The following is a 72,089-nucleotide window of genomic DNA, read 5'->3' on the forward strand; positions in this document are numbered from 1 at the left end:
AGAAGGATATTGGATCTTGTCTGTTCCTGTTCAGATGTATAATGTACATGCGGCTGAATAGGGGCACACAAGCCCATCTGGTTGGGACCATGGCGGAAGGGCATGCAGTCCTGTGCTCACAAGATTATGGAATCAGAAGGGTGAGTACTGCTGAAACTTTCTGCCATAGGTTGGCTGAAGGAGAATTTGGGTAAAGCCCTACTCTGAAACATTTAGAGCAAGAGAACCCATGGCTATGTTCCTGGAATATATATCATTTTATTTTTTGCTGCTTTGTGTGATATTAGAAAATAACCAGAATAAGGCTTATTGCATGAGACAACTTGCAGTAGTTTCACTCCATTTAAAGGGGTTCTCTGCTTTTGCTGAATGGGTCGTCCACATCAGATCGGTGGGAGCTGACCCCCACCGATCAGCTGTTTGAGAACATAGCACATGTGTGAGCTCTGCCTTTTCTCATGTTTACCAGCTCACTTAACATTACAGAGGTGAGCAGTGTAACTACAACTCCACCATCCCTATTCACTTCAATGGAAAAGGCTTTCCTATTCAATTGAATAGGAGGGGCCCATCCCATTGAAGTCAAAGGGACTGCATAGCATTAATTAAACTGCTCGCCTCTGTAATGTTAGTGGTGAGCTGGTAAACAGAAGAGAAGGCACAAGCCACACTGATCTGATTAGCTATGGGATTGGTCATCAATGTAGCAAAAGTGGAGAACCCCTTTAAACTGATCCAGCAGCCTGTTTGGCAGCAGAGTTGGAGAAGATTCACACCTCCTTTTAGCTGTTCTAGTAGAGAACAGCTTACCAGATACTGATATTCAGCACAGGACCCAACAGACTACAATGGGATCCTGTCTTTGTCCTGCATAAGTACTGGGTTTTGGCCAGATCCCATTATAGTCAATAGGGTCCTGTGATGAATCGGTATCTGGCTAGGCCAGATCCTGTGAGCTCTGGCAAGCTTCTCTCTACCAGGACGGCTAAAAGGAGGTGTGAATCTCTAACTCTGCTGCACTTCGTGCTGTGGTGTAACGTTATTGCTGCACAACGTGTTGACTGGTGGAACTTATAGTCTCAAAGGTTTTCCACTCTAGGTATTGATGACATCCTCTGGATAGCAGAAGCCTCTGGACTGTAGCTTTGCCGCTCGAGACAGCTGATGGGTGGGGGTGGTAGACCCCCTCCAATCTGATATGGATGGTCTATCTTCAGGATATGCCATCAATAAGGTTGGAAACCCTTTAGGGCAGGGATCAGCAACCTTCGGCACTCCAGTTGTGGTGAAACTACAACTCCCAGCATGCACGCCTCCTTGGCTGTTCTCAGGACTCCCAGAGAAGTGAATGGAGCATGCTGGGAGTCGTAGTTTGACAACAGCTGGAGTGCCGGAGGTTGCTGATCCCTGCTTTAGGGTATAAACACAGGATGCATATTGTGCAACAATTCTTGTGTAGAAAATACTGATGACTGTTACAGCAAAGTTGAGATTTTCTAAGTCTCATGGATGCAGTATTTTTATTTCAGAAATTCACCTGCAGATTGTGAAACATGCATTATGTTAAAGGGATTCTGTCACCTTGTTTTAGCTTATAGAGATGCGGACATGCACGGCTAGATCGCCACTAGCATGTCCTCAATATACCTGTCCTATAGGGCTGTGTGCTTTTATTGTGTTTAAAAAAAGATTTTAGGCTACTTTCACACTAGCGTTCGGGCGGATCCGTTCTGAACGGATCCGCTCATAATAATGCAGACGGAGGCTCCGTTCAGAACGGATCCGTCTGCATTATTTTTAGCATAGAACAGCTAAGTGTGAAAATAGCCTCGTACGGATCCGTCCAGACTTTCAATGTAAAGTCAATGGGGGACGGATCCGCTTGAAGATTGAGCCACATTGTGGCATCTTCAAACGGATCCGTCCCCATTGACTTACATTGAAAGTCTGGACGGATCCGCACGGCCAGGCGGACACCCGAACGCTGCAAGCAGCGTTCAGCTGTCCGCCTGTCCGTGCGGAGGCTGAACGCCGCCAGACTGATGCAGTCTGAGCGGATCCGCCTCCATTCAGACTGCATCAGGGCTGGACGGAAGCGTTCGGGTCCGCTCATGAGCTCCTTCAAACGGAGCTCACGAGCGGAAACCCGAACGCTAGTGTGAAAGTAGCCTTAAAGATATGTAAATGACCCTGGTAAGGTGCCCAAGGGGCTGTACTAACCTTGGTGCCACGCCCGCCTGTGAAGGAGCCCAGCACCACCTATGTACTCCGAATCTCCTCCTTTCGTCACGGTTAGATTGCCGCAAGCTTGCGCATGGGCACTTTTACAAGGCTCATTTACCTATCTCTAAAATCACAATTTTTTTTATTTATTTTTTAAACAAAAAAAGCACACAGCCCTATAGGACCGGTCTAGCCGTGCATGTCCGCAGCTCTATAACTGAAAACGAGGTGACAGAATCCCTTTAAATTTGCATACACTTTGCTCATTGCAATTCAAAGAGGGTGAGAGATGGGGCAAATCCATGACAATCTACAAGAAGTACATAAGATTTGGCATGGGAAATCCACATAGCCTAAGGCAGGGACCTGCAGCGCTCCAGATGTTGTAAAACTACAACTCCCCCCCATGCACATTTGCTCATCTGGTTACAGAAGTGAATGCGGTTTGCTGGGAGTTACTAAACCCTGCCTTAGGGATGGTCTTTGGAAACCACAGGCGGAGTACCACATCTGTTGCTTCACCATTGCGTGGTCAGAAGGTGAAAATGACAAGCCTAGGTTTTGGGTTTGATGCTTAAAAAAAAAAAAAACAGGCTCACAGTGACATGAAGGTAATCAGTGCTGTGTACACATCTGGTGTGAAACCACTGAAGATAATTAACCTCAGCTTCATTAACACTAGACTCACCTCTTCATGGTGCGGTGCCAAGGACTGCACTGCTTTGTTATGGAACACGATCCACACAGGAACCACAACTGATGCCTCATTTCAGTAACTTGCAGCTCAATTTAAGTTGACTGGATTTTTTTTGGTAAGTTTTATTAGGGAAGTATCAATCTCTGTGGGACCCATTCTGTCCTATAGACTGCATTTAGATGGCTGCCATAGCTCTCCGCTTCTGCTGAAATTTACCGCTAGAAATGTGACTCTTTCCCGAATACAAGTTATAGTTTTATTCCGGCCGCCTCTGAGCATGTTTGCTGTGCAGCGGCCGGACCTTCAGCGGCACTACAGATCAAGCAGGCTGTTCATCTGCCAGAACAGCATGCCGCTAATGTGAAAGTAGCCTTAGCTACAGCAACCAATCAGATTCCACCTTTCATTTTAAAGAGCTTCTTTAGAAAATGCAAGGTCAAGGTCCCTGGCTCTTTTTATCAGTGGTGGTCTCTACTTTAAGCCTCATGCAGACGTCCGTGAGATACCAGACTGGCATTGCAGGAGCGCACGGTGTCATAGCAACCAATGACGCCATGCGCTCCTGCAATACCAGTCCAGTATCTCACGGACCGTGTTCCATGAACGTCTACATGAGGCTTTAGGATACCCACCAATCTAATAGCTATCCCCTATTTTGTGGATAGGAGATAAAACTTCACATAACCGTAATACCCCTGTAGGTGGAAAATCTAAAAATGTGTGAATAATGCTCCCTTAGGGCTGATTCACACAGGCCACATGTCCATGACTGACTGCATCATAGTGATTTCGGATACAGCCAGTTCCTATCTGATCACAGGTCTGTTGTACTGTACTCACAGACAGACATGGCTGAAAGCCAATAAGAACTTATGGACCGCACTACAAACAGCAAATTTGTGAGGGTTTATTTTTCCCAATATGCAGCATGCTCTATGTATAGCCCTTTTGCCATACACTTCTCTAAAAGGAAATGGGGAAAAAAAGAAAAGAAAATAAATGCCACCAAATAAAGCACCATGGGATGTATTTTGCTGCTGAAAATCTGCCTAAGACATTCACAATTTTTAAATTGGTATGCTGCGTACTCATATCCCTCACCACAGGTCATGTGTGGACTCTGCAGCAGAATTTTTTATTTTTTTTAACAGAGCGTGGATGATATTTTTCAAAATCTACCGATGCATATACTGTACATCAAAACATAAGGTGGCTTGAGTTGGTGAATTTTGGCAAGAGACATCTGGAACAGTAACGCCCCTTTCAGACGAGCGAGTGTCACGCTCCGGACTTGCAGCGCAGCACCTGTCCTGAACTTCCAGCACTGGCGGGGTCACAGCATTATATTCATTTATGATGCTCTGTAACCCTTAGAGGTCTGGAATGTGGATAACACTGACAGCATTATAAGGGTTACATAGCATCATAACTCAATATGCTATTTGACCCAGGCAGTGCTGGAAGCTCAGGACAGGAGCTGCACTGAGAGTCTGGAGCGTGACACTCTCTCGTCTGAAATCAACCTAAAGGCTCAAGCACATGATTATTGACATTTTTTTTTTCGGTTCGCTAAAATAAAAAAAAAAACACAGATACCGACCACGTGCATTCCGCATTTTGGAAGGGCCGGCCCCTAATAGAACAGTCCTATCCTTGTCTGTAATGTAGACAATAATAGTACATGTTCTATTTTTTTGCGGAATGGCCATGCGAACACACACAGTCATTTCCGTTTCCACAAATATAATAAAACGGACACAGAGAAAAAAAAAAAGCCCTAAGACTAGTTTCACATTTGGTTTTTAAATCCAGCTGAGGAACAGACTAGCTGGATACTGCTATTCACTGTTGGACCCCATTGACTATAATGGGATCCGTCCACATTTCAGCATGCTGGGTTTTGGCCAGAGAAAAACACCAAAACCTGTCTAAAAAAATTGATTTCAGGCAGACATGACAGAAGAATGGAAAATGAAACTTGGATCTGAACTCTCCCCATCTCTGGTTGCAGGCTGGCATTGTGTTTGTGTGTGCAACATACCTATGGCTCGAAGTATAAACTGTGCTCAAGTACATATGCTTGAAGAAACAGCCCCAGCCGGCAGCACCATTCCAGAGCGCTAACCAAGAAACTAACTTTTAACATGAGCCATTTTACCAACTTTCAGCAGCGCCTTGGAAGGATTTCTGATCTTGACTCCTAGGGAACCACCTCCAAAAAGTGGCGCTGGCAAGATGGTTCTCTTTCTTGGGAGTTACCTCTTTGCATACCAAACTTTCAGAAAATGGAAGAACCCTTTCAAAACAGAACTTAAAAAACATGTAAAGTAGGTTTCCATTTCAACAGATATGTTTTGCTTTCAGCAAAATTTACTCATATGACCATTATTCAGCATACATCCTGTGACTTTCCTGGGTGAATGTCTAATTATCATACCAGCAAGAGGGACCATAGCAAATTGTGAAAAGCATCTCTGTGCAGCCAACCAGAGAAATTACCACTATTGCTACTAAGAGGACAGTTAACGTGTATAGGGCAGACACTCCAAGTCATCAAAAACTCCTTATCAAAATAAGTTAATTACACAGAGTCAGTGGCTGGGGCAGATAGAGCGGAGGCAGGCTGAGAAGCCAGACTCTGCATCTTACAGTACAGCGTTCAATAGAATGCTAAAGATGGATTCTTAATTCTGGCCTTGAAGGGGTGTGAAGTACCTTACCCAACTATACGTGGATGGGGTCTTCTGCTCATTTGAAAGCCTCCGCGGGGAATACAAATTGCCTCAAACATGCTTTTACCGGTACCTCCAGCTGAGGCACGCCTGTGAGACCCAATTTAAATCCTTGTCCTAGTGTTTAAAATGTGGCCCCATGGAATCGGTGGCTCGGATGAAACAACCGTACAAACCTATTTCATAGTTCTATGTTGAAATTATGAAAATGCAGGAGTCACCGCTCAGGCGCTCCTTCGAGCGTTGGAGGGATGACATCCCAGACCTGGAGACATCTCAGCTGTAGGAGCTGAGTTCTGTATGGAAGAACACAGTGATAAGTGCCCATGATCAGCTTTTTTCAACTTACGTGGCTACACAGAGTTTCTCTCACTCCAGTCTGCCTGTATCATATGCGTAGACTCCCAGACCCTTCTTGCACCAGGTGCGGAGAGCCGAGAGGATCCTTATTTCATATGGTATGGTCTTGTCCTGCAATGCAGCAGTACTGGAGTGGGGATCTGTGACTGTCTCTTCAAAGTTGGGGCTCCCGGGGATACTCTCCCCTATAGTCTGCCTGCTAGGATTGGTGTCGGAAATAGTTCCTACCAAATATGGAAGGTAGCTGCTTCGCCTACTCATGTTCTATGGGAGGAAAACAATCCTTTTGAACTGGAAACCACCAAAGATCCCTACCCTGGGTGCGATAAACTCTGACCTGCAGATGTACAAACTCACTTTTGCAGCAAGGGGCACTCCTGATAGATTTGGGGATTGTGGTTGGGTGCACAGGGTACTATCTGACTTTATGTGCGGGAATTCGGAACTCCAGGTTGTATGAAAGTGTGTGGATGGTTGTCTGATCCTGTACTCATCAATATGCTTTTACTGCTGAACGGATTATGGAAACAAAGCCATTGCTCTACACTGCTGTTCTCACGCCCATTGATCATTGTATGGGTACTGGAACTCGGACTCGTTGCTCAATTGTCTTGTTCGTGTCCCCCCTTGGGATTTGTGATGTTCTTTTACATTTGAAATGTTTTCTATAAATAAATACTATTAAAAAAAGAATTGTCAATGCTTAGTTAAGCCGATTGCACACGGCCGTGGTAACCCGGCCTGGATTCCTGCTGAGAGCAGGAGCGCACGGCATCATTGGTTGCTATGACGCCGTGCGCTTCATGCCACCGCTGCACCTCAGTAATACACTGGTATAGATCATTACTTAGCGTGTGGCTCAGGGGACACTTTGGATGCATAAATAAATTACACGCGTTCCCTAATAAAGTAAATTATATAACCTATAAAGTATATAGAATAACCTGCAAAATAGAATATAGTTTTGTTTGAATGCACCATGCATGAGCACACTAGTCTGTGGTATAATGTTTTATTACAAAGTTTCTCCACAATTTAAAAAAGAAAAATAATCATTAAAACAAAACCCAGTCACAAAACATGACATATATAAACCCCCTTAACGCCATCCTTACGTCAATCAATTCCCACAGTAAGATCACATGTAGAAACCCAAATAGCAACCCCTTTGAGGTAACATGTAACTGCTGACCAGGCTCCCCCCATCTTTTCAAAAACATTAAAATGGTATGATGTAGCAGCATTACCCCAACAGGGAATCCCTGAAGAGTGATGGGGAAAGAGACCTGCATGTCCCTTCCCCATAAGGATATTATAAGCCCCTACTGGAAGATGACTAGGTTATCCTCCTCTCTCACCCGATTGATTCCGATCATGATGTGTACATGCTCTACCAATGGATTAGGATAAAAGCATCCTCAACATCAGAGAGCCGACACTATAGTGCAAGCCATTCGGCTGCAGACCTTGAATACAGCACGGGGGTACTAAAAGTAATACTTTAAAACACAAAGGTAAAAACTCTAGGGGTTCATCAGGCTTCTCATATGAAGAGAGCAGAGTTTGGGTAAACAGAGTCACCACCAAAACGAGGAAGGGGCAAAGGTTTTAATGCCTACAAAGACATGAACAATCATTAAGGAAGGCTTTGTCCGGTTTAATTCCCTCCTTTTCCAACCAGAGGGAGAGCAATAATTTAGTCCACGTGGATCTAGTTTGTAAAGAGTCACTGTACAAGGCATATATAAAAGTTACGATCACAAGGATCTCTTGGTCTTCAGATGTTGCTGTTTACTGGTCACGATCAGGCAGTTTTGGTCTCTTCTTTTACCCTGTCGATATATTAACACAGCGAGTGTTTGAGTAGGATGTTATGAAAGCGTTTGAAACTACCAATATTGGATTAACCTGATTCCTACCGTTTAGCATCTGGCTTCTCATCTTTCAGCTTGTCCTCCTCTTTGACATCTGCAAAAATATGAGCTCTGTCATTATGCCAGTAAATAACAAAAATGAACTACCAGACTGAGCTGAATAAACCCAGAAACCTTGTACTTGACTAGTGAATAGAAAATATTGCTGACCTATCCTCAGGATAGGCAATAGATACCTGATAAGTGTTGGTCCCACTCCTGGCACCCCAGAAGATCAGCTGTTTGTAGAGGATGCAGTGCTCTGGTAGGTGCCATGGTCTCTCCCTAGGCCAGTGACATCATGTTCATTGGTCACATGGTCTAGCACAGCTCAGTCCCATTCATTTGAATGGGTCTGGACTGCAATACCAAGCACAGCAATGTATGGATCTATGTTTGGTAAGCTGTGAGGAGGCTGCACCATGCACTGGAGCGCCATAACCTCTTCAAACAGCTAATTGGCAGGGGTGCTGGGTGTCGAATCCCCACCGATCAAACATCAATGACCTGTCCTGAGAATAGGCCATCAATACTAACTCCCTGAAACCCCTTTAAGACCATATAATGACTTGTTTCAACCAAAAAGTCTATATTCAAAAGGAGTGTAAGGAGAAATGAGGACACTGTGGAACTACTCAAACTAATCAGGGAATGGCTATGGAAACCCTTGGGGAGAATAAATATTTTTTTTTGCATTTGCTGTATTAGGGTACTTTCACACTAGCGGCAGGACAGATCCGACAGGCTGTTCACCCTGTCGGATCCATCCTGCCGCTCCGTCCCAGCACGGCAGTGCGCGGGGAGAGGCCGCCGGACTAAAAAGTCGGACACACATGCAGTACTTTTAGTCCAGCGGCCTCATCGTGCTGCGCTGGAGCTCCGCCCCCGCTATAGTCAATGGGGACGGAGCAACGGTATAGCGGCAGGACGGATCCGACAGGGTGAACAGCCTGTCGGATCCGTCCTGCCGCTAGTGTGAAAGTAGCCTTAGGCGTTCACATTTCCCTTTTTGATGTGTGCTCTGCATTTTCCATGCACAGCACATGACCATATGATTTTAATATGTCTGTTCACACGTCAGTGTGGGTTAGTGAAGTGAAAAAAAATTAATAAAAATCAAACCGAGATGCAGACTAAAAACACCCATTATAGTCTATAGGTCTGTAAAAAAAAACAAAAAATAAAAAACAGACAACATGGATGGCACTCGTATTGGGTTCGTTTTTCACTGACCACTAACAGGAGAGAAGCAGTGCCTGGAATACGGATGAGACACATACAGCAAAAAACGGACACAGGCCAAACAGATGTTCCATCCGTGAAGCATGTACAGATTTTTTTTTCACGGACTTCAAACTGACTTGGAAATCTCGGCTCTGTCTGCAGCCCATCTAAGGTGACACCCTTTCAACCAAATAAAATAAATAAACCTAAAATCAAAAAGGGATGTCAGCTCTACGAGCTCGAAGGAAAGCAGAAAGAGGAGTTTCAAAGTAAGAGCTTATTCACACAACCTTCTTTTTCTTCCATGTGCTATTTGTTTAAAAAAAAACACACACACACACACACACACACACACACACACACACACAGACACAGACAGTGTGAATGCCATTGGACATTTTTTTTTTAAAGTGATCCAGATACCAGATCCATGACAGTCACTGAAGATCCTATGCTCGTCCCCTTTTGCAGATCAGAACAGCCTGCATGCCTGGCATTCGTCTGGATATTTCACACTGAATGGGCTGAGCATTCTACTGATTTTGGGCTAAAAATCATTTTCACTTGGTCTTTATCAAACACTTTCAACAGTTTTTTCTCTACAGCTTTCACTCAGGGTACTAGAAGACCATGTCATCCCTCGTTTCAGTGAATCTGTCAGTCAGAGAGTTGTCCTGATGGCTCAATCTCTAGCCTTTATCACAACTCACTTAAGCCAAATAAAAATTCACACTGAATTTTTCTACAATGAGCGTTTATGTGCCGTTAGGTGGTGACAGACAAGGGCTAGAGATCAAGTTGATGAATTAACTGTAAAGCAAAAAAGTAAGGCCCTGTTCACATGTCCGCTTAGGAGATCTGGCACAGAGCAACCTGTGTGATCTTCTACTTCACCACCAGATCCACACTACTGCAGTAAGGTCCGGAGGGGATCCAGCCCGTTTCTGGCATAAATGCATGGTTTCGGCTAGTCAAACAAAATGTTGTATGCAACTTTTTTTTGTCCGGACAACAGCCAGTGTTTAGATCTGGATGCCGAAGCCCGCACAAACTGGGAAAGAATTTACTTGGGCCCCCTGGATCCCGCTTTCCCACACTCTAGCATGCAATCACGCCCTCCACAACAACACACGCAATTTCAGTCAGTTTTGTCTGCGATTGCATTGAGTTGTTCAGATTTTTCCGTGCGAGTGCAAAGTGTTTTGCACGCGTGTGATAAACTGAATGTTGGCACCTGTTTGGTTTCGGTGTTCTGTAGATTTTATTATTTTCCATTATAAACATGGTTATAAGGGAAAATAATAGCATTCTTAAATACAGAATGCTAAGTAAAATGTCCATTGAGGGTAAAAATAAAAATAAAGGATTCACTTCTATTTGATGACTAGATTTGCATTATACAAAATTCTATACCATTGATTAACTGCCTGAATAAATAGAACGCTTAAAATACAATATTTTAAAAACCTGTGGCTCTCCATTAGATTTATAAAAACAGGCTCAATGTGAGAGGGAGGCGTTTGTCCACAAATTATAAGGACACAGCAACCAAATCTGGCCACGAGCCCCATACATCCAGGATGTGACTAGGGAATCTAATAATGCATGTCGCTGGTGGCCAGATTTGGCACATGAAACAATAGCGCTTGCATATAAATGAGTGATCCTGGGACAACATCCAATTGTATCTTATAGACGCCACTTTAAAGGGAAAGTGATACATTGTGTGTTGATATACACAGAGACTGTAAATAAACAATATTGGCAGACAGTGGACAACTATATACTAATGTGTGAGAGATAACAGTGAAATGGTTGCTGTGTCCTTATAATTTGTGGACAAACACCACCCTCTCACATTGAGCCTGTTTTTGTAAATCTAGTGGAGAGTCACAAGTTTTTAAGTAGTATTTAATAAAATGCTATTTTAAGCGTTCTATTTATTCAGGCAATTAATTGTATTTAAAAAAAATTACCTCATCTGCTTGATTGCGCAGCAGTTATAGACTTTTCTTTTTCTTGCAGTACCTGCAAAAGGACCTTCGATGGCATGATCGCGCTCACCACGTGACATCATCGAAGGTCCTTTTGCAGGTCTTGCAAGAAGAAGAAAGAAGACTGCCGATGAGGTGAGTAACTATTTTATTTTTTAACCAATCAACATTTTACTTAGCATTCTGTATTAAAGAATGCTATTAAACTATGTCAATTGAATTTTTGGGCAGTGGCCAGCGGGGCTCAAGAGGCAGCTGCCTTCGGCCCACCACGAGTAACTAGGCTTGGGGCAGCTGCCCCTTTTTGCCCCGTGTTAGAGACGGCCCTGTGTACGAGGGCTTTTTTTTGCAGGACAAATTGTACTTTCTTATGGCACCATTTAACATTACATAAAATGTAGTGGGAAGCAGAAAAAATAAAAATATAAAAAAAAATAAAAAAAAATTCTGCCATAGTTTTAATAATTGGATTTTTTGTACTCACCGTAAAATCCTTTTCTCGTAGTAGGCATTGGGGGACACAGCACCATGGGTATATGTCCAACTACCACTAGGAGGCACTAGACACAAAAAGTGTTGGCTCCTCCCAGGTGGGCTATACCCTCTCCACAGGCACGAGGCTATTCAGTTTGTACCAAAAGCAGTAGGAGAGAGAAGAAAAGCAAGGAACCAACAACTCCCGAACCGGGAAAGATCAAAAGACCAGCCCGGAGAAGCGGAAGAAAAAACATAGGGTGGGATCTGTGTCCCCCAATGCCTACTACGAGAAAAGGATTTTACGGTGAGTACAAAAAATCCAATTTTCTCGTGCATGGCATTGGGGGACACAGCACCATGGGACGTCCCAAAGCAGTCCCTGAGGGAGGGAAAAGAAGAGACGCGCCACCGGTTGGGCATACAGGTGCAGGAGAACCATGTGACCCAACGGGAAAAAACACGAGATGGGCAAGAGGTTCCATAACAAGGAAGAAACCTCAGAAGAAGCAGGGAAGACTGCCAGCACCCCAGGACAAATGACTGGAAGAAAATCCCAAATGCAAGAAGGTGGCAAAAGGAAACAGAGCGCAGCCAAGGGCTGGAGAAAAAATTAGGACAGCACCGCGTGGTGAAACTACCCAACGCTCTACATTGTCTCAGACCCAAAAAACCTGTGGCCATCCCCTGAAAGGCCAGGGGAGAAAAGAAACAGGGAAGCACTGAAAACCAAACGAGTGGGGGAAGCCATAGCAAGGCTCACATGTGAAGGGAGGGGACTCCCCTCACCGCAAGGCCAGGAAAGAAGCTAAGCGCCCCATGTAAAGGTGAACCCAAGGCTGCTAGAGGAAACCGCCAACCCTGGAGAAGGAGGGGGTTGTAGGTAAAAAACCAGGAAAAGAACGATAGCTCCTGCGTCCCCAAAAACAGGAGACGAGGCAGAAGCCTCCGAAACAAGATATCACCGTGAAGCGTAAGACCAGAGGAAACTCTGGGCATGTGAAGTATCATGGAAAAAAGAAGCCAGATACAGGCCAGGCAACCTCGGCAGGACACACTGGACTGAGAGACATGGGAGTAGAAGGAGAGCACTCCAAAAAACCTAAAGAGGAAAGGTCCTACAACAGGAGGAGGTCCCTCCCGAAGGAGACCATACGGTGGAACTGCAAACCGCAGCACTAAACCACTCAATACCAGGTACTTGACGTGGGAGGATGGAAAAAAAGAGACACAAATCCAAGAGGACCTCAAATGAACAGGGACTCCCGAAAGGAGTACCCAGTACGGGCTCACAAGGAACCAGGAGCTGAACCACCAGAAGACAACGCAAGCCAGAATATCCAGGAAAGGCGAAAAGAAACCACCATAGGGGAAGGGGCATTGGCCATGGACAACTAGCCGTACCAAGAATATTGACCAGCAAACCTTAAACATTGTCCCAGAGAGGGCAAGAACAGCAGCTCGGGATGTACCACAAAACGACAGACATCCATATGCATAAGGAATGCAGAAGTCGCCATGAAAAAACCGGGGTAGCCTACATAGAAATGTAGAAACCAGCTGCGACCGGCATACAGAAAACTTCCAGGGGGGAGAAAGTACCAGACAGGTGCAGACGACGGCAAGGTCCAAGAGGACTGCCCCTTCGCCATGTAGCACAACTAAGCAGAAAATACAAGGGAATACCGAAAACACCTGGACCCAGAAGGAACTACGGGGCCCTGTCCGATACCAGAGCAATCAGCTGAAAATTCAGACAGGTGTGTGTGGCGCTCAGAGGTCCTGTCCTTGACCCGTCAGGGAGGACGTCCAGCAATGATAAAAGCCGTGGACCCAGAAGGATTCCGTGTGGCGGACATCCAGCGATGACAGAAAACCGCAACCGCGGCCGATGCCACCAGCTACGTGTCCAAACAAGGTAGAAGATCCAGTGGAGATCCTTGTACTTCACCAGGAATGGGCCGCTCAGCAATTAGGAAACAACGCGAGTACTCCCCTATAACATGGGGTAACGCGGAGCACAGCATACCGTAGTACCGTAAAGAGAAGGCAAGAGCAACTACAGCACAAAGGCCAACAACCACCTGGCCACGGAGTAGGGAGCGTGGTTGAATGAGGACCACCCGCCGGATCAGACAGATCGGTCATATACTGGAGCTACCAGAAGTAGCAGTAGACCGACAAGGTGGGGGTTGGGCTGGCCCACACCTGCCAGACATGGTAACCATGCACATGCTGAACGAAGGGGGCCTGGTGCAGACAGTGCCTTGAGAGGTACAAGGAGACCAATGAGCGCGACAGTAAAGGAGTGGCAGATGTATGGAAGAACCAAATGGATGGAACCAACAACCGCAGCACAGATTAGAACTCGTGGGCAGAAAACACCCAGTAATACAGAAACTGTCTGAGCTACAGACCGCACCACAGGGCCCAGCGCTTGGGGTACTACAAACACACGCCTAAAATATGGGTAAAGTGGCTGCATGTTGCCAACTAAGGAGAGTGGAAACATAGCCACAGCATCTGGGAATGAGACAGCATTCGGAGGGTACAGGTACACAACCTGTAAAGTAGAAATATGGCTGTGTTAGAGGAACTACATTTAAGATCGAAGCAATGTGGCCGCATGGTGCACCCTAGACCCAGAGAGGTGCAACAGCAACCGCGTTAAGAATGGAACCCAGTAGGGCCGCACGGTACCACAAAGAACAAGACAGGTGCACACCACAATCAGGTAGGTGCAATGGCAACAGAAACAGGGCCGCATAGTACACCCTAGAAGCCAGACAGGTTGAACGGCTGCAGCATCGGAGACGGTTCAGGGACTCTACCCATGAAGGGAGTAAGATGGCCGTTTGGTGCACACTATGATGAGGTAGGTGCAATGGCCACGGCAATTGGAGGAGGCCTCAATATCTCGTCCTGTAAGGAAAGAAAATGCCACATGGAACACCATAAAGCCGGACAGGAGGAACGGCTACCGCATCCGGAGACGGCTCAGGTACTCCACCTGTTAAGGGATCAAGGCGGCAGGGAACAGACAGGTAACTGAACCGGACAGGGGCAATTCTAAGGCAATTGAAAGTGGCCTCTACATTCTGCCCGTAGGGAGAAATGTTGCCGCATGGAACACAACAGAGCCCGCCAGGGGTATCGGCTACAGCACCGGAGATGGCGTAGGTACTCTACCTGTGAAGGGAGCAAATTGGCTGGGAACAGACAGGCGCAATTGCAGCGGCAATTAAAGGCAGCCTGTATCTCTCGCCAGGAAGGGAGAAATAGTGTCGCATGGAACACCATAGCGCCAGCCAGGGGAATCGGCTACAGCATCAGGAGATGGTGTAGGTACTCCACCTATGACAGGAGCAAAGTGGCTGGGAACAGACAGGTGCAATTGCAACGGCAATTGAAGCGGCCTGTATATCTCACCCGGAAGGGAGAAATAGTGCTGTATGGAACACCATAGAGCCAGCCAGGAGTAATGGCTTCTGTAGGTACACTACCTAAGCAAAGGGGCAAGGCAGCTGTACAAGTGCTCTGAACTCACCAACCTACAGGAGGCGATAGCCGAGCTAACCGCTTGCCCAGAACAGGAACTCCCTGTAATGAGGTAGAGTGGCGAACACCAACACCAGGATGGGGACCCCACGGAAACACTCTCAAATGTGTAGAGGATAACCCCTGGTATAGGGGAACCAGGAAGGCTTGTCAGGGACAGCCTATGGCAGTGGTGCAGGAACCACCCTGTTAAGGAGAAGGCGTACGTATCAGACACCGGGTAGGTGACTCAGTATGCTAAACACGGGGACGGCTGCCTTACCTGTGCGGTTGAATACCTGTGCGGTCAGGGGAGCACCATCCGAAAATCCACTAGAGGTGATACCAACCCTGTTTAGGTAGGAGAGGTTCCTCTGTGCACGTAGTCTTGACCTCCCAGAGGGCTTCTATATGGAGGAAGACCGCCTGATGCTCTGTTCCGAGGGAATCGGTGCAGAGGTGTCCCCAGAGGCAACGGATGGGGTGACAGGAAGGATTCGTCACCAGCCTCAGGCCTGTCCTGGGGGGGATCCGAGGATGCCGAGGAGGGGTGGGACCCCGTTGAGACCACCCGAGGGTGTACTGTGAGCTACCCCTCGCCGAACCCGGGTGCAGGTACCCCTAACTGAGCATGCCCCATCTGCAGGGAGGACCCTGGAGGGCAGAGGTGGCCGCAATATGGGTTGGTAGCGTGCCAGCGACACTGCTAGGGAGAGTCGGCCAAGGTTCCCATGGCATTGACACGGAGGGACCCATTCATGGGGAACCTACACAAAAAGATTGTTCAGGGAAAAACAATGGGATCTGGGAAGAGGTACTGCACACCAGCAGGGACAGGCTGACCACATGGCAGCCATTGTAGACAGCGAACGCACGTGAAAACACGTGGCGACCGAGGAGCTGTTGGGAGAAGAGATGGTCAAAAAGCAGCCAGCAGAGGCTGTCTATCCTGACCCGGACGCAGTGTTCCCCCAAAGAGGTGCAGCAGCAGCCTGTTTCCTAAAAAGAGGTGGTCAGTAGGGCTGCAGGGGACATGAAGCAATCGAGGGGTTAACCACCCCCTCCAACAGAAAAAACACGTTAGCCCAGGAAAGGGAGAGGAGATAGCTCCTCCCGAGGGCCGGGCGGAGCTCAGAAAAGCCCGGGAAGCAAGGGGGAGGGGCCGGGAAGATTGCGGCCTAGCAGGCCCAAAAGCCGGGGCCTCGATTTATGAGGCGGCCGGGAATGGAGCAAGGGGGGCGGGGTGAACCGCGGCCGACAGAGGGCCCACCGGACCATAAAAATAGGTGAGTAGGGTAGGGGGGGAGAAGCGACACCTGGGGATAGGCAGATCAGGGCAAACGGAGCACCTGGGAGCCGGGGACAGGCCATAGAAGATGAGGCCTAGTCCCGGCAGAAGCCGGGGACTAAAGTAGCGGGGAAGCCAGGGAGAGACTGTGTGGCCAGGGAGGAGAGAAAAGACCAACCGAGGGGGAAAAGAAGGGAGGAAAAACCATGAATATAAACCCCCCCAGGAGGGGGAGAGGGGGGGGAGGTTGGCTAGGAGGAAAGAAGAGGCTCCCCAGGACCCCCAGCTAAGGTGGAACCCATCCCCCTGGCCACAGAAGGGAACCTAACCCTGGGGCAGGGACACAGGGACAGGGGAGTATACTCACCATCCGATATACTCACCATCCGATGTCTTCGGGCGCAGCACGGTCACCCCTTCGGCAGACTCAACACGGGAACCGTGGGAATGCCGGCAAGCCACTGCGGATGCAGTCCGTGGGGACTGGGTGACCGGCGATGGTACCGAAGTACGCGCCCGCAGGGGGGGCAACTAAAGTGGAACACGATGGAGCCCCAGCCTGCAGCAGGTATAACGGTGGAAAAAAACCGACCTGCGGAAGAGAGAAAAAAAGAAAAAGAATAAAAATAAACAGCAGAACCTGCAAAAAAGCAGGACAGGTCTGCCTCCTACGGACACTAGACTAAAACTGAATAGCCTCGTGCCTGTGGAGAGGGTATAGCCCACCTGGGAGGAGCCAACACTTTTTGTGTCTAGTGCCTCCTAGTGGTAGTTGGACATATACCCATGGTGCTGTGTCCCCCAATGCCATGCACGAGAAAGTTTCATTTTTACGGTGTTCCTTATGCAGTAAACCTGACTGGTACCCTTCCTTCTCTGGGTCAGTACTATTACAATGATACAATACATAGGTATTAAAACATGAGAAAAACTATTTTTTGCATTACTCAATTCTGACCCCCCATAATTTTATTATAGTTACATCTACAATGTCATGTCAGAGGGGCTGCCTGGTTAAAAAATGGGATATGTCCGGGTTCAGCTCTGAACCCGACCACCACCTTTAAGGGATGCATTTATATTTTAATAGTATGGGCATTTTGGAAAGTGGCATATTTTTTATGGGGAAAGTTGGGCGATTAGAATTTAATTTTTTTTTTATGTTTACACTTCTTTTAAGACCCCTCAGGAGGCTTGAACATGCAATTGTTAGATCACTTCACAGGCAGGGCTTGATAGGAACGTATTGTTGTGGTAGCCTTGAGCCTTCCTCACACTCAAGGCCATCACAGAGAACAAACGACTTCCCCCAATCGCCACGCGAGGGAGCCTTCTAGGTAAGTCGCCTCAGACTGTTATTGCTGATCACAGACATTGCCCCGTGTGTTTGCTGTGTAAAACAGCAGAAAGCTGGTGGCTATGGTGCCCACTCCAGTGTTGGCACCATCTTTAAAGAGTGGGCATCTGCCATACATGTACAGTGAATATCCTCAGAGTTACACAATTGTGATTGGCTCGGAAAACAGTGTGTGACACATTTCCCAGGCCGAACTGACTGTCAAGGTAATTTAGGATACAGTCTCTCTCTGGAAAGGCCATTAATATCTGATCAGTCTGGGTACAGTTATTCCTCCCACAAATTTATGAATAAATTGACTAGTGGGTGTTACCAGCTGGCAGTGTGTCCTTGTAGTCTGACATTGCTCAGTCAGTGTAGGGACACATGCCTTTGACAAGGGGAATATTAACAGCTAGGAACAGGGGAACAGCATTATGTACTAAAACAGATATGTTAAGTGGACTGACAGCTCCTGTGTAAAGAATCTCACCTTTCTTATCTTCATCTTTCTCATCTTCGGTTTTGGCACGCTTTGACTTTTTGTAATTTGCAACACTCCTACGTCCTCCTTCCCCTTCATCTTCTGAATCTGAGAATTCCTCATCACAAGCAATTCTCTTGTCCGAAGATCGAACTGCAAAAAAAAAAAAAAAAGGCACAATTGTAGTCACAGATCTACAATGCTTTAATTTTTAAAGAGGTTCTGCACTTTGTTTAAACTGATGAGCTATCCTCTGGATAGATAATCAGCATCTGATCGGCGGGGGTCCGACACCCGGGACCAGTTGATTCAGGTTGTGAAGTCACTTGGCCAGCGGTAAACAGTGAGAAGGCCGCGGCGCTGCTGGAGTGTCCCGGGTGTCGGACCCCTGCCGATCAGATGCTGATGATCTATCCAGAGGTCTGATGGGGAGGGGGGGGGGGGTCTCACATTGAGGGCTAATCTGAGGTCTGATGGGGGGGGGGGGGGTCTCACATTGAGGGCTAATCTGAGGTCTGATGGGGGGGGGGGTCTCACATTGAGGGCTAATCTGAGGGGGGGGGGGTCTCACATTGAGGGCTAATCTGAGGGGGGGGGTCTCACATTGAGGGCTAATCTGAGGTCTGATGGGGGGGGGGGTCTCACATTGAGGGCTAATCTGAGGTCTGATGGGGGGGGGGGTCTCACATTGAGGGCTAATCTGAGGTCTGAAGGGGGTCTCACATTGAGGGCTAATCTGAGGTCTGAAGGGGGTCTCACATTGAGGGCTAATCTGAGGTCTGAAGGGGGTCTCACATTGAGGGCTAATCTGAGGTCTGAAGGGGGTCTCACATTGAGGGCTAATCTGAGGTCTGAAGGGGGTCTCACATTGAGGGCTAATCTGAGGTCTGAAGGGGGTCTCACATTGAGGGCTAATCTGAGGTCTGATGGGGGGGGGGGGGGTCGCAGATTGAGGACTGATCTGAGGTCTGAAATAAAGGGCTGATATAAGATCTGATGGGGTCTGACAGAGGGCTGATATGTGGGGCTGATGTGATGTCCTGATATTTATGGGGTCTGATGAAAAATATTTTCCTCCTCTAAAACCTGGGGTGCGTCTTATAAAGCGAAAAATATGGTACTTACTAGAAATACGTTTGTCTGGATCATCTTCGTCTTCATCACCACTATCATCCTGAATAGAGTCCTCAGGGATGGGCTGAATCTGGACTCCAGGGGCATGTGGAAGCATACGCAAGTTCTCAAACAGTCGCTGCCTGAAGCAAAAACCAACAAAAGCCAGACCATTTACTTAAAAAATACTTCAAAAAAGGACAAACTTCATTTTATTATCAAGTTACTCACTTGATCTTCTCCAGGTATTCATTTGTGTTTTGGTTTGTCATGTTGGAAGGACTGATGTGAAGCTTGAAGTCAGGGCCAAAATATTCAAAATAGTCATTGTAAGGAAGCTCTGAAAAGTGGAAAAGCAACTAATTATAGACGCAGGTATTAGTTGCAATTGTGAATTTACTAATACTATATGTTAAAAGTACTAAACCAACTTGTTCACAAACTTACTAATAAGTGAAAAAGATCATATTTAAACATGCCACTTAAAGGGAGTCTGTCATCTCCATATGGCCATATACAGTGCTTACATGGCTCTGTAGCACACCTATACAGGATTGTAATGGTACCTTTGTCTTTAGACTTGCACCAGCAGGAAAAACGAAGTTTAATTCATATGCAAATGAGCACTCGCAAGTGCCCAGGGGCGGCGTTCAGTGTGTAGGTGCCCAGGCTGCTCTGCCTTCTTTTCACTTTACTCCTCCCCAGCCTCTGCCTTTGCCCGCCCTCCAAGTCCGGACCTATCGATGAGGCAAGAGACTTGGAGGGCGGGCAAAGGCAGAGACTGGGGAGGAGTAAAGTGAAAAGGCAGCGCAGCCTGGGCACCTACACACTGAACTCCTCCCCTGGGCACCTACACACTGAACGCCGCCCCTGGGCACTTGCGAATGCTCATTTGCATATGAATTAAACTTCGTTTTTCCTGCTGGTGCAAGTCTAAAGACAAAGGTACCGTTACATTCCTGTATAGGTGTGCTACAGAGCCATGGAAGCACTGTATATGGCCATATGGAGGTGACAGACTCCCTTTAAACAGCTGTGAGAAATAACCTATTTGGCCATGAGATGTGCAATATCACAGCTGAGCTTCTCCATCAGTCATTGTCATTATGTCCCTTTCACTTCACTAGAGGTGTACCACCAAATGGAAGACAGGCTACAAAGGGTTGTCTCAGATCTTTTAATTATTAAAATAAAAAAAAAAGCATGATATACTCACCCGTTTCTGGTTCAGTACCCTCGTCACTGTGTTTACACAAACCCCAGAGGTGACATGCTGTAAACCGCTGAGGACACCGATTGGCCGTAGCAGTTTCATGCTAAATCTAGGCATTTGACCACTGCTGTTCGTTAATACACAGCGGCAGGAATATTTAACCAGTGCCAGAAGACTGCGCAGGAGAAACCAGTGAGTATATATATATTTTTTTTTGTATTTTAAGCAATTTTAGGAGTTTGAGACTTAATTATCCTGGACATCGCCTGTAAGGTGGAATATGCGGCACTGAGTATGTATGTATGTGTAATATATAATATATACACACACACACACACACTTGTTTTTGCCATGGAAATAATATATTTAAGGCCTCATGCACACGACCGTTTTATTCAGTGTCCGTTGCGCAGTTTTTCGTGATTTTCTGCGGACCCATTGATTTTCAATGGGCCCGTTGAAAACTCGGCTAATGCACCATTTGCTACCCGTGTCCGTGATCCGGTCCTATTATATTCGCGGAAAACGGTTTGCGGCCCCATTAAAGTCAATAGGACCGCTAAAAAACGCGGAGGCACAAGATTGTCATCCGCGTCCGCTTTTTTCATATCATTTGCATGGCAAACCAGTTTTTTTTTTTTTACATTCCTTTATGTCTGGTGGTCCTCCAAAAATAAAGCAAGACACAAGGAAACGGATCACGGAACAACGGAACCCCATTTTGCGGAACACAACACAACAACGGCCGTGTGCATGAGGCCTAAGGCATATTTTTTTCATGAGGTTCATATTTCACACTAAATAACCTGAGAAATAAATTCTTCAGGTTACTAGTCACGTGGATACCTAATATTTGTAGTTTATACTTTTATTTAAAGGGGTTATCCAAGACTATAAAAAATGTCCCCCATATGCCAGGCGCCTCACAATGAATATACTTACCTGGCTTCCCGTGAAGCTCCTGGTCCCCACACCGCAACATCCAGTGTCAGGGGGACGCTAGGGAGGCTCATACCCACCTGCCATTGGCTGCACCAACCCTCCACTCATGGGGAGAAGCAGCAGTGGCGGTTCGGGGACCAGGAGCGGCGCAGGGAGCGTGGAAGCCAGGTAAGTATATTCATTGAGAGGGGCCCGGCATATGGGGGACATTTTTTTTTAATCAGATCCTTTTTATTGTAATAAAATACAACAATGGAACATTGTTATAAATAAGCGTATCATGTCCCATATTTTGACATACAAAGTCAATACCTGATGATTATGATACAGCAGGCAACCATACAATGACAGTAAAACCGCAACATACCCTTCCCCTTCTTCCCCCCAACCCCCACTTCAGCACTCAATGGACTTCACCTATTTTTATTCAGTTCTAGACCACCAACGACCCCACAATTTTTCATATTTTTGCGGACATCCCCTCTTCTTAAACACCATTTTCTCATAAACTAACATTGTGTTTACTTTCCTTCTAAATTCCTCGATGACTGGAGGGCATGACTGAATCCAATGTAGGGCGATCAACTTTCTCGCCACATAGTAGTCTGCTAGCTACAATCCTGTCTATCTCCTCTTTCCCAATATCTGACACATAACCCAAAACACACACTTGGTTCCCTAGGTATCCGCAGTGAGAAGATATCTTGAATCATTGCCAAAACATCTGACCAGAAGCCATCTAATTGTGAACATTGCCACAGCATATGCAGTAGATCCACCGATTCTGCCTGACATCTTGGACACTTTGCATCTGCTCTGATGCCAATGTGGTGTAAAAAGACCAGTGTTTTATAGACTCTGAATAATGAAAAGTTGAGACAACTTCCCACCTTCACTCAATGATATTGTCGGTATGGCTTCCAATATATCCTCCCACTTCTCCTGAGATATTTCCCCTATATCCTTTTCCCACCCCTTCATTCTAGAAAGAGGAAACGCTTCCAGATATTTATTCAGTAACATTTGGTATATCAATGAAATAATCCCTTTTTTATCCCCTTTCTCCACTATTAAACATAAAGCTGCGTCTTTATGTATCCTGGTACTGTCATTCCTACACATCTCAGTAAATGCGTGCCTTATTTGTAAAAACTGGTAAAAGAAATTCTTGGGTATGCCGTATTCCTCCTGTAACTTATCAAACGTTTTTAGTCCCACTTTCTCCATTATATCCCCAAATTTGGTCACACCCCTATCCCGCCATTGTTTGGTAAATCCTCTGAGATGTAGGCATTCAGGTACATTGTGATTATTCCATAAAGGTGTAAGTACCGTAGTTCCAACTAAACCCCTCAGCTGCTTAACCTTTTCCCAAACCTTCCTCAAACTCACCAAATGTGACCGATTATCTACAAAGGGCAGTCCTGCCCCTTCCAATATCCACAGTAGCTCCTTACCCCCCAATGCATGCTTCAATATTTGTCCTGTAATGTCACTGTCTATCCATCCCCTAAAGTGCTGACTTTGTGCCGCCAGGTAATATAACCACGGATTAGGCACCGCCAGACCCCCCTGCCTCTTTTGGATACTGTAAGGTCTCCAATTTAAATTCTGGATTGGCCTTTCTTCCATATCAGGTCCCTAAATATAGAATAGATTTTCCGAAATCTATCAAGTGGTATCCACGTCGGGGCATTGTGTAGTACATATAATAATTGGGGCATCATAACCATCTTGATCAGTTTAACCCTGCCAATCACTGATAAAAACAATTTGCACCATGAATTGGAGTGAAGCCTGAACTTTGTCAGTATCGGGGACAGATTTAACTCCTCAAAGTCCGTCAGTTTGGGCGATATGTTAATCCCTAAATATTTAATAGTTTTAACACAGGGGACATTGTTTAATGTAGCCATTGACGAAAATACCTGTCCATCTAAGAACATAAGAGCCGATTTGTGCCAATTTATAGTCAGGCCCGATATCCCTCCAAAGCGACCAAGCAGTGACAGTCTCGGCCAGGGATGTCAACATGTCTCCCAGAAACAACAAGGTGTCATCCGCATACATGGCCACCTTATTGTGAACAGGGCCATATTTGAATCCCACTATCGCCTGTGAACACCTGATCACAGCCGCTAGGGGCTCAACTGCAAGTGCGAACAACAAAGGAGACAGTGGACATCCCTGCCGTGTCCCCCTAAACAGCTTGAAGCTTGATGACAATTCTCCATTTACTCTAATACGCGCCCTTGGTGCAGAGTATAGCGTTTGTGCCCACTTAATGAAGCATTCCCCCAAACCCATTGTCCGCAGCGTACACCATAGTGGGGGACATTTTTAAAGTCTTGGATAAGCCCTTTATTATGTGCACAATATAATGTATTCTACTATATACTAAACAGTAGCAATTTTGGGGAATTTTTACAATAAACATTTTTAGAAATCCCATTATGGGATTACTATTTGATACATTTCAAACTTCTATTAAGCATTTGTGTTGCATCCTAGTTTTCTTTCATAGACAAAAGGTATACTCAACTGTAGGCAACTGTGTATGAATTTTTAGCTGCATCAAAAAGACATCTAAAAGTTTCTTTATGGAAAACACATGTGGCATAAAGCTAATATTCATATAAGGGATCTGGGTATGACTGATCCATTAAGTGAAAGAGCAGTGTGACAATTATCGTGGCAATTGCACACTGTACAGAACTGTGCAGATCCGGTGCTGGAGATACTCTGAAACAGCTGATCATTGGGGGTTTAGGGTGTCGGACCACCACTCAGAAATGAATAGCCTATACCAGGCATGTCCAAACTGCGGCTCTCCAGCTGTTCCAAAACTGCAACTCCCAGCATGCTCCATTCATTTCTGTGGAGTTCTGAGAACAGCCAAGCAAGTGTGCATCTTGGGAGTTGTAGTTTTACCACTGCTGGAGTGCCGGAGGTTAGACATCACAGGCCTATACTAACAAAGGGCCATCAATTTAAAAATTCGGTTGAAAAAAAAGTGTGCCAGGCTTATATGAAAACCTACCCATTGCCCCTAAATGTGTTGAAATAATAAAAACAAATTCACACCACCTAATACCCCACCAGAGTAACTGATCAGAACCCCACTATCTCCAAGAGAGTGGGGCAATGGGGGAGAATTTCCGATTTGAGGACAGAGCCCCCTCTCTAACCATTCAGATACTGTGTAGCTATTGACTGACAACTGAGGGTTTAAACGACTAGGATCGGATTCGTGGCCCATCCAGGTCACTGCGATTGGGAGTCAGCTGTATTACACATCCGGCACCAACTGTGTATGGAGCAGGCTCAACTTGTGAGCCCACTTCATAGTTCTGCACACACATGACGTACAGTTATGTCATTTTAGTGTTAAGGGCTTAAACATATGCAAAGTAACTGCTGTTGGAACATGTAACACAGAACTGTCCTATTTCACACTTGCGTTTTGACATTCTGGTTTTGAGATCCGGCAGAAGATCTCAAAACCAGAATTAAACAGATCCGTGCCATTTAATACATCCGGATGCATCCATAATTGGCCGAATCAGGTTGTAATAAATCAAAACGGAACAAACCAGATCCAGTATGAAAGTCATTGTAAGTCAATGGCGCGGGATCAGTTTTTTTCGCTAACAAAAAATACATAAATAAATAAATCTGGCACCATTGGCCTACATTGAATGCAAAAACGGAATGCATCCTTATCATTTTTGTCCCCATTGACAATGAATGGGGACAAAACTGATCACACTTGGCCCAGTTTTGAGATCCTCTGACAGATCTCAAAAACAGGAATGCCACAACCCAAGTGTGAAACAGTCCTTACTTTTAATTACCTGACTACCCCTTTAAATCAGAGTGAAGATAGGAGAAGTAAGATAAACCCTTCTAAATAAAACCCATAGTTCTATAAGAAATTGTACAAACCATTGGGGATCTCCGTGTCTAGCGCAACAGCAGTTTCATATGTCCAGCAGCGGGCCACATTCCTGATTGTGTAACCACCACCACCGAGCATCAACAATGGAAGGTTGAATGTCTTCATAAACTCCACACATTTAGCATGTCCTAAAAAGAAGTACAGTCATTAGCAGGGTTCATCAAGTAGAGAACTTGAGCTCAGTCTCCCTGGCTAAGAGTGGGGCGCTGTAATTGGATGCGCTCTCAGCCAGGGAGAAGATAACCAGGCAAAATACAAGTCTCCGCCTAGTATAACCGATATTATTATTATAATAATAATTATATTATTATTAGGCGCCAAAATATACAAGGCCAACAGTGGAAGAACGGCGGGTTCTTTAGAAAAAATAAAAATTGCCATGGCATCAGTGGGGGCTGCCCTATAAGGAAAGATAATAATTAGACTAGAGCTGGGCTGATGAAAGGTCCTCTTCCAGTGACATGTCACTGCTGAAACCAGCTCTTGACTGTGGTAGCACAGTTGACCATGTCCATGCCCCAGCTAAAAGAAAACAAGCAGGAGCCAGTGCGCAGGACCAAGGCGACAGGGAGCAGGGTATGTATGAATCTTTCAATAGGTGGTGCAGGCTAGGGGGCCTTCAGTCTTCGATAGTTAAAGAGGTTGCCTGGGCTACAGATATTGATGACCTCTCCTCAGAATGGGTCATCAATATCAGATCATCAGAAGGCCAACTACCGCCACCCCAACCGATCAGCCCATTAAAGGGGTCATGGCGCTTGTGGAAGCGCTGCACGCTGTTCAATGTTTACCTGCACACTGTCTCCAATTTGGTGAAGGTCTAGACAGCCTACGTTTGTCATTTATAGGATTAGTAAACCTGCCCTGGTGTTATCATGCAGTTGGATTAGTAACGATTATCACTAGTGATGAGCAAAGCGAGCTTCGAATGGTACAGCCGAAGTCGCTTCGCTCAAAACTTAGGACTAATGCTATACCGAAATTGGCTTAAGTTCCGTCTGGTACCTTGGAACCAAAGCAGAGTTCGGGTCCAAGTTTTAAAGTGGTTTTCCACTTCAGAAATAAACGACCAAAGTTATTCAATAAAGTCCAGCGCGACTTTGCAAATAACTGACGTAGGCTCAGCCAGTACATTTTTAATGCAGTATGGAGATTTCGGATGTTGCATCCAAAGCTTGCTTCGTTCATCGCTAATTATCACGATCATTAGGATCGCAACATTCCAAGCTTCCTCATCCAAGCTGTACCAATAGCAAAATCAGAAGGTAATGTGTTTCAGAGTACGCTGTCGTGTGTGTAGATGAGGTATAACATCTATGGTCATTACTTGACGGTTTCATTAATTTGCTACAGTTTGCGCTCTGCAGGCTCTCTCTCAAATAACTCAGTTTTCCCTGAGCTAGTGGGTAGGGACTAGCTTCAATGATATCTCCCATACACAGCACACAGAAAAGAGGAGATCCTTCTCCCCTAGGTTTCTGTAGAACACCCCCAAAAGCAGCAGTATGGAAGACATAAAAACCATCAGTACAGAGTGGGGTAGCTATGAATCCAGCACTGGGATTAGATAGACTTCTATGGGCATTATATAACCTGACTCCTCATTGTGCTGATATGTCATCTCTCCAGAGATTTTAGTAGTGAACTGAGGGTAAATGATCAATCAGGAAGCAAAGGGAGGAAGAGGTGGAGACATTGTTCCTCTAATAAGATATTGTTGAAAATACATTTAGCAAAAAAGTCCACATTTTCCAAAAAGATAGCCCAGGATGTAAAAGCAAAAACAAAACCCCAAAACCACAAGTATGAACACAGTCACATTATTGGGCAAATTGTAGGCACCAAACTTACTGCCTATGGGTAACTTTAGCAACACAGCCATTACTGTAAAGCACACATTACATATTTTAAAGTGTAACTGTCATTCTATTATTCTTGATCATGCATCGGGGCAGTGATACTGACGATTTTTGTAATATACTTTGATTATTGAAATCGTACATCTCAATTAGAAAAATAGCTCTAAAGTGGCCCATTTTGAGCCTTAGTAACGCTCCTCTGTCAGTGTTAGCAAGTCTGCACTGCTATGTAAAACAGAAGACAGAAGCATTTCTAAAAATAAAAATGGGCCACTTTAGAGCTATTTTTCTAGTAGAGATGTACGATTTCAATAATCAAAATTACAAAAATGGTCAGTATCACTATGCATTATCAAGAATAAAAGAAATGACAGTTACACTAACTTTTCATTCCAATTCTCACCTTTAATGGTTAGATTAAAGCAGCCAAGTCTGTCCCCAGAAAGTGAGTCTGCACCACACTGTAGAACCACAGCGCTGGGCTGGTACATCTCCATAACCTTAGTCATGACCTGGAAAAAAAAAAAAATTGGTTATGGAGAACATCAAAGTAGAGCGCACTCAATAAAATTCTTCTACTAGAATTATGAGTAACTTACTGGTTTGAAAATGGCTTCATACGATTCATCATCAATCCCATCTCGAAGTGGGTAATTCACTGCATAGTATTTACCCTTCCCTGCTCCAATGTCCTAATGAAAGAGTTAAAAGCGATTAAAGATTACTAACAGGACATAATTAAATAGGCTAGGAAAAAAAAAAAAAAAAAAAAAAAGGGGGGCGAGAAGAGTCAGTTACACGTCTAATTACATGAAGGCCTACGTCTAATTTTCATTTTCCCATTGTTCGGGATTTGGATACATAGGTTTTTGTAACATCTAATTACACAATGTGCTAACCAGGCTACCTGTAGATTTTTGGTCTCTTCAGTTTTGATGATTTTTTTAAGTTAAATGCACGTTTACACAGATAAGGATGGGGTCATATTACGTTTTAGTCATCTGTTTAATAATGTATACATTAACAGATGCAATATAGTGGCATCCGTCACAAAAGCGCTCCATTGTAAAAACGTATATATGTTAATGTATACTTATGGGACATATACTTTCCAAACACAGCCAGGAGCCCGCAGTGTTCACCAGAGCTCTGGTAAGCACAGCGGCTCCCTGAAACAGTTGATCGGTGGGGGTGCCAGGACTTAGGTCATCATTATCACATAAGCGGGGGTCTATCCCGAGGGTAGGTCATCATTATGAATTCCTCATAACCCCTTTAAAGATCTGGAAGGGTTTTTCCAGGTGTTTACCTTCAATCAGTTACTCAGGAGATGATGATGATGACCTATCCTAAGGATAGGTCATCAGTATCACATCGGAGGGGGTCTGATTCCAGGAACACCCGCCGATCAGCTGTTCCAGGGAGCTGCCAGGCTCAGAGTGGTGAGCACAAGGGGCTCTCAGCAGCTCACCAAGCACAGTGCTGTACATTGTATAGTGACAATGCTTGGTATTGCAGCTCAGCCCCATTCACTTCAAAGGGCTGAGCTGCAACTAGGCCACGTGACTGAGGTACGATGAAATCACATGGTCTAGGAAGAGGCACGGCGCTCATGAAGTGCTGGCTTCTTCTAACAGCTGATCGGCAGGGGTCCCAGGTGTCGAACCCCGCTGATCTGATATGGATGACCTATTGTGATTAATATTTCCAGGACAAGACCTTCCACTGCAGCCAATCACAGAGACTGGAACGGTACATCACTGCTGTGATCCAGCCAGTAACAAAGCAAGGGCAAAGGGGAGGGGTCAGGGGCAAAAGTCCATCCCTAGTAAGTTAAAGGGCCAATGCATTAACATTGTTATCAGAGCCATCTCACACTCACCCTTAAGTCCCCAGTGCCTGGAAAATACTCTCCATACTTATGGAAAGAAACAGTCATGACTCTGTCAGTGGTATAAAAAGCTTCTTCCACACCATCACCATGGTGAATATCAATATCGATGTACAGTACCCGCTGATGATATCTGGATTACAAAGAATGCAGCATTAAATGTCATAAAAAAATATAAATCTACATCAAGCAAATATACACACATATTAGAATGCATACATACTTTAATAGTTCCAGAATGGCAAGGACAATGTCATTGACATAACAAAATCCTGAGGCCTCAGACTTCTTAGCGTGATGTAGCCCACCTGCCCAGTTTACGGCAATGTCTGTTTGCTGCTTGTTTAATTTCACAGAACTTGCTGCCAAAGAAAAATATGACTGATCAAGACAAAGGCTTTTTAAAAGGAAAAATTAAACAGTTATCCCATATTGCCCATCCACGACACAATTAGCTATATAGAAATCTGTGTACCCCTGTAGTGCACCACCAATGGCACCAGATGACTGCAGACACTTAGAGAGGACCCGTCGCCACTCTTGACATGTCTGTTGTAGCAATTTATGAATGAAGGTCCACCTGGGTCACAGACCATCCCTGTGCTGTCCGCTTTTCTTTTGCAGACCCATAAAAATTAACGGGTTAATGTGCAATCTGCAAAAAATGCTGACTGGGCACAGATATAAAATATAAAAAAATATATATAAATATAAAAAATATGGCTGTGTGCATGAGGCCTAACACTCCTTCCCATAGGTGTATGGGGAGAGAACAGTCAATCAAGGTCCAACACTAAAACTGAACTCTATTGCGTGTAATTTCTCTAAAACACTGCAGTGCTCAAGAATAAAGCACATTTGATGGAGTTAGGGCACATCACTAAATCATGCTGCCAACGGGACACTTACCTACAGAGCCTCCAGCTGATAACTGGCAAAACTCAAACAACCCGTCAAACACTGGACAGTCCTCCCCTACATTAACTGTAACGAGAGAAAAAAAATAAAAAAAATAATGTTCCCCTTCTCAAAGTAATGCATACTCTTCATTGTGGAGAATTAAAAGGGGTTGTCCAAGATAATTAAAAATCTTGGACAACCCCTACAAAGACTAAGATAGAAAAAACAAAACAGTTTCTCCAGTGACTGTCTGGAACTCCCACCCACCACAGCACTGATGTCCCTAAATATGACATGTGACCACAGCAGCCAATCACTGTCCTGAGCTGTAGACCACTGAGGACAGTGATTGGCTGCAGCAGTCATGTGCCGTATCCAGGCACGTCACAGCTGCTGTTTGAAAACAGAGGCAGGAAGACCGAACCAGCGCTGCAGAGAACAGCGCTTGAGAAGTGGCTATATTGCCACAAGAAGGGGGATCTCAGAGATTAAAATTATCACCGAAAAACCCCTTTAGGATAAGTACTTACACCTCTGCATCTGCTTGCTGTATTCTGACATGTTATCTGGCCTAATAGAGCGAAGAAATTTGATGTAATCGTCGCTGTGATATTTTGTCATCTCTTCCGCATTAGCTTTGTGAGGTCTCTGATGAAAGGAAAAAATAAAAAAGTCAGCACAATCCATGTTAGCAATTTACTGTCAACGAGCCACACACTTAAAGGGATTCTGTCACCAAGTTTTGGGGAAAAGGATTTTAGAGATATGTAAATTAGTCTTGTAGGTGTCCAAGGGGCTATACGAACCTTCCTGGTGCCCAGCCATGCCCGCCTGTGAAGGAGCCCAGCACCGCCTATGTCTTCCAAATCTCCTCCTTTCATCAACGATAGATTGCCGCGAGCTCGCGCATGCGCAGTTCTTTTCCTGAGGCTGATGCCAGCACAGGGAAGGAATACTATACCGGCGCTCGCGCATCAGGAGATTATGGCAATGTATCGTTGATGAAAGGAGGAGATTCGGAGGACATAGGCGGTGCTGGGCTCCTTCACAGGGGGGCGTGGCTGGACACCAGGAAGGTTAGTGCAGCCCCTTGGACACCTACAAGACTAAGGGCTCTTTCACACCTGCGTTATTGTCTTCCGGCATAGAGTTCCGTCGTCGGGGCTCTATGCCGGAAGAATCCTGATCAGGATTATCCTAATGCATTCTGAATAGAGTGAAATCCGTTCAGGATGCATCAGGATGTCTTCAGTTCCGGAACGGAACGTTTTTTGGCCAGAGAAAATACCGCAGCATGCTGCGCTTTTTGCTCCGGCCAAAAAAACTGAAGACTTGCCTCAAGGCCGGATCCGGAATGAATGCCCATTGAAAGGCATTGATCCGGACTTAAGCTAAACGTCGTTTCGGCGCATTGCCGGATCCGACGTTTAGCTTTTTTAGAGTGGTTACCATGGCTGCCGGGACGCTAAAGTCCTGGCAGCCATGGTAAAGTGTAGCGGGGAGCAGCATACTTACCATCCGTGCGGCTCCCGGGGCGCTCCAGAGTGACGTCAGGGCGCCCCAAGCGCATGGATCACGTGATCGCATGGCACATCATCCATGCGCATGGGGCGCTCTGACGTCATTCTGGAGCGCCCCGGGAGGCGCACGGATGGTAAGTATACCGCTCCCCGCTCCTACTATGGCAACCAGGACTTTAATAGCGTCCTGGGTGCCATAGTAACACTGAAAGCATTTTGAAGACGGATCCGTCTTCAAATGCTTTCAGTACACTTGCGTTTTTCCGGATCCGGCGTGTAATTCCGGCAAGTGGAGTACGCGCCGGATCCGGACAACGCAAGTGTGAAAGAGGCCTAATTTACACATCTCTAAAATCCTTTTTTAAACACAATAAAAGCACACAGCCCTATAGGACACATATATTGCGGACATGCTAGCGGCGATCTAGCCGTGCATGTCCGCAGCTCTATAGCCTAAAACTTGGTGACAGAATCCCTTTAAAGTGTAACTGCCATTTCACTACCAAAGATGACATTCCTACCATATGTGATGCTGAAGGGGAGATATTACATTTCTGATGTCTGTATTCAGCCCTTAGCAACCCTATTTCTCTGTGCCTCTATTTCAGCATCTTCCTAAGATGGCCTCTGCTGAACTTTCTGCGGTGATCTTTGTCCTATCCTTGAGGACATCCTGTATTTCCTTCACTTCCCATAACCCGTTGATCTCTGCACATGAACTAGCAGGACCAATCAGAATGCAGATAAACTCCCCCACTACCCCAGAGCAGTGTGTATCCTCTCACATACAGCAAACCAGACATAGACAAGACCAATCAGAATGTAGATAACCTCCTCCACTACCCCAGAGCAGTGAGTATCTAGGGATGAGCGAATCGACTTCAGATGAAACATCTGAAGCCGATTTGCATAAAACTGTTCTAATACTGTACGGAGCAATCCGGATGCAGTGAATGCAGCTGAAAGCCATTATTCCCGAGTCAATTTCTAACAGTGATTTCTCCTCTGTCAACTTTCAAACAAGATCAGTTGCATGTTTCTAGCTGCTACCATTAAGGACATACCATCTAAAGCAGCCCTCCACTTTATGCCCGAGCCCAGACACTCAGGGCTGTGCTCCTCCTCCCAGTCTCAGGTTTATAAGGGTCCATTCAGACATCCGTATTGTTTTGAGGTCCGCAAAACACTGACGCCGCACATCGTCGGCACTTAATAGAGGATTCCTAGTCTTGTCCGCAGCTGCGGACAAGAACAGGACATGCTCTATTTCTTTGCGGAGCCACGGACCGGAAGTGCAGATGCGGACAGCACACTGTGTGCTGTCCGCATCTTTTACAGCCCCATTAAAAATTAATGGGCAATTATGCCGAACGGATACGGACCCATTCTACAGACGTCTGAATGGACCCTAACAGAGGACATGGCTGCAGAATAGGAAAGTAGCATGCATTTGTGGGAGTTATCAAGTAAATCTGAAAATGATTACATTTTAAAAGCACAGCAGGGTGTACAATACCATTAGGGTATAAAAAATGAAACGGCAGTTACACTTTAAAGGGGGTAATCCTGCTTGTGAGACAAAAACAGAAAAATAAATTGTGGCACGTTTGCTGCTCTCGATCGCTGGGGAAAGGAGGGGTGAGTATTGCTCCTTTTTTGCTTCCTGACAGGTCACATTTTTTCTCACAAGCAGGTAAACTTTTATAAAGTTACCCCCACACAAGCCATATTTTATTTTATAACCATTTGCTTGCTTCTCATCCACTGTATATTGATGTTATAAGGCACCTAAATAATGACAGTTCTTTAAGGGGATGTCCAGCTTTCACTCACTAGCTGTTCAGTCAAGTGTAGCTCTGGGGGTGGAAGTTGGTGCTGGAACTACACAGTTCCATCAATTGTGTAGCACACAGAGCTTGGTGCCTCAGCTACAACCGAACATCTCATTGTGGGGGTGAAGGTTGTTGCCTATCCTGAAGATACGTCACTTACTAGCAAAGTACAACTCGGCTATCTTCTTCAAACCTATAGAGCTGAATGGAGCGGCAGTGGCCATGCTTAAAACACTGCCGCAGCAGTCACCTATGTGGCAGGTCACATGTCAACGATTGGTTGCAGTGGTCACGTGACCCGTATCAAAAAGGATGCTGAGACAGGGAGACCTCCAGAGCCATAATGGAGCTGGAACACAGCAGTGGGGATTAGGCAAGTATGATTACCGCTGCAGGTCCGACCCAAGAGTGAAAAAGCCCTTTAAAGGATAACTGTCATATTTTCACTCAAAATAAAATTTTCATACATGCTGTTGCTGCTGTGGTGATAATCCATAATCACTAATTATTGTGTTCACAAACCACTTGTTTAATCAGATTCCATCCATAGCAACCGCTCCTCACAAGACTTCTTTCTGACTATCTTCTCAAGATGGCCGCTGATGCCCTTACCCTGAGGCTAAGACCTTCCTGCCTAACTACCCAGAATTCATTTGGCTCATCTCAGGATCGCGCAGCCTCGCCCCAACCAATCGGCTTTCTCCAGACTTAAACACACCCTCTTCCTCCCGAGTAGTTGATGGCATTTTTTTTTTATCGCAAATATCTGCTCCATCCCGTTCCGACGGGAGCGCACACGCAGCGTTTGGGACTGCCCACTACTACGTCCTCCGTCTTCTGTATATAGAAGATAGGAGACGGAGGACACCTAGCAACGCTGTTTTAGCCGCACCACTGAAATGTCTGGGGGAGGAAAGAAAATGCTGCAAGTACTAGGTAATTCAATACCTATACAAAAGTAAACTTGGGCCCCTTTCACACCGTCTATCGTGCGGACTCAAGCGCGATCCTGTAATTCAGTTACACTCAGCCCATTCACTTCTATGGGGCCTGCGTTGCGTGATCAACGAACAATATAGAGCATGCTGCGATTTTCACGCAACGCATAAGTGATGCGTGAAAATCACAGCTCATGTGCACAGCCCCATAGAAATGAATGGGTCCGGATTCAGTGCGGGTGCAATGCGTTCACCTCACGCATTGCACCCGTGTGAACTCAGCCTAAGGTCCCTTTCACACAAGCGAGTTTTCCACGCACTGAATCCTGACCCATTCATTTCAATAGGTCTGTGTACATGAGCGTTGTTTTTCACGCATCAGTTCTGCGTTGCGTCAAAAATCGCAGCATGTTCTAAATTCTGCGTTTTACACGCAGCCCTAACCCCATAGAAGTGAATGGGGCTGTGTGAAAAACGCATTGCATCCGCAAGCAAGTGCTATGCATTTTTCACTGATGGTTGCTAAGAGATGTTGTTTCTAAACATTACGTTTTTTATCACGCGTGTGAAAAACGCATCAAACGCATTTCACCTGCGCGGAAAAAACAGAACTAAACGCAATCACAGACAAAACTGACTGAACTTGCAAAATAGTGCGAGTTTCACTGAGCGCATCCGGACCTAATCAGTCACGCCCGTGTTAAACCAGCCTTAGTCGTCAGACCAAATATATCCCTTTGAATACAGGTGGTACAATGCCAGATTTAAAAGAACACTTTCTTACAAATATTTAAGCATGTGCTCCTAACTGAATATTATATGCATTTTTTAGGATGTGGAGGACACGCCATGTATCCTACTTCCTGTCCTGGCTCTTTAAATGAACACTCCTGTCAGAAAGGTGAATTTATATATTTTAAAAAAATGTGTCTTTTTTTTTTCATTTCAGCTGAACTATGTCACTGTATCAAGCGGCAGGGGGAGTTTCTTCAGTAGTGAGGACCGCTTAAGAACTTTATTTGATGAACAAATCAATTGGCTCATCCCTATTCAGGACCTATCTTTTTGAATATGCAATGCACACAATGTATAGCACCGTCACAAACAGAAGCAGGCGCACAGACACAGAAGACTCATTATCCTGATATCCCGAATTGATCCCTGGTTATGTGCATATCATCACCTCAACCCCTCATCATTTATACCAAGATCTTACATAGATTTCCATCTTGCGGTACAGTCCATAGTTCAAAAGCAGATTGTGCGTCATACGGATTCTGTGAGGTTTCATGGGATGTCCCTGCCCATAGTAATAGTTGCCAACGTCCCCTATGAAAATAACACAAAGCTCACGTTAATGGATAACACATTATTATAAACACAGGTAAAAATAAGGCTAAAGTAAGTATTTTCTGTAATCTAAACATTATACTACTACTGAATACAAATAAATGAGTTTACATGCACTGGACATCAGGAGGTTCTATGGAGCCCAGCATCTGAGGAAGGGGACTTCTATGGACGAACAGGGGTAGAGAGAATTCGGATACACACGTGGAACCAGAATAATCACAACTTCCTAAACTTCTCGCTCACCGATTGCTTCGGAAGAGTATTGCCCCATGGTTAAAACCTTAATCGGTGCTCACAACATCTTTTAGAAACAGGGGTCATTGGTTATAAAATATACGCCAATTTTTGGCATATACCTGTTGCAGATTTGTTTTTTACACCAGGACTAAAAAAAGGGGCAGGCCAGCCAGTCCGTCTCATTTATTATTTTCTACACCTGTTTTAGGCGTAGAAAACATTCTAAATCTATGCCAGCGGTGGATGCATCCAAGATATGTAGCGGCCTGCGCCTCTACATAACTTAGGTGCAAGGGGTATTGAGACCGGCTTCTAAGACGCCGGTCTTAATAAATGAGCCCAAATGTATTTTATGCCTATACCAAAAAGTCTGCATCTAGGTCTCACTTTTTGAAGGGCAGCTTAGGAAGAAAAAAGTTCTCTCAGGTAGACCGATACCTGGTAGATTGTAAGCTCATAAGGAACCCAACTAGGCATGTGTGTTTACAGTCCTAGTCCATTAGAGGAGCAGAACAACAAAAATAAGTGCCGGACAATGCACACAGCCGAGCAGACTCCATTGGAGTCCATTCAGTTTCCGTTCTTTTTCCTGGACAAAAGTACTGCATGTCTGGTCTTCAACGGAATCTGCAATGGAGGCCCCGAAAAGAGTCTCCAATGCACATGTGAACCAGCCATAAATGCATCTTGTCCGTACCACAATGTCTTTTCTAATGGATACTACAGAAGTCTATCACTAGGTAATAAACACATGCTGCAATGAAACACCTGGCATACAATCCATGTGCCCTATGGAAACCCCTGGGCACATTAACCAGTTCCTGACCGCACACAGACTATATACGTATATGCCCCTGTAATCCCCAGTTGTACTTACCTTGTCTCCCCAGCACCGATGGCGCTTCTGATGCCCACACGGCCTCCTCCCCATCTCCCGTGGTGCTAGGAAGGCTTGTCTCCGTCACAGCCTGATATTGCTGAATGTTTTGATCCATGCGATTAAGAGGCGGCCGTGTGGGCATCAGAAGTGATGCGGGTGCTGGGAAGCGGGGTAAGTACAATCTGTGTACAGATCGTTCTGGGCTCCAGATGCCTCCCATTTCCAATCTGTAAACTACCCCTCCTCCCCATCTGCCTCACACTGCACTTCCAGCACAAGGCACAGGCGTTAAATCAGATGGAGATCTGGGAAATGTGGGGGCCAAGTCAACATTCTTTGACTATTTCTGGAAAAAGTTTCCAGTGTGCATCCACAAGGCTGTGTCTATTTTGCGGGCCGAAAAACAGCAGATACGCAAAATAGGGACACCAACTGTGTGCACCCTGCATCATAATGAAGACCCACTGGCTTTAATGGGCCCACGATCTGCATGTTGTGGTTAGAAATAGGGCAGACTCTAGCCTTCATCCTGTAGTAGGGGCTTAGTGCCCTCTGGCAGCCACCAGAGACAGGGGTTTATACAATTAGAAGATATACAATTACATTTTTCATGTTTCCAGACAAGTGAACAAAAAAATAAAAATAAATAGCATGACACATTCCCTTTAAATCACGTTTAGGCATCGTTCACATTTCTGTGTCTACTTGATGTACATGGAAAAGCCATCCACGATTAATTCGTGGAGAATCCGCATTTGGTCCGTATGCCCGCTTTCTGCACTCCGTATTCCGCCGACACTGCTCAGCTGAAAAGTCATCTCCTGAATAGCTCCTATCAGTGGTCCACAAAAGCCACTGACAGAACATGGATGCCATCCGTGCTGTGATAGTATTTTTTTCCACAGACTTCAATGAGCGCGTTTGGTCCACATCATGGACCAAAGTATTGCAGGCTCCCGTGATCCATTAAAAAATATATCAAACCATGGACAGCACATGTCTGATTCAAATAAAGTGTGAACAAGGCCTGAGAAAATTTGAGTTTTTAAAATGTTACAGCCAGTTGTAACTCCACACCACCTCCAAGCATACGGTCACTGAAATAAGTGCAACATGGCACATGTGGCGAATTTATAAAAACCTTGCCCCACGTTCATAAATTTGGCATAGGTTAGCATGGCATCTCCAATCTTAACTTCAAATACACCCATGATGATAAATTCCCCACTTTGATCGTTATTGCCAAGTTAAAATACCCACCAAGATACAAGAACATATTTGGGGCCACAACTACAATTCTAGTAGGGTCCGAAACCCCTTCAAGATTATGACCATCATTTTTGCTCTATTTCATATCTACTTCCATTTACTGGGCATATATTTAAAGGACATTGTTCCTCCGCTAGCTCCCACCTCTTCTTTTTGATAGTCGGGGCTAGGAGAGATGACTGGGGATGAAACGCTTTGCACCTGGTAGCAGGTATCCCACTGTGTATCTTTACTTACCCTTTGAGCCTTGCTATTGCTCTCCTATGTCACGATCATGTGTTTACACTGCTTTACTTCGGATCTAAGCATCTTATAGTCGCTGTCGTTATATTTTTTGTCACTAGGTGTCAACCTTTGTCTTTCTGGTGCAGTGTGGATCTTTTATATTGATGTCCTATGCCTAGAATAGGTCATGATTATGTGATCGGCGACTGCTGGCACCCCCGCAGATCAGCTGTTTGAGGACCTCCTCGTAGCTCACCATGCACAGCGCCATCCACCCTATAGTGGTTGTGCTTGGTATCGCGCTCACTTGAATGGGACCGAGCTGGGCTTAGGCCATGCGACTGATGACTGCGATGTCACTGCCCTAGGTTAAGCTTGGCAAAGAGTCTTAGCTGCCTGAGAAAAGTCACAGGGTGGATTTTGTACCTGGAATTTTGTCAAGGACACTGCGCCCAAAACTCCAGTGGCAGCCGCATGAGGTCTGCCTCTCATTGTGTTCAATGGGAGGCAGAACTGCAGTTCGCAGCCTGGTGGCTAAAAGCTAGCACTGCGCCAAGGAGGGACGTGTAACCCCTTATAGGAGCTGTTCACTCATTTACAAAGCCATCAATCAGTGGTGGTCTAAAACCCCGCCGAGCAGCAGAAGTTCCAGTGCCGAAACTACACAGCTGCGCCCATTGTACAGGGGGAAGGGCTGTTCATTTCAATGGGAGGTCGTTATTTGTAAAGGAGTACGCAAATCATTTGCAGCCAAGTTTGGGGTTTTCTGATACCCTAACTCCATTTTTCAAAATCACCTCATCCTACCCCATATCCCATACAGAATTGCTCCTAATACCTCATTTGTTCAGTTTGTCCATCCTCTTTCCATTTTATCAGCTGGGCCCAGAACGTCCAGGTTCAGCTGCTTCTGGCACTCATTTCCCACCAACCCCATGATGCTTAGCGGCAGCTGTTCATCGGGCACTAGCTTCTCTAGATCCTCCTATTCCCACTTTACAGTAAGCACCAGGGTGCCTCTCCTGAGTTTCCAGCCTACAATGTGTGTGACATCAGTAGGGATTCTGTTACCTCTTTTTACCCTATAGAGATGCGGACATGCACGGCTAGATCGCCGCTAACATGTCCGCAATATACCGGTCCTATAGGGCTGTGTGCTTTTATTGTGTTTACATATCTATATAATCATTTTTAAAATGACCCTGGTAAGGTGCCCAAGGGGCTGTACTAACCGTTCTGGAGCCCAGCCATGCCCCCCTGTGAAGGAGCCCAGCACCGCCTGTATCCACAAATCACCTCCTTGCTAACGAAGTCAGATCGCCGTAACCTCGCCATGCGCGAGCTCGCACAGTTCCTTCCCTGAGGCTGATGCCAGCACAGGGAAAGAACACTATGTCGGCACTGCGCATGCGTTAGCTCGCGCATCGCAAGGTTACGGCGATCTGACTTTGTGAGCAAGGAGGAGATTCGTGGATACAGGCAGTGCTGTGCTCCTTCGCATGGAAGGACTCCAGAACGGTTTGTACAGCCCCTTCGGCACCTTACCAGGCATATATATATATATATATATATAAAATCATTTTTTAAACACAATAAAAGCACACAGCCCTATAGGACAGGTATATTGCGGACAAGCTAGCACCGATCTAACCGTGCATGTCCGTATCTCTATAGGTTAAAAAGAGGTGACCGAATCCCTTTAAGGGCAGATTCACATAATCCTGGTCTGCCCATGAAACACCACGGCTCCTACGACCCGAACTGACCACATAATTGTGATTTATGACGGTCAGGTCATATGTGATTGCAGATCCATTGTACAGTACTCACAAAATGATGCGAGTACAGTACAATAGCCCCATAATCAGATAAGAACGGACTGTCAACAATCAGTTCAGTCCGGGTAACTCTCGCTGTTTGATGGCGGCATTTCTCAGACCGAACACTTCTCCTCTGATAGAAACTCACATAATCATAGGTTCCTGCCTTACCAAAAGGTCTTCTGTACTGTACTCAATGTCAGAGTTCCTAACAATTGTGACCGAAAAGCTGGCCGATCTGCAGCCAGCCATAGCAGAGGGTTAGTTTTCGGGGCTCTTTTCATCTAAGGAATTCAGAGTTAGGGGTCAGAACATTATTATTACTGAGAATTGGTTTGGCTGTTTGTTGGGGATAATTTACTTCTACAGCTGCAACAAAATGTCCTGGTGAAGATGTATCAGAACTAGCCAGAGTGGGGCAGCACCCAATCAGCTTCAGGCGCTCAATTTCTAGACACTCCGTGGAAAATAAAAACAGAGATCCGATTGGTTATCATGAGCATCTGCCCCCCCTCCATTCATTTTTAATAAAGTCCCCCATCCTGTCATGTGCTGTAATAAGGGAGTCCTCCGCCGGGGTGCAGGCCGGAGGCGCGGCAGGCACTCCATCCCTCTGCGTGCCCATGACCACTGGCTGGCAGAGTAACTAAAACTAGGGGACTGAGGTGACCCGAATCATGCCCAGTGCCCAGGATCGTGTGCCCCACTCCTACACCCGACCCCGCTAGCCCTTGCTGTCCACGTCGGATCCTTGCACCGTTTTCGCATCCACCACTCTCCCACCATAGCGATGCCCCCCTCATTCACTATGTGCCCTTCTAGCGCCTCTTACCATCATAATAATAGCACACTTTCTTCTTTGTTCCTTGCGTGTACGCCATTTTCCTTTCTGGGCTCCGGATCCACTCCTGTTCTGCGACCCAGCGTCCGCCTACGTGCTCAACCGCCTCACCCAATCCCAGCACCGCTTCCAAAATCCGGATTAGATGGACAGATCACCGTCCAATAAGCAATGCGAAAGAACAATGAGAAGGCGTGGCCTTCCGCGCGGCTCTAGAAAAGAAGAGTAGGTTGACGCCGAAGCCGGCTCAGCCAATGCTAGCACTGGCTCGAGAGTCGGCATTTAGAGGGACAGCGTGATAGCCAATCAGCGGTTAGAATGGACAATGGGTGGGCGGATCTTTGTCGCAATCTGAAGTTAGGTTGACTACTAGGATAGTTAGTCCCGTGTCCATTTTAGCCCTCCTGCTTCAGAGGATGACTAATGTATCGCGAGAGAAAACTCCCGCCCTTTATGTAGCAGAGTGGGCACGAGCTGGTTATCATTGTGATGCGTGACTGACTGATGGAGCAAATACAGAACATGCAACAGTGGAAGGAGACAAATGTATAAATCTCGCCTTTACCCTAGTGAATGGTATACAGTCACATACATTATATGCGGTTAGGGTTGTCACCTTTTCCAACCATAAATACAGGCCAAGTTTAGTTGTGGGGGCTTATTGCTAGGATATGCCCCCATTGTCTGATAGGTTCGGGTCCCACTGCACCTGCACCTATTTTGAGAACGGAGCCCTGGAAGTGGTGGAGGGCGCACTGCACATGTGCAGCCGCCCTCCATTCCTTTTCTATGGAGCCGCCGAAAATAGCCAAGTGTCGGCTCGGCTATTTGCGTCACACCCATAGAAGTGAATGGGAGCAGTGGCCGGCGCGCTGCACTCCTATTCACTTCTATGGGGAGAGGGCTTAGTGGTGGCTGGACCGGAGTCCTCCAGCCACCACTTTGAGGGGCTCCGTTCCTGATATAGGTGTGGGACCCGTACCTATAAGACAATGGCCCCCATTAGCTCCCCCAGTAATAGCAATGCCTCTGTTAGTGCCCCCAGAATAAATAATGCCCCAAATAGTGCACCCCAGAATTACTAGTGCCCCACAGAATTAATAGTGCCCCTTAAGAATTAATAATGCCCCCAATAATATTAATGCCCCCATTAGCACCCCCCAGAATTAATAGTGCCCACAGTAAAAGTAATGCCCCCATTAGTGGCCCCCAGAATTACTAATGCCACCTCCTCCATTTCATGGTGCCATGGTGAACACGCGCTGCTCACTGGAAGCTCAGGACAGGACCTGCTCTCCAGTGTGATGACGTCTCGCAGGTCCTGCTGCTTCCAGTCAATGCTGTTAAACGTCATTGTTCACCTTAGGGTCCATTCACACGTCCGTTGTTTCTTTCCTGATCTGTTCAGTTTTTTGCGGAACAGATCTGGACCCATTCATTTTCAATGGGTCCTGAAAAAAATCGGACAGCAAAATGTCAGATTTTTTTTTAGGACCCATTGAAAATGAATGGGTCCAGATCTGTTCCGCAAAAAACGGAACAGATCAGGAAACAACAGACGTGTGAATGGACCCTTAGTGCAGACAAATGGATGAGGTGAGTTTTTTTGTTTGTTCTTAACACAATTGGGGGAGGGGGGGAGTTAAAGGCTGTACTAATAAGCACTCCACAATGGAAGCGCTTATTAGTAACAGTCCCTATAGAAATACTGGCAATTACTGGCTTGGTCGGTGAGGGTTGCAACCCTATATGCAGTGCCTATTGTAAATTTGCAGTTCAATACAATGTGGTCTATGATCAGTGACTGTAGCTTAGCTGCATTATGTATAGGAAATCCTGTCTTCATATAAACTTGGTCTGCTGTTCTGTATCTCCCTCATCCTTTACACTGCAGCACTGCCTGTTTAATTTTGCTGCTGTGTGTAAGTGAAAGGTCAGTATGCGGAGAGATGATCAGGTTACAGTAAAGACAGAAGATTATAAACTATAGGGACCCAAACCCTCAGGGAGAAGAGGACTATCGGGAAGCTGCCTCATGTAGTTGAAGGGGAAGGGCCTGGGGAGGTGCTTTCATCAGCCATTGATTAGTAAACTGTTGATTCCTCCTCCTAACTTGCTGCTGGAGGAGAGGTTTTGGGGAAGTTACTTGGGGTGTTTCAAAATTTTGTGCCTAGTTACGCCCTTGGGTACAGTAAGGCCCCCATAGACTACTTTTGGGGGCTGTATTATGGTTGCATACCACTTGCATATTACTCTGGTGTCACTGGGTGGCCGAAATTAAATGGACTGTACAATTTGGACAACCCCCTTCGTAATCACCAGTGTGGGCACAACACAAAAATATATATATATATATACTGCAGTCCTTCTTATGAGAAGGATGAGGCCTTATACAAGTAATCAACGGCGGACAGGAATCTCTTCCTTTTCAGAAAAGAGGTTCTGCAGCATCTACATCTCAAATTCTGTAATTTTATTTAAATTATTAGAGTGTTTCATATAATATAAAGACCTGACCCCTAAGGGCTCTTTCACATCTGCGTTCTTTTCTTCCGGCATAGAGTTCCGTCGTCGGGGGCTCTATGCCGGAAGAATCCTGATCAGGATTATCCCCATGCATTCTGAATGGAGAGAAATCCGTTCAGGATGCATCAGGATGTCTTCAGTTCCGGACCGGAACGTTTTTTGGCCGGAGAAAATACCGCAGCATGCTGCGCTTTTTGCTCCGGTCAAAAATCCTGAAGACTTGCTGCAAGGCCGGATCCGGAATTAATGCCCATTGAAAGGCATTGATCCGGATCCGACCTTAAGCTAAACGTCGTTTCGGCGCATTGCCGGATCCGACATTTAGCTTTTTCTGAATGGTTACCATGGCTTCCGGGAGGCTAAAGTCCTGGCAGCCATGGTAAAGTGTAGTGGGGAGCGGGGGAGCAGCATACTTACCGTCCGTGCGGCTCCCGGGGCGCTCCAGAGTGACGTCAGGGCGCCCCAAGCGCATGGATCACGTGATCGCATGGCACGTCATCCATGCGCATGGGGCGCTCTGACGTCACTCTGGAGCGCCTCGGGAGCCGTGCGGACTGTAAGTATACCGCTCCCCCACTCCTACTATGGCAACCAGGACTTTAATAGCGTCCTGGCTGCCATAGTAACACTGAACGCATCAGTTCACTTGCGTTTTTCCGGATCCGGCGTGTAATTCCGGCAAGTGGAGTACACGCCTGATCCGGACAACGCAAGTGTGAAAGAGGCCTAAATTTTGGAACTATACAGATAAAAAAAAAATCAGCAACGAAATCAAACTAAAAATGTGAAGCAGAAAATGTATTGTAAAGGTAAAAATCTATGTAGCCTCGAACTAAAAATCTGTATCCATTAAACAAACACTATCCATATATCTAAGTTCATTAACATATTAGATGTTCTGGCCATTAAGTGGTTAAAATAATCTGGCCTTCATCCTGGAAGAGTATTGTGATGCATAGAATGTCCTAGGACACTGGGCCTACAGCTGTTATGTCACTGGATGATATCACAATGATGAATTTGTAAAGGTGTGACTATGTTGGATGCACACAACTTCAGAAAGAAGATTGGACACCATCATGAGGATTCATGGGCATCGGCGCTCTGTTGATCCAGTGCTCCAGACTAAAAAAAATACCTAGTAGCCATTGGCTCCTGAACTGAAAAATTTAGGAGCCAAATAAAATTTTTAGTTGCAAAAATCGAAACCAAATCAAAATTTTGGTATCGTGACAACGCTACGCCGATCAGATTGGCATAGGGTTGTTTTGATACCAAAATTTTGATTCGCTTTCGTCACCATAAAAAAGTATTGCGATACTCAATACTGCGCAAAAAAAACCTAAAAAAAACACCAAAAAAAGCCGCGTGCATTTCGCATTTTATGAAACATTCGGCCCATAATAGAACAGTCCTATCCTATTTTTTGGGGTGACAAGGTGACTAAAAAATGGTGAATGCTCACCGCATAGGAGATATTTTTTAATAATTTAATAGTTTGGACAGCGCTATGTAATATGTTTAATTATTGTTTATATATTTTATATGTAAAATTGGGAAAGGCGGGATTTAAACGTAATATTTTAGGGTACTTTCACACTAGCGTTTTTCTTTTCCGGCATAGAGTTCCGTCACAGGGGCTCTATACCGGAAAAGAACTGATCAGGCATATCCCCATGCATTCTGAATGGAGAGTAATCCGTTCAGGATGCATCAGGATGTCTTCAGTTCAGTCATTTTGACTGATCAGGCAAAAGATAAAACCGCAGCATGCTACGGTTTTATCTCCGGCGAAAAAAACTGAAGATTTGCCTGAATGCCGGATCCAGCATTTTTTCCCATAGGAATGTATTAGTGCCGAATCTGGCATTCAAAATACCGGAATGCACCCGCACTAAATCCGGACCCATTCACTTCTATGGGGCTGTGCACATGAGGGGTGATTTTCACACATACAGACGTGGACAAAATTGTTGGTACCCTTTGGTCAATGAAAGAAAAAGTCACAATGGTCACAGAAATAACTTTAATCTGACAAAAGTAATAATAAATTAAAATTCTATAAATGTTAACCAATGAAAGTCAGACATTGTTTTTCAACCATGCTTCAACAGAATTATGTAAAAAAATAAACTCATGAAACAGGCATGGACAAAAATGATGGTACCCCTAGAAAACACAGAACATAATGTGACCAAAGGGACATGTTAATTCAAGGTGTGTCCACTAATTAGCATCACAGGTGTCTACAACCTTGTAATCAGCCATTGGGCCTATATATATGGCTCCAGGTAATCACTGTGTTGTTTGGTGATATGGTGTGTACCACACTCGACATGGACCAGAGGAAGCAAAGGAAAGAGCTGTCTCAAGAGATCAGAAAGAAAATTATAGACAAGCATGTTAAAGGTAAAGGCTATAAGACCATCTCCAAGCAACTAGATGTTCCTGTGAGTACAGTTGCACATATTATTCATAAGTTTAAGATCCATGGGACTGTAGCCAACCTCCCTGGACGTGGCCGCAGGAGGAAAATTGATGACAAATCTAAGAGACGGATAATCTGAATGGTAACAAAAGAGCCTAGAAAGACTTCTAAAGAGATTCAAGGTGAACTTCATGCTCAAGGAACATCAGTGTCAGATCGCACCATCCGTCGTTGTTTGAGCCAAAGTGGACTACATGGGAGACGACCAAGGAGGACACCATTGTTGAAAACGAATCATAAAAAAGCAAGACTGGAATATGCCAAACTACATGTTGACAAGCCACAAAGCTTCTGGGAGAATGTCCTGTGGACAGATGAGACAAAAATCGAAGTTTTTGCCAAGGCACATCAGCTGTATGTTCACAGACGAAAAAATGAAGCATATCAAGAAAAGAACACTGTCCCTACTGTGAAACATGGAGGAGGCTCTGTTATGTTCTGGGGCTGCTTTGCTGCGTCTGGCACAGGGTGTCTTGAATCTGTGCAGGGTACAATGAAATCTCAAGACTATCAAGGAATTCTAGAGAGAAATGTACTAGCCAGTGTCAGAAAGCTTGGTCTCAGTCGCAGGTCATGGGTCTTGCAACAGGACAATGACCCAAAACACACCGCTAAAAACACCCAAGAATGGCTAAGAGGAAAAAATTGGACTATTCTAAAGTGGCCTTCTATGAGCCCTGACCTCAATCCTATTGAGCATCTTTGGAAGGAGCTGAAACATGCAGTCTGGAAAAGGCACCCTTCAAACCGGACACAACTGGAGCAGTTTGCTCATGAGGAGTGGGCCAAAATACCTGCTGAGAGGTGCAGATGTCTCATTGACAGTTACAGGAAGCGTTTGATTGCAGTGATTGCCTCAAAAGGTTGCGCAACAAAATATTAAGTTAGGGGTACCATCATTTTTGTCCATGCCTGTTTCATGAGTTTATTTTTTTACATAATTCTGTTGAAGCATGGTTGAAAAACAATGTCTGACTTTCATTGGTTAACATTTATAGAATTTTAATTTATTATTACTTTTGTCAGATTAAAGTTATTTCTGTGACCATTGTGACTTTTTCTTTCATTGACCAAAGGGTACCAACAATTTTGTCCACGTCTGTAACTTGTGCTTTGCGTGAAAATCGCAGCATGCTATATGTTGTGTGTTTTTCATGCAACGCAGGCCCCATAGAAGCTAATGGGGCTGTGTGAAAATCGCATAGCATCCGCAAGCAAGTGCGGATGCGGTGCGATTTTCACTCATGGTTGCTAGGATGAAAGTCTATTCACTGTATTATTTTCCCTTATAACATGGTTATAAGGGAAAATAATAGCATTCTTTAATACAGAATGCATAGTAGAAGGTCAATATAATAAACATTGGTGGCGCAGTGCGCCCCCCCCAACACCCCAGTATAATAAACATTGGTGGCGCAGTGTGCCCCCCTCAATACAATAAACATTGGTGGCGCAGTGCGACCCCCCAACACCCCAGTAGGATAAACATTGGTGGTGCAGTGCGCCCCCCCAATATAAGAAACATTGGTGGCGCAGTGCGCCCCCAACACCCCAGTATAATAAACATTGGTGGCGCAGTGTGCCCCCTCAATATAATAAACATTGGTTGCGCAGTGCGCACCCCCCAACACCCCAGTATAATAAACATTGGTGGCGCAGTGTGCCCCCCCTCAATATAATAAACATTGGTGGCGCAGTGCGCACCCCCCCAAACACCCCAGTATAATAAACATTGGGGGGCGCAGTGTGCCCCCCCTCAATATAATAAACATTGGTGGCGCAGTGCGCACCCCCCCAACACCCCAGTATAATAAACATTGGTGGCGCAGTGCGCCCCCCCCCCCTCAATATAATGAACATTGGTGGCGCAGTGGGCAGTGCCAATGAGGGTTAAAAAATAAAAAAAATAATTAACTCACCTCCTCCAATTGATCGTCTCATGTTCTTTCTTCAGGACCTGTCAAAGGACCTGTGGTGACATCACTGTGCTCATCACATGATACATCACATGATTCATCACCATGGTATTGGACCATGTGATGAGCTCAGTGACGTCACCACAGGTCCTGAAGAAAGAACAGGAGACCGGCAGCTACGCGATCAACTGAAGGAGGTGAGTTAATTTTTTTTAATTTTTTTTTAACCCCTCATTGGCACTTCCTACTGAGCCACCAATGTTTCTTATATTGGTGGGGGGGGGGGGGGGGGGCGCACTGTGCCACCAATGTTTCTTATACTGGGGTGTTGGGGGGGCACACTGTGCCACCAATGTTTCTTATACTGGGGTGTTGGGGGGGCGCACTGTGCCACCAATGTTTCTTATACTGGGGTGTTGGGGGGGGCACACTGTGCCACCAATGTTTCTTATACTGGGGTGTTGGGGGGGGCACACTGTGCCACCAATGTTTCTTATACTGGGGTGTTGGGGGGGCACACTGTACAGGGAGTCTAAGAAAGAATCGAATGAGTCACTAAGTCGGATCTTTAGATTCTTTTAACCTGAGACTCATTCGATTCTTTGACTCCCTGTACTTGTGTCAGTGACTAAGAGCTGCTAGTGCTTGCCTTGCCTCAGCTCTGATTGGTTGATGGGCGGGGAGGGGAGGGGCTGGCAGAAGCAGCTTCCACTCTAGGATCAGATTACACTCCTCCCGAGTCCCTCCCCTCCCTGCTGCCAGCGGCTCTGCTATTGTCTGTGTGCTGTGACTCACTGCCTCAGACTGAGAAGAACATCAGCGGCGGCGGGGCAGAGAACCATCAGCTCCTGTGCCCGCCGCTGTATTCAACTGCAGAGCTGCGGCAGCGGGTCTAGTCGCAAATGGCGACAAGACTAAAAAGTCTTGTCGCCATTTGTAAATTCTAAGTTGCATTGGCGACCATTTTGGTCGCCATCTGGAGCCCTGTGATCGGCGGCTGCTGGTCAACTATATCTCATCCTGCATGTCGATTGGCTCATTCCTTCTGACCCGATTCAGGAAATGGAATCAAAAATGGAGAACTCTAATGAGGAACTCCAGCTTCCTGGCCAAGAAATAAACCATTATGACACAGGCCAGGAGCTTCTTCAGGTCAGTTGCCTTCAGAAGTAAAATCCACGACATCCGCCATGACACAGCTGAAAAGACACCAACCAATTTTATTGCTGATCCAAAAGTTGCACATGAGGGACCCCTAATACCACAAGGCATGTCCCTGGGAGAAAAAACAGAAAGTCAGAAACCCCCACAAAAAAGACCCTGGAATTCTGATGCTTTGGATCCATTTCTTGTCAACAAAGAACCACCTGCTAAAAAAAAACACCAAAGAGCTGTAAGCGACGATGTAATAAAAAGACTCATCAAAAACAAAACATAGCTGTGAAGGATTAAGTCTCTTTAAATTTTTTTAGGAAATTTATATACATGTTATACATGATATATTTTATACTTTCTTTTTATTATGGTTTAGTGTAAAATTATGACCAACTATGCACTTTATTTTGCACCTTGGTACTATATTCTGAGACAAATGTATTTTCCTTATATGGCGATTGAAACGGCAATAGCGCCCCGATATCACCAAGATTTTATACATTTTTGAGGACAATATAATGGGTTAATAAATTGATTAAATTCCCACTAAGATTATCCCCCAAATAGTCTGTGATTTAAATATAACATATATGTCCTCCCAAATAGCGATATGGGCAAGTTGCCCCTTACCAAAATGGCGCCAGTGTTATTCTGTGGCCGTTTGACCTCTAGCTATCAATGTCATAGATTGCTAGCCTTTTAGGCTGGAAGGAGGCTTTATTGTGGGCAGTTTGGAACTCGTCCGCCTCTTCTGAGCATAGGGAGAAAGTCGGGCAGCCGCTTGTGATCCTGACATTGCGAGTCACGTGATCGGATTGATCACGTAATCGCGAATTGGAATAGGATGAATTGACTAATTAGATGGGGTATAAATAGAATGTGCTTTAGACGGTAGGGTACGCCCCCAAGAAGAAGCGAGGCGAAACGCGCGTCGGGGTTGGTGTTCCCTCCTGGTCTGCATTTGTCTTCTCTGCTACATTGCACAATTGTTAATAACCTTTGCTTTGTATTATTTTGTATGTTTCACCGACTATGGTCTACTCAGGGTTATTCCCTGTTGGGACTTTTTCAAATGTATTTATGGATTAGCATTGATTTTATTAAGTTGTGCAATACCATCTGTATAAGGCCTCATGCACACGACCGTTGTGTGCACCCGTGGCCGTTGTGCCGTTAGACGTTTTTTTCTGCGGCTCCATTGACTTTCAATGGGTCCGTTGAAAACTCGGCTTGTACACCGTTTTTACACCGCGCCCGTGACCCGTGTTTCTAGGCCGTGAAAAAAATATAACCTGTCCTATTTTTTTCACGGCTAACGGATCGCGGCCCCATTCAAGTCAATGGGGCCGTTAAAACGCGTTTGCACACCCGTTTGACCGTCCGCACCCGTTTTATTTATTTCATTTGCCATGGGCACTCTGTCTGGCAAAAGTTGTGGCAATAAATTGAAAAAAAAAATATGTACAGGAAGTTTAGGGTCACAGGTTATGCTAATTTCTAGCCACCTGTGTCTGGAAGCTTCTCTCTGTGTGGTGAGGCAGCCATTAATTTCCCTGACAAAATGCCTAGGTGGAATGTTGAGAAATTAATCACCCTGGTCCAGGAGAGGCCTGAGATTTGGGATACCCGCAGCAATCTGTATCTGGATCGTACCAGAAAGGATGCTGCGTGGGAGCAGGTGGCCCGTAGCCTCCGCAGGAACGATTGGGCCAAAGCAGATAGCAGAGGCCGTGCTGACTTAGGTAAGTGTAGAGCAATGTAGTTGTGCTGTGCGTGCCCTCTGGATGGCAACCAGATTTTGTTTTTAACCCTGAGTTCCCAATAGTGTTTTCTGTGCGGTTCAGCTTCATTTTCCAAAAAGGGCTGAACATGCTTTGTTAAAGTGACGTCTATACATTACCATACAACACCATTTCAATGTGTAAATGGCTGTCCCACCCTTTGCTCCAGCATACAGTTCTCATGTTTATAATCACATGTTTGTGTCCTTTTTGTCCCAGACACATGTCCTTGTATTTGAGCATCTTCGAGTTGTGCCCTACACTTTTTTTTTTATAAAGTTCGGGCCACAAGGCTTACACGACTAGTCTCCTCCATCTTGTTCGTCTGCATTAGTATCCAGACACCTGCTGGACTGTACCATGTGCTGTTTATTCTGTCCTTTTTTGTTGGTACCTTGTTATTCCCTATTTGCTCCCTTTTTTGTAAAATGACATTTTATGCTGGCTTGTTTGGATCTTTTTTAATTTATTTTTTTTTTTTGGTTCATTATGAACAGTGAAACAAACAAAAACACGGTGGGCCAGTTGCCGGGACCAATTTCGGCGTCAGGTCTCCAGCAAGGGCCATAGTGGAGAGGGTCCCTCCCGGAAGAGACCGTATATCTACACTGCCCAGTTGCAGTTTCTCAAACCCGTTATGGACTTGAGGCCGTAAGTAATTTATGATTTGTTGAGCCATTTCTCATTGTGCTTAATCTTTCAATTGTGTATGCCTCACCTAATGTGTACACGAAAGTAATGGGTTCATTTGTGTTGTACTTTGGAAGGCATATACTTTCTGGGGGCCTGCCATGTACAAAATGACACAATCCCACATTTTGAGAAGGCACACGCCAAGCATGCCTGAATAGCTGTAAGTTAACCAGTCCTGCTTGGAGTTGTCGTTGTGCATCAGATGGTGGGCAATCAGTTTGCACATGCCTGGGGTTGGTTGTGTCCATCACTTTATGTGGAAGAGTCACACCTGTCAATCCCGCTGCTGAGCTGTATGATGAGACGACACGTGTAGTGCGCATATAGCACCCCCCTCTCTGTTTGGTTCCTGCTGCATCAATTTTGGGCAGGTCCCAGAACATAGATGTTTGGAATATTGAAAGAATTTCACAAACGACAAGCCACGTGCGCTCTGCACGCATTATCTCATCATACAGATGTTCTGCGTGTTTGGCTCCTGTTGTTCTTACACCACGATAATCTTTGGAACTTTTCATAGGGATATGTCATTTATACCTCAAAATGTGGATGTCTCCCGTTTTGATGCGAGTCCTGATTATTATATCAGTTTTGACATTAGCGGGTGCTTTTAGAGTTCCCATATAGATCCCTTTTTTTTACAGACATGTCGGAATTTGATACCCATTTGGTATTGCCCACGTCATTTACATTGCTTTCAATGTATGGCACCAGGACCAACATTGATTCCTTGGTTTGTTCGTGTACATTGAAAAAAAAACCGAATCCTATGATAATGGTTTAAAATGATGTTCTTTCTAGGCTTGACCAGCCGTCTCAGAATGACTGCTCTCATCATGCACAATTGTGGCCCAGTACATGTTATTAGTTAGCCGTAAAAGAAGTTCAACCAGTTAGACCCTACGTCTTGTATGTTGGTATGGTTGAAGCAGGCCACATACTGGTGAGATGGCGTCAATATCCGCACTGGTTTTGTGCCTGGAATGAGTATTCCTCTTCTTTCGCTGGACTGCTTCAACCAGCAAACCATGTTTTACCATTACCTTACCATTAGCGCTTTACCAGTTGGGACCCATCTTGCCCTATATATTGGAAATACATTCAGAATTGCACTGTTCACATAGAAGCATGTGTTTATTGCGTATTCTCTTTCATTATGTTGTATGGAGCCACTCCATATATATAGTGTATGTATACGGCTGATAACACCTAATATCACTGTTGATTTTCTGAAAAGTTTGGAAAGAAATATCTAATTGAGTTTTTACATGTGAAAAACAGTACTGTGGACAGTCTGGAACCCTCTGAGGAGTCTTCTTCGGATGGGAGTGAAACTCCCGCTCTACTTTCACCTGCAAGAAGTCCCGAACCGACGCCAGCAGAGGACCCGGAGGATTCTTCTCAGGGCCGTCAACAACAACCACTCTCCAGTCCACCCCGTGTCAGGCAGCCGCAGCCAAGACGCCGCCGCCAAGTCCCTCCCTCCACCTCTGTGCCAGAGAGTCGGGAGGTTATTGACGCACGCGTCATTGATTTTCTGGCACAGAGGCGGAGTGACGGAGTGGAGGAGAAAATGCTTCGGGGATTAGGGCCCCTGATGAAGAAAGTGCCGGAAGAAGAATACAATGTGTGCGTGGCTTCAATTGCGGTAGTATTGAGGCTGTTTGCAATCCCAAATCATGGGGACATTCTGGGTCGATTAAATAGCTGGAGGAAGGATCTGGAAAGTGAGGGGCAACCCCAAATGGCCGGACAATTTCCAGTTGAAAGGCAACCGACGCAGGCGCCTTCTTATGCACCACAACCCCAGTACGGGCCACCCCATGGCCATATGCAAGGGCCAGCACAGGCCATTTACCAGGGCAGTTTGCCCACTGTCCCACCACAGCAGGCTCAGGGAAGGCCACGGTCCTCCTTTCCAGCAGGGTCTTTTACTCAGGACCTGTTTGAGTTGTAATTTTATTTTTTGGTGTTTGTTTTTCAGTGGAAAATTTGATTGTTGTGTTTTTTTTTAAAACAATGTTGTACCTTACCTGTTTCGGTGCAGAATAGTTTCTGAAAAAATTATTTGGTGCACCCAAAATGTGTCTGTTTTTTTTAAAAAACATTCCACAAACCATTGACCTTCTCATTTTGTCTATCATGCCAAAAAACACATGCACAGTATCTCCAAATGCAACACTTTATTAAGATGCACCGCACCTTTAAATTTAATTACTTTCAAGATGAGGTATTAGAAAATTTTATGGACAAAATACTCGAAGTTTAAAGATGAAATAGTCTAACTAAATTTAGACCAAAGCATCATTTAAATTAATGTGTAGATCGAATAAAATATGCGAAGTCCACAAAATCTCAGCCCGCAAGCCCACGTCAAGGGTCCTCATTGCCTTGCGAGTCCCTACACTCCACTAATACAATAATTTCAAGTGATCTATCTAGAAAATAACAAAAAACTAACGAGCCCAGAAGATTTCAAAAACTGCCACGAATAGCGTCGCTCTGCCATGGCAAGGACCCCTCTGGGCTGGGAAAGTAGTCTGCAAAGAGTTCACGAACTGCAATGCCTGCAGTCCCTGGTCGTCTATGCAGGGTCCTTTCCAAGCCCAAATCTGAAGACGTTGGAAGATCTTCCAAGTCTACAGAAGAGGAAGCCTCGTGAATCCTGGTGAAGTTGTGCAGAACAACACAAGCTTGAATCACCAGGGTAGCATTCTCCGGATCCATCTGTATGGATGACAAAAACACCCTCCACTTGCTAGAGAGTATCCCGAAAGCGCACTCCACATACCGACGGGCACGAGTCAACCGGTAGTTGAAGATACGCCTCCTGACATCCAAACCACGCTTTGGAAAGGGCCGCATAACATGTGGAGTCAATGCAAACCCTTCATCCGCCACGATGACAAATGGAGCCGGCGGACCTGCTTATCCGGGCAGTGTTCTGGACTCGGGCAGGGCAAGCTGGTTGGCATGAAGCCGCTCACCCATTCTAGAAGCACTAAAGATGCGAGCATCCGCAGTGCTTCCATAGGACCCGATATCTACCATTATAAACCGGTAATGACTGTCAGCAACTGCCATCAGCACTACCGAGAAAAACTGTTTATAATTGAAGTACCGGCTCCCAGAGTGTGGCGGCTTCTTCACACGGATGTGCTTGCCATCCATTGCCCCAATGCAGTTTGGGAACTGCGCAGAATTTTGAAAGCCCTCAGCGATCCGAAGCCAATCGTCCACCTTGGGCTGCGGCATCACCGTCTCTCGGAGTTGCTGCCAGATGACATGGCAAGTGTGTCGAACAATTCTCGAGATCGTGGAGGTTCCTAATAGAAACTCGAAATGCAGGGATGCAAAAGAGTTCCCAGTGGCAAGGAATCTGTTGAGAGAAACAAAAAAAAAAAAGTAACGGAACAACAGAGTCTGGATTCCTTAACAACGTTCTATACACTACATGATTTTAAACCACACTATGTCTCGTGGAGCGTAACCTATGGGAAGGGCCTCTCTGTGTGCGCCCACACCCATTGTAAATTCGAGGGTTATCAAATATACACCCTAGACTTTACATAGCATTGATCTGCCGAAAGCACACAATTCAAGCGACAGGCAGCATGGAATTAATTCATGCATTGTCTAGCAAATGGTTAAAAACCAAAAGGCACAACTATATTGTACTACAGTATTCATGCAAAATTGACTGGTGTGCTTTTGGCAGTAAAGTAGACAAATGATGGATGACCAGTCGCAACTCTGTCTGAAAACGGCTTTCCATCACTGCACCATGTCCATGGTTGCTTAAACTAAATTATATTGGCAATGGGGAATACAAAGCATACCAAAGCATCATTTGGGGTGGGGGCAGTACTAGCACTAATTTTTAACATAAACAGTGTTTCTACCCTTTGGAAAATGCAGATAGTCATGTGCAAGGTTAGAAATCTGCGACCAATAGGCATTATGTGAACGTTCCAAGGAAATCTGAGGGGTTGGCAGCAGCACAATCCCCTAAAAAAGTGAACAGACTGGGATATAGACTTCTAATAGGGTGGTACACGCCGATAGAGAACCTGACAGAGTGACCCAGTTCTTTCACACACTCCAAAACACAAACGCAGAAACCTGTATTTGTGCAAAATTGTCTAGATGCCAAAAAAGGCATGTAACAGCCTGCAGTAACATGGCTGAGTGACTGACTAAAAACACAATTTTAAACAAACTACAGGCGAATGGCGAGAAATCATGGAGTGTCTGGAGCCCTTTAGATGAACACACGTTTTCAAGCTGCTAAAATAAACCTAACCCCCAAAAAAAGAATCATATGTCGCAGGTTTTCAAGAGGTTAAATAAAAAAATACACCCCCCAATAAAAATAGGATTAAAAAAGAAGGTGACTTCAGGAAACAGTAGCACATGTCTCACAGCAGCCATTTTCAAGCACATGTTCCCCCTGACACAAGCACTGCACATTACTGGTGCAACTTTACAAGTACTATACTGCTTACCTCAACGTGACGATGAGCCTTTCCTCTGGAGTAATGCTGCGCCTCATATTGGTGTCCATAAAGGTAAGGACAGTACGTAGAGACGACAGCAAGCGATCAAATGTACCCACTGACATCCGACAGAAGGCAAAGAACTTCTCTGGATGCAGCCGCAGATCTTGGTAGCGGGTATGGAAGTGTCCTTTCCGGTAGCGTTGGGAAACAATCGGATGGACCCAAAAACGTTGCCTTCTAGTCGGTTCATTATTCAACAAAGGAGGGCGCGGACCCCATTGCCGAGAAACGAGCCAATGCAGCAAGACCTCTTCCTCTGAATCAGACATGGTGATACAGCAAAGAGAGCAGCCAAAATAACCTCTGTACTCTGGAAAGACTACAGAAAATGGCCACCAATGCATACTCAGGTGCCCCTGATTTATACCAGTATCCTGGGTGGAGATATTAAAATGCCATTTTTTTAACCATTCCAGGATTTCTGACGGGCCGCAAAAAAAACGGTAACACGGACACACGGAAGCGCAACGGAAGCAAAAACGGCCACGGATCACGGAACTACATTTTGCGGGATGCAAAAAAATACTGTCGTGTGCATGAGGCCTAATTTGGATGATTACTTGATATTGCACATCCTCTGAAGATTTAAGTATATGGTCCTGTGTGCCTGAGGGGGAGCTTTTTTGTCATAGCACTTCATGTATTACTGCTATTTTTTTAATTATGATATTTGTTATGTGTTGTATGAATTTATATCAATAAATTATGATGTTACATTATATGTGTGTTTTCAAGTATTTGGTGAGCTTTTGTATAGTGTCACACATATTCAACTATTTATGGTTGTTCTTAATATTGGTTGTTCTAACTTCCTGTATTCTTACAGAAGATTTGTTCCTAATAAGGAACATGGATTTCCAATCACGTGATCCATCCTGGTCATCCCAGGTTGATACAGTTTTTGCAGGAGGTGCTGAGGCGGGCGACGACCCGGGTCAGAGGAGCACTATTGAGTTGAGAGCACAATTGCATGATTTTTCTAATTTTATGTAGTAAAGTCATGATTTTATAAAAGACACGGAGGCGAGTATTGCTATCGCTTTCTTTACTGAGAACCAATAGCAGCAAAGAAAAAACACATGTGATACAGAACGCTGGAAACCAGCCCCTCCCCTCACAGCCCTAGTATATTAGTCCAGTAAGCCGTAAGCCCATCCTCTTTCTTTGGTTAACGGCACCCAACAGGAACTCGAGGACCCATGAGAATTCTTCTAACCGTTGAAGTCTCATCGTCCAACAACAATGACTCATTGGCCCAAAAGCAAGAAGCAGGGAGGAATCATGACTTTAAATGGGAAAAATGATGTAGATTTTAAAAAACAAATATATAGCACTATATCGAATATATTAGTTTTTTCAAATATTCGTAATATTCTTAAACAAGAATATATAGCAATATAGCAAATATTCAAAAAAAATAATATAGAGCAATTTAGCTAATATAGTGCTATAATCTTCTTTGTCTAATAGTTGTAATTTTTTCTCATCTGAAGTTCAGATGGGAAAAAAATTACAACTATAAAAAAATAAGATTATAGCACTATATTAGCTAAATTGCTCTACATTCTTTTTTTTTCAAATATTCGCTGTATTGTTATATATTCTTGTTTTAGAATATTACGAATATTTGAAAAAACAAATATATTTGATATAGTGCTATGACTCATTGGCCCACAAGCAAGAAGCAGGGAGGAATCATGTTTTTGCTCGGCAATTGAAAAGTTCAAATTACGAAAATTTGCATATTACGCGATCATTACCTTTTCGAGTAAAAAAAATCGTAGAATATAACAAATATTCGAATTCGCTAATATTCTACAAAATGTTTGCAAAATATTGCGAATTCGAATATGACCCCTGCCGCTCATCACTAGTGTTCAAACAGGAAGCAAAGAGATCTATAGAAAAAGGCCCCCAGAGAGATGCAATGGCAGAAAACACTGTGAAGTCTAATCTCCAGTCGCTGCAATCTGAAAGATATCGAGAACTCCAGTCCATGCGGGTGTTGTGCAAACCCGCAAGGTGTTCTGCTAAAACCGTAATGTTCCTGGAAAGACAAATGGACTAGAAGTCCCTCGCCAGAGAAAACAAAGTAAATCCCTGGATGACCGTCAGATACTCGTCTTTTAGGTCCAGTTTCACCAACCAATCCCCTTGAAGGAGAATATCTCTGAGGAGGTGAATCCCCTCCATCTTGAAGTGGCGGTACCGGACAAAAGCGTTCAGCGCCTGAAGGTTGAGGACCCCCGCGAGAGAGGCGGGAGCCTGCTCTATTGCTCCTTTTTGGTAAAGGACTGTAAGCTCCTTGTCTAACAACAGCTGTGCTTGACTGGAGAGGACCATAGTATGAGGGAGAGGAATAAGGAGTGGAGCATCCACCAACCCTATGTGGAAACCCCGGACTGTGGACAGAACCCAGGTGTCCGAGGTCATGCTTGACCAGACGTGGGAAAAAAGACTGAGTCTGCCCCCTATATAAGTATCCGAAAAACAAAGAGGAGGTTTTAGGCTTACCGAAAGGTCGTCAGTAGTTCGTGGTCCCTCTGACACCTCTGGAACGCCAAGATCTACCGCAGGCGGGAAAGAAAGTAGGAGGTTGTCTGGCCTCTTGATATGAAGGTCTCTGGGAGAAGGAGCCTCGACCCAAGAATCGGGTCTGGAAGGTAGACCGGCTGGACAGACGACCCCTGGAACTGCCGGCCCTGGTAGAGACCCTCCCCTGAAAGACTTGCTTCATCGAGGATTGGGACTTATCTAGGGCAGTAAACGCGCCTACAAAGCAGCTGTCTTTGATAAAGGATTCTCCAAAAAGAAGACCCTGAGCCTCTTTACCTGCTTCAGTCAAAGCGAGGTTAGAGAGCTTCGGTTCTATCTTAACCCCTTAGGGACCCATGACGTATCGGTACGGCATGTTTCCCGAATCCTTAAGGACCCATGACGTACCGGTACGTCATGGCTTCAATTCGCGATTCCGGCGCCGCGGGGGTTAATCGGAACGGGATGCCGGCTGAAATCATTCAGCCGGCATCCCGTAACAACGCAGGGGGGGGTCATTTGACCCCCCCGTATAGACGATCGCAGAAAACCGCAGGTCCATTCAGACCTGCGGTTTTCTGCGTTTCCGGTCCATTCGGGTGTGCTGTGACCCGATGAACCGGAAAAAGACTGCGATCGGTGGCGTAATTTTACACCACCAATCGCAGTCCGAGGATTTGAGGAGGCGGTGCTGGCCCTGGTGCTGAACACTGCTGTCCAGGGTGCTGATTGGTGCAGGGGAGAGAGGCGCGAGATTCAAACTTCCTGCGCTCCTCTCTCCCCTCCTCTTCCTGTCCAGCACCCTGACCGTGCAGCATCGTCCAGCACCAGCTCCTGTGTCCCCCTAATCGGCATCCATCACCCTCCTGCACCCATCGCCACTCAGGTAGGTTAGGGTCAGTGAGGGAGAGGCACCATTAGGAAGGGAAAGAAGGGAAAAGTTAGTTAGGAAAAAAAAAAAAAAAAAAGAACTTTTACACAAAACTTTTTTGATCCATCTATCAGACCCCAGAGCCCCCCCTGCCACTTGCCCCCCCCTACCAGCCCCCCACCACCACCAGCCCCCCCCACCCCCCCCACCCATCCCCCCACCAGCCCTCCCCCAGCCTCCCCCCCCCTCACCACTAGCCCCCTTACCACCACTTTTTTTTTATTTTTCTGCGTTCGCTGACTGGTCGGCACTTTAGCGTCCGTCCACTGTTAGCGCATCGCCTGCCCCACCGCTGATCAGCGTTGTACCGCTGATCAGCAACTTTGAACTTTTTTTTTTTTTTTTCCTAACACTTGCCCCTTTATTTTCCTTTTTTTAGTACGCGAACACCCGTTGCCCCCACACACACGCACATATAATAAAGGTTTCCACACACGCACACCTACACGCACACACACCCATGGCCCGCCGGGTGTTCTCGGCCGAGGAGGCATACGCCCAGATTGCCTCCGACTCCGAGAGCCCCAGTGAGGATGAGGATGACCCCACATTCCTTCTGTCATCCGCATCCTCCTCATCATCATCGGATGACGATGAGCCACCAAGGCGGCGGAGACGCCGCCAGGCGGAGCCAGGGGCCACACATGCTAGGGATCCTGTGGCCCACCCTAGTACGAGCCGCCCTGGGGTTCGTACTGGTTTCCCGGCCCACCAAATAAGTTCACCGGAGCCCCCTGCCGATGAACTTAGCTGGTGTCCCCCAGTGGACTTTGAGCCTGAGATTCCGGATTTCGCTGGCAATCCTGGAATCCAGATTCCCACAGTGGGGTTTACTGAAATAGACTTTTTTAGTTTTTTTTTCAGTAACCCACTGGTGAATTTGATGGTGGAGCAGACGAATCTGTACGCCCAACAGTTCGTCGCTCAAAACCCAGGCTCATTTTTGGCTAGACCCGGTGGCTGGACGCCGGTCAGTGCAGCCGAAATGAGGACATTTTGGGGCCTCGTGCTGCATATGGGTCTAGTCCAAAAACCCAGTGTCAGGCAATACTAGAGTGGGGACGTCCTATACCAGACCCCACTGTACAGTATGGTCATGACACGTCCCCGGTTTGAGGCCATCCGGAAATGTCTGCATTATTCCGATAATGCAGCATGTCCACCCCGAGGTGATCCTGCCTATGACCGGCTGTATAAGATACGGCCGGTCATCGATCACTTTGGGGCCACATTTCAGCAGGCCTACGTACCTGGAAGGGAGGTCGCGGTTGATGAGTCTCTCGTTGCGTTCAAGGGGAGACTCAGTTTCCGCCAATACATTCCCACAAAGCGGGCGAGGTATGGCGTGAAGCTATACAAAATTTGTGAGAGTACCTCAGGGTACACTTACAAATTTCGTGTGTACGAGGGGCGAGATTCCCGTATTCAACCCCCAGAATGTCCCCCCACTCTGGGTGTTAGCGGGAAACTCGTGTGGGACCTTATGCACCCACTGCTGGATAAGGGTTACCACTTGTACGTGGATAACTTTTATACCAGCATTCCCTTGTTCAGGTCCCTTGCCGCCAGATCCACGTTCGCTTGTGGGACCGTGCGGAAAAATCAGCGCGGCCTCCCTGCCCACCCCCTCCAGGTACCTATCCCCAGGGGTGAGACCCGTGCCCTTACCAGTGGAAACCTGTTGCTGGTCAGGTATAAGGACAAGAGGGATGTCCTTATGCTGTCCACAATCCACGGTAACAGCACCACCCCAGTCCCTGTGCGAGGTACCGCGGCAACGGTCCTCAAGCCCGATTGTATCGTCGACTACAATCGGTATATGGGAGGAGTTGATCTCTCTGATCAAGTCCTCACGCCATATAATGCCATGCGCAAAACCCGGGCATGGTACAAAAAAGTTACGGTCTACATGGTGCAGGTTGCCATGTACAACTCTTTTGTACTATCCCGAAGCGCTGGCAGCACAGGGACATTCCTCCAATTCTATGAGGCAGTCCTCAAAGACCTGATCTTTTCGGACCGGGAAAGAGCAGGCCGGAGTACCTCGGGAACTGGAGGCGCCCGGATCGTCCCTGGCCAACACTTTCCAGGTGTGGTCCCCCATACTGGAAAGAAGGGACGAACCCAAAAAAGATGCAGAGTGTGTCACAAGAGGGGGATACGGAAGGACACCACCACTCAATGTGACACGTGCCCCGATCATCCGGGCCTCTGCGTTATCGATTGCTTCAGGGAGTATCACACTTCCATGGAGTACTAAATTTTTATAATCCCCAACAGTCCACTAGAGAACATAAAACACTATGGCTCTTAGACTTTAGAGACACAGAAACAATTTTTTTTCCCCCAAAAAAATATTAGTTTTAGAGCAGGCATCCTCAAACTGCGGCCCTCCAGATGTTGTAAAACTATAACTCCCAGCATGCCCAGACAACCTACAGCCATCAGCAGGGCATGGTGGGAATTGTAGTTTTACAACATCTGGAGGGCCGCAGTTTTTAGGATGCCTGCTTAGTGTCTCCAAAGTCTGAGAGCCATACATATTGGGCATCGTCACGTGCGTAAAAGTCGTCGCTATAAAAATAACATTTGACCAAACGCCTCGAATGAACGGTGTTAAAAATATAAAACAAAAACGGTGCCAAAACACCCATTTTTGGGCAAAATTTCAATTTGAATCCCTTTTGCCGGTAATAAAGCAAGGGTTAACAGCCAAACAAAACTCAATATTTATGGCCCTGATTCTGTAGTTTGCAGAAACACCCCATATGTGGTCGTAAATGGCTATATAGCCGCACGGCAGGGCATAGAACGAAGGGAACTCCATACGGTTTCTGGAAGGCAGATTTTGATGGACAGTTTTTTTTTTGACACCATGTCCCATTAGAAGCCCCCCCTGATGTAGCCTAGACTAGAAACTCCAAAAAAGTGACCCCATCTAAGAAACTACACCCCTCAAGGTATTCAAAAGTTACTTTACAAACTATGTTAACCCTTTAGGTGTTCCACAAAACTAAATAGCGAATGTAGAAAATTTTTTAGAATTTAATTTTTTTGTTACATTGCCTCAAAAAAGAGTAATATAGAGCAACCAAAAATCATATTTACCCCTAAAATAGTCCCAAAACAACAACCACCTTATCCTGTAGTTTCCTAGATGGGGTCACTTTTATGGAGTTTCTACTCTAGGGGTGCATCAGGGGGCTTGAAAGGGTACATGGTGTAAATAAACCAGTCCAGCAAAATCTGCCTTCCAAAAACCGTATGGCGTTCCCCTTCTTCTATGTCCTGCCGTTTGGCCAAACAGTAGTTTACGACCACATATGGGGTGTTTCTGCAAACTACAGAATCAGGGCAACCCATTTTGAGTTTTGTTTGGCAGTTAACCCTTGTTTTACTCCTGGAAAAAATTGATTATATTGGAAAATTTTCCAAAAAATAGAAATTTCTAAATTGTTTCTCCATCTGCCATTAACTCTTGTGGAACACCTAAAGGGTTAACAAAGTTTGTAAACCCAGTTTTGAATACCTTGAGGGGTGTACTTTCTTAGATGGAGTCACTTTTTTGAAATTTCTATTCTAGGGGTGCAACAGGGGGCTTCAAATGGGACATGGTATAAACAAAACCAGTCCTGCAAAATCTGCCTTCCAAAACCCATATGGTGTTCCCCTCCTTCTATGTCCTCCCGTTTGGCCAAACAGTAGTTTACGACCACATATGGGGTGTTTCTGCAAACTACAGAATCAGGGCAACCCATTTTGAGTTTTGTTTGGCAGTTAACCCTTGTTTTACTCCTGGAAAAAATTGATTATATTGGAAAATTTTCCAAAAAATAGAAATTTCTAAATTGTTTCTCCATCTGCCATTAACTCTTGTGGAACACCTAAAGGGTTAACAAAGTTTGTAAACCCAGTTTTGAATACCTTGAGGGGTGTACTTTCTTAGATGGAGTCACTTTTTTGAAATTTCTATTCTAGGGGTGCAACAGGGGGCTTCAAATGGGACATGGTATAAACAAAACCAGTCCTGCAAAATCTGCCTTCCAAAACCCATATGGTGTTCCCCTCCTTCTATGTCCTGCCGTTTGGCCAAACAGTAGTTTACGACCACATATGGGGTGTTTCTGCAAACTACAGAATCAGGGCAACCCATTTTGAGTTTTGTTTGGCAGTTAACCCTTGTTTTACTCCTGGAAAAAATTGATTATATTGGAAAATTTTCCCAAAAATAGAAATTTCTAAATTGTTTCTCCATCTGCCATTAACTCTTGTGGAAGACCTAAAGGGTTAATAAAGTTTGAAAAAACAGTTTTGAATACCTTGAGGGGTGTAGTTTCTAGAATGGGGTCATTTTTGGGAGGTTTCTATTATCTAAGCCTCACAATATGACTGCAAACCTGAACTGGTCCATAAAAAGTGGGATTTTGAAGATTTCTGAAAAATTTCAAAATTTGCTTCTAAACTTCTAAGCCTTGTAACATCCCCAAAAAATAAAATATCATTCCCAAAATGCTACACACATGAAGTAGACATATGGGGAATGTAAAGCCATCACAATTTTTGGGGGTATTACTATGTATTACAGAAGTAGAGAAACTGAAACTTTGAAATTTGCTAATTTTTCAAAAAAAATTGTAAAAATTTTATTTTTTGGTGCAAAAAAATTAACTTTTTTGACCCAATTTTAGCAGTGTCATGAAGTACAATATGTGACGAAAAAACAATCTCAGAACGGCCTGGGTAAGTCAAAGCGTTTTAAAGTTATGAGCACTTAAAGGGACACTGGTCAGATTTGCAAAAAATGGCCAAGTCCTTAAGGTGAAATAGGGCTGAGTCCTTAAGGGGTTAAACAGAATGGCCTTTCTCCTTTCAATGGAAAGGGAGGTGTTTACGTTGCCAGCTATACAGACAGCTCGCTAAACCCAACCTCGGAGTTCGTCCGGGTCTACCAGTCTACTCTCAGCTCTGGCGGATTCTGCCATTTCTAAATTTTTGGTCAAGGGGCCAAAAATATCTAGGAGTTTGTCCTGACAGGCTCTCAGAGCCGACTCCAATTCTTTGCGGGGATTCCAACCTGATTTTGACAGAAATTGGGATATTTTCTGGTCGACCACCAGGTCTCACAGACCTTGTTAGGTATGAGTGGGACATTCTGCCCTTAACTTATTGCGAGCCTCTTTGCTAAGGGGTCACGGTACGCGGGCCTCTAAATATTTTGCTATATGGTCCGATGGGAGCCATTCCGCAGATAACGGATGATGGAGGGCATTTGGATCAAAGAGGGGTTCCCCGGATGGATCTAAAAGGGAAACTGAGGGATCAGTAGCAACACAGCAGGGGAGTGACTAATCGGTGCTACAACAGGAGGTGGTATGGGTGGGACCAAATCCTCGTTCATAAAGTCTTCCTCTGAACTGGTGTCGTCAGCCTGAGCCTCCTCGTCTGATCCGAATTCTGTGTCAGGTTGCACTCTGGCACATTTCTAATGCCGTGCCTTTTCTGCCTGGCGCGGATAGGCTCTCTTGCGCGACTTAAGCGCGCTATCATGGGTGGAAGGATTAACACCAGTGATCTTACTTCTGTCAGAGTTTGGAGGGGGAGTCCCAGCCGTCCTAGGGAGTCTCTGGGATCTGGATGAAGAAGGATGAGCCATAAGGGCTTCGGAAATGGATTGGGTAATGGCCGAGGACATACAGCCCATAGCTGCCTTAATGGCAACTGACACAGAGCGCTGCAGCGCTAATGTCTGGGCGTCCTCATTAACAGATCCAGCATACCCAGAAGATAACGGGGAACCAGGCTCATGGGGGGGACTCCCAGTCTGCATACCTGCAGATAATGGAGGTTAAAGGGGTATAGTTCTGTGCATGCACGGCCGCCCGAACACTTCGTGCAGTGAAGAGACTGTACGGACATCGTCGGAGGACATAAGCGGTGGGTGAGTATTATTTCTATGTGCACCACCAATTCCACCAACGATTGGGGGCTGATGTCGGCACTTTGGGGTCTGATGTAGGCACTTTGGGGGCAGATGGAGGCACTTTGGGGGCTGATGGAGGCACTTTGGGGGCAGATGGTGGAGGCACTTGGGGGCAGATGGTGGCACATGGAGGCACTTGGGGGCAGATGGATGCACTTGGGGGCTGGTGGAGGCACTTGGGGCAGATGATGGAGGCACTTGGGGGCAGATGGAGGTACTTGGGGGCTGGTGGAGGCACTTGGGGGCAGATGGAGGCACGTTGGGGCAGATGGAGGCACTTGGGGGCTGGTGGAGGCACTTGGGGGCAGATGGAGGCACTTGGGGGCTGGTGGAGGCACTTAGGGGCAGATGGTGAAGACACTTAGGGGCTGGTGGAGACACTTGGGGCTGGTGAAGTGTTAGTTTTTAGACAGTGGTAGGTAGGGTTATATTTAATTGCATAGAGGTACAGGTGGCAATACAGCATAGCCCCATACAATAAGGTAGCCGACTTATAGTAAATGTCAGTATGTGACCATATAGCTATGCAAGAGCAAATAGAGTTGTTGTCACAAGGATAGATAGGCCACGAGCTGCTGTAGTGACTTAAACAGTAGTAGGGCACTACAAGTGACATATGGAGACAATAAGATAGATTAGCCCTCACCACTGATAATTTTAAAGATTCATGTAATGTCTAAGTGTATAGTGTGATAAGGAATAATTATCCCTTTTTACAAAAAGTTAACGAATAAAAGTAAAGTTTTAAACAATAAAAACAGTACATGATCCAAAGACGTATCTAGGTCCTGGTGGACCACCAATTAGCTTGCTAAATCAGTAAACGTTGACATGTACTGTGTGGTAAATTGATACCCAGTCAACTTGCTCAGAGGCCCACCGGGAGATTCCCCTGTACCCCTGTGGGCCAGTCCGAGCCTGGGTATGACCACTATGGGGGCCCTATCTTGTATACTGGCACACATGGGGGGAGGAGCAATATGGGGGTTCTATCTTATATACTGGCACACATGGGGGGCACTATAGAGGGAGAGGAGCCATATGGGGGCTTTATCTTATATACTGGCACACATGGGGGCAATAACAAGAGGGAGGAGCACTATGGGGGCCTATCTTATATACTGGCACACATGGGGGCCACTATGGAGAATGGGGAAATAGGAGCACTATTGAGTTCATTATATAGGTGCATTATACTGGCACACATTATGGGGGCATTTTATACCGGCACATTGTCAGGCATCATGAAGAAAAGGGGAGGCGCACTTTTGGTGCACAATTAGGAGTATTTTATAATGGCGCAAATTATAGGGAACTATGGGGACCTTGGCTCAACTAGGGGCACTAAGAGGGTTTTTTTGGCACACAGTAGGGGGCTAAGGCCCACATTATGAGGGTACTATGGGGACATTGGCTCTACAGAGGGCACTAAGAGGAGGTATTTTTTATACTGCCACGCAACAGTGCATTTTTATGTACTGGCGCACATTATAAGGGGGCATTTTTCTACTGTTACACATTATAAAGAGAATTATTACTACCGGGGGCTTTATGGTGGGCTTTATCACAGTTGAGGGACTGTGTGGAACTTGAATACTAGTATGAGCACTATGAGAGCATTATTATTTCTGGGACACAGTTGGGATATTATAACTGTATGGGCACTATTACTACTACGTGTTGTCTGGTAGATAATAATTTTTCTATTGATGGGACTTTGGGGAGCACTATTACTTTGGGGTAAAACTAATGACAAACAATAGGATCCCACAGGAGCTTGCCACGCTATTATTTACAAAGACACATGAAGTTAGGTGGTCTCTTGGACCTTAGCGTGTCTCTGCAACCTCTCTGACAATATTATTAAAACTAAATCTTTATTATAATTGCTGAAATACACGTATAAACCTCTTAGGATCAAATGGTTAAAACTCTCAGGAATGGGTTAGTTCCGGGATATGATATCTAGTGCTGATAGTGATTCACATGTTGATCCATGTAGTCCCCGAAGGGTTAACTGCGCTCTGGATACTTAAATTTCTTTATTTGAAACCCCTAACTACCCTTCCTGCCTAAAATCTGAAGAGATGCTTCCCTACATGTTTCGCCGTGCAATTCTGCGTCTTCAGGGGATACTGCACAGGTTCTGAATTGGGGGCGGGATCGGGGCATTTAAACCCTCGGTTTGCTTTGCAATTATACATCAACCAATCACTATCGCCTGCCTCAGTGTGCGTCATGTCCATGTCATCTAGGACGTCCTCCCATTGGGCCAGGCTTCGATTCCGTGATCGCTCGGCGCCAATGACATCACCAGGGGTGCGCCGCGCATGCGCCGTTTCGGCGCTGGCATCGGTACTCGATTGAGCTCTTCTGCACATGCGTCGTGCTCCTTACTCTCCCAAGCCTGTTTACATTCTATGGCGCATGCTCCGGGCGACTACTCCTAATTCGCCGTAAGTGTGCTGCGCATGCGTACCGTACGTAGAATTTTACCACGGATCGGTATAAGCCCCACTGCAAGGTATCCCATCTATGAAGGGGCATTCTGGATAATCCGCAAAATGACATTGCTGTTTCGGCCTAAAAATAGATGCATCAACGATAGCCGTCCAGGCAGTCATGTTGATACCACTTACCTGGAAGTGCCGCATTGCTCCGCTGAGGGTCCTGGTTATGTGGGGCAAAGTCTCTGGATCAATGGTTCTACGGATAGAAAGGCCATCATTATTAAGAGCAGTTAATCATTGTAAATCCTTTTAAAACAAGGGAAAAAGTGACATATATGTATATATAAATAAATCAACAAAAACGTGTCAAAATAATAAGGTATATTCCTAGGAAGCATTGTTCAAAATGACATATATATATATATATATATATATATATATGCATGTTAGAAATGGTGAACTATTAAGATACATGAATAATACATTATTCAATATAGAGATCTAGTGATATAGATGGAACCCTTGATTAGGTATTCTTTAGGCTGAGATGTATGTATATGTCAGAAACGGTGATCAACCTAGAAACATATACAGTTGTGTTCAAAATTATTCAACCCCCAATGCTGTAAAGGCGTTTAGGGAATTTAGTGTACATTTGTAATTGTGTTCAGAATGAAATCTTACAAGGACTTTTTAAAGAACCAAATGCAACTAAAATGACATCAATTGTTTTTGTAATACAGTATTAAATGTTTTTTTTGTGATTTCCTCATTGACACAATTATTCAACCCCTTAAAGACTACTACTCTTAAGAACAGAGGTTCATTCAAGTGTTTTCGATCAGGTATTGAAAACACCTGTGGATGTCAAGGAGCAGCAATCAAGCATAATAAGCACCAATTAGGCAGATTTAAAAGGACTGTGATACTCAGCTCCTTTCTAGACATTTACTGGTGTGTTTACAAACATGGTGAAGTCAAGAGAATGGTCCAGGAAGACAAGAGAAGAGGTGATTTCTCTTCACAGGAAGGGCAATGGCTATAAGAAGATTGCAAAGATGTTAAACATACCAAGAGACACCATAGGAAGCATCATTCGCAAATTCAAGGCAAAGGGCACTGTTGAAATGCTACCTGGTCGTGGCAGAAAGAAGATGCTGACTTCGACTGCTGTGCGCTACCTGAAGCGCAAAGTGGAGAAAAGTCCCCGTGTGACTGCTGAGGAACTGAAAAAAGATTTGTCAGATGTGGGTACTGAAGTTTCAGCTCAGACAATAAGGCACACACTGCGTAATGAAGGCCTCCATGCCAGAACTCCCAGGCGCACCCCCTTGCTGTCTCCAAAGAATAAGAAGAGTTGACTGCAGTATGCCAAAAGTCATGTGGACAAACCACAAAAGTTTTGGGATAGTGTTCTGTGGACTGATGAAACAAAATTAGAACAGTTTGGGCCCGTGGATCAACGCTATGTTTGGAGGAGGAAGAACAAGGCCTATGAAGAAAAGAACACCTTGCCTACTGTGAAGCATGGCGGGGGGTCAATCATGCTTTGGGGCTGTTTTGCTTCTACAGGTACAGGGAAGCTTCAGCGTGTGCAAGGTACCATGAATTCTCTTCAGTACCAGGAGATATTGGATGAAAATGTGATGCAGTTCGTCACAAACCTGAGGCTTGGGAGATGTTGGACCTTTCAACAGGACAATGATCCCAAGCATACCTCCAAGTCCACTAGAGCATGGTTGCAGATTAAAGGCTGGAACATTTTGAAGTGGCCATCGCACTCACCAGACTTAAATCCGATTGAGAACCTCTGGTGGGACTTAAAGAAAGCAGTTGCAGCGCGCAAGCCTAAGAATGTGACTGAACTGGAGGCTTTTGCCCATGAAGAATTGGCAAAGATACCCGTAGATCGCTGCAAGACACTTGTGTCAAGCTGTGCTTCACGTTTAAAAGCTGTTATAACTGGAAAAGGATGTTGTACTAAGTACTAAGATTGAATGTCACTTGGGGGTTGAATAAAACTGATAATAATGTGAGCACAGAAAAGACATTTGTGGTTATTTCATTATAAATGTTATGTTATATTTGTCTGACTTACAAGTGCCTCTTTGATTAAATTGTAAACCATATGACTGAAATGATCAAAATCAATGTCAGACTGGCCAAAACACTCAATTTCAGTGGGGATTGAATAATTTTGAACACGCCTGTAAATAACGCTCTACTAAATTCAGTGACACAGTGATACAGAAGTCCCCCTTTCAAGGGATGCAAGTATCTTGGTATACTGATGCAATGGCCGAAACACCGATGGGTTACAGGTGAACTCCCTGGTGGGCCCCTGAGCAAGGTGCGCCCCTAGTCTCCCACCCTCTGCACAAGTGGCACATAACACAGTAGACTTACTGCACTACATATATATATATTCAATGTACAGCACCTCAACCAGCCTATATTCATATAAAAAAAACTTAATAGAATATTTAAAAAAACTCCCCAGTTTATTATTATAGACACGATCAGAGCTGAGATGACTTCTAGGTATAGCGGAAAGCTAGCCAGTGTCCTCTTTTCCAGGACCTGCCTTCTAAAAGTTGCTGCAGAGACCCCCCTATTCATTCATCTGGTAGCATTTTGCTGCTGTGTGAGCAGGTAATATTTGAATGTATCCATACGTTGGCCCCAAAAAGAAATGTTACTGGTGGGCCCAAGGCACCCCAGTCCGACACTGGCTGCAATCACCTTGACTGAAGCGTCACAAAAGATATACAGTCTTTGCAACTTGACTTCAGTTGATCGCATGAAAGCATGGGTCGTGCCACATGAAGGCTGGTTAAAGCTTTGAGAGACTTCTTCCACAAGTCCTTTTTTTCCGTGGGAAGTGGATTATCCCAATCAGACGTTTCTGTGGTGTAGTCTCTTAACATCATTTTACCTTGGATAGTATCATGCGCTACGAATCCCAGAGGATCATATAAGCTGTTTATGGTGGATAGGACTCCTCTGCGTGCAAAGGACTTTTCTTCCTTGCTTATTTGGATGGGGGATGGAGGTGACTGTGTATGCCTTTAAATTCCAGAGCAAGCCCAGGCTCCGCTGCATGGGAAGGGAGTCGGTGCTAAGATCCAAATCCTTTAGATTATTTGAGTGGTCTTGGGGTGAGAAGGCCTCCATTAACTCACGGCTGTTGGAGGCGATTTTGTGCAACCTCAAATTAGATAAAGCAAGCATCTCTTGAGCCCTTTTCAGGAGACTGATTGCGGTCTCGTTCGTAGGTGTGGATTTAAAGCAGTCGTCAACATAGAAAACTTTTTCCACAAAGCATCTGACATCTGACCAATACTTTGCTTCACCCTCTCAGGCTGAATGTCTGAGACCATAGATAGCAACTGCAGGAGAAGGACTGTTTCCGAAGATGTGCACTCTTATTCAGTACTCTACAATGTCGTCATTGGGGTCATTTTTGCAGTACCAGAAGAACCTCAAGTAGTTTCTATGTTCCTCCTTGACGAGGAAGCAGTGGAATATCTGTTGTATGTCGGCCATAAATGCTACGGAATCTCTGCGGAAGCGGAGAAGTACCTCCACAAGTCTGTTGTTGAGGTCTGGACCAGACAGTAAGACATCATTTAGCGAGACGCCTTCACACCTGGCGCTCGAGTCGAATACTACTCGTATCTGCCCTGTTTTTTTAGGATGATACATGCCAAATATGGGTAAGTACCAACACTCCTCAGAGTCTTGGAGCGCAGGTGCCATTTCTGCATGGGACAGTTGGTCACTGGCAATGCATTTGTGCCAGTGTAGAAACAGTATGAATCTAAATGTCTGTGTATTAAAGTAGGACTAGTCAGAACTGCCACCCAGACTGCGGGACCACTCCAGGGGTGAATTCATGGGAAAAAAGTGTGGGAACTCACCCAAGATCCACTGCCACCCCGACCCCTCCCCTCAAAAAAAATAAATAAATATATATATATATTTCGTAGAAAATTCAGTGCAACATAAAACAAACAAAAACT

General features: G+C 45.4%; 1 protein-coding gene across 1 annotated transcript; it reads right to left on the reverse strand.

Moving 5' to 3' along the window:
* Nucleotides 1–7,007: 7,007 nt before the first annotated feature.
* Nucleotides 7,008–41,168, reverse strand: HDAC1 (histone deacetylase 1). The gene is made up of 14 exons (XM_044286500.1): nucleotides 41,045–41,168; nucleotides 35,645–35,757; nucleotides 30,669–30,786; nucleotides 30,148–30,222; nucleotides 29,462–29,600; nucleotides 29,230–29,371; nucleotides 27,947–28,039; nucleotides 27,751–27,859; nucleotides 25,476–25,616; nucleotides 19,607–19,715; nucleotides 19,388–19,518; nucleotides 18,272–18,415; nucleotides 7,932–7,980; nucleotides 7,008–7,844 (listed from the first exon to the last, which is right to left on the reverse strand). Exons 1-14 carry the CDS (start codon nucleotides 41,091–41,093, stop codon nucleotides 7,817–7,819), a joined length of 1,440 nt encoding a protein of 479 aa, XP_044142435.1. The 5' UTR covers nucleotides 41,094–41,168; the 3' UTR covers nucleotides 7,008–7,816.
* Between the last annotated feature and the right edge of the window lie 30,921 nt (nucleotides 41,169–72,089).

The sequence above is a fragment of the Bufo gargarizans genome, chromosome 3 (assembly GCF_014858855.1).
Source record: "Bufo gargarizans isolate SCDJY-AF-19 chromosome 3, ASM1485885v1, whole genome shotgun sequence".
Lineage (NCBI taxonomy): Eukaryota > Metazoa > Chordata > Amphibia > Anura > Bufonidae > Bufo > Bufo gargarizans.

Coding starts and splice junctions, on each gene's coding strand:
- HDAC1 (XM_044286500.1), bottom strand. CDS start 41,093: ATGGCGTACACGCAAGGAACAAAGAAGAAAGTGTGCTATTATTATGAT. Junction 35,758..41,044: donor AGTGTGCTATTATTATGATG/GTAAGAGGCGCT, acceptor TTATTTTCATAG/GGGACGTTGGCAACTATTAC. Junction 30,223..30,668: donor CAGCAAGCAGATGCAGAGGT/GTAAGTACTTAT, acceptor CTCTCGTTACAG/TTAATGTAGGGGAGGACTGT.